The sequence below is a fragment of the Talpa occidentalis genome, unplaced genomic scaffold, assembly GCF_014898055.3.
Source record: "Talpa occidentalis isolate TD23 unplaced genomic scaffold, MPIMG_talOcc4v2.1 talOcc4.3, whole genome shotgun sequence".
NCBI classification, from domain to species: Eukaryota; Metazoa; Chordata; class Mammalia; order Eulipotyphla; family Talpidae; genus Talpa; species Talpa occidentalis.
This window is the reverse complement of record NW_023603184.1, coordinates 128241602-128313690: the sequence shown is the minus strand read 5'-3', so window position 1 is coordinate 128313690 and position 72089 is coordinate 128241602. Positions and strand designations below refer to the sequence as shown.

The window sequence follows — 72089 nt, the reverse complement described above, 5'->3', positions numbered from 1 at the left end:
AGATAAGTGCATGAATCTCCTCCTCAATTTCACAGATATTCATAAAATTTTTGCAGTTTCAATTCAACTCTTTTAATCGCATGAATCCACCAGAAGCAGATATCTCAAAACAGCTATTGCATTCTTCCAAAGACATTATTACAGAATATGTGAGAACATCAGGCAGATAGATATGCAACATGTCTTAGGAAAAATGGAAATGTGGTTGTCAAGGAGAAAAGGTATGAGGACAAGAATCTTTGAAGCTATATCATTAACTGTTCCTACAGCAATGCCGCCTGGCAATCAATCACAACACTTCCATGGCATGCAACAATAAGCAATTCTTGCTCCTACCTCTGGGATGGTTTATTAGGCAGCTCTGCTGAGGCTGGTTAGACTTGACTGGGTGGTTCTTCTGGTCTCAATTGGACAATCTCACACGAATAGGGAGATATATTGATCTATGGAGGTCAGATGACTTTCAGCTGATATAAGATGTTCTTGTCTAGAATGACTGGCCAATTCATCTCTGTCCCAAGTTCTCTAATAATCCAAGAGGCTTTCACAGACATTCTGATGATGATGAAAAGGGTAAAAATGAGAATTAGCCTGGTTGCACAAGTACTCTCAAGTCTTTGCTTGTCACACTACCAACAACTCATTGTTCCAAACAAGTTCAGTTGCTGAGACCAGAGTCAAGATGGAAGTTATGTAGCAAAGAGGGAGGGGTGGATAGTTTAAGCCATTTTTGCAAATCTACCAGAATATTGCTTGCTTAAATATTTTGTACCTCTACTAGCATATATTAATAGGCACAATAAATATTTGTTGCACAGATCAGTGCCTGGACAGACGAATGAGTGAATGAATGAATGAATGAATGAATGAAACTGGTTTATAGAGCTCTTAGCAGAGACAAGGCATCAATAATTCAACTGTTAATTCAAAGATGCCAGTAAGAAAACATTTGACCAGAGATTTTTCACAAAGTCCACCACAATGTATTATAGAAAACAGAAATAAGCACAGGATTCTGGACCCATCAAACAGCTCTGGATTCTTCGTAATGAATGTCACGTGTTTTCTAAGGCATCTACCCTTCTTCAGTTATCACTAACTTTCTTGTGTAGCTGAGTTTTTATCATAGTAACGGCAATACATTTTAATATCTCCAATTCTTGTTTCCTTACAAAACAAGGTTAAGACATTAGAGAAGTATCTTCAATCTTGAGTCCTTTTATTGCAAGAGCAACAGCACTAAAATTCTCCTAAACCATAGCTAATCTCTGACAAAGCCATGCAAAAACTTCTGGTTTAAGCAGATCTCTACTCAGGAACACTTTGTAGAGGAGAAAATTCTCCATTGGTGATTTGATTGTAACAAAATTCTAAACTGAAACTCACAACTCTGGTAGCTTCCTCTTTATCTCCTTTATTTCAACCTAAGAATAGTAAGCAGCATTCAAGAGATATGGATTTAATAAAAAATTAATTCACGTAGGTCAGGGATTAAGATAGTGAAACTTCTATGTTATACTTAAAGGAAACAAGCCAACAGCACACTTGTTCCAGGAAATAAGCCCAAAATCTTTTGGTGAATTCTGTATGATAAACAAGTGACAGATCTTACTTATCAATAGATTTAATGATCTTAATTGCTTTGAGAAATAAGAAACATTGGATATATGTGTAGTTAGCTAACAATTGACATCTACTGACTTTTAGTATATGACAGACACTGTGATAAACACTCTTTATTCATTATCTCATTCTCCTTGATAGATATGTATTTTTCAAAGTAGGGTGACGATGCATCCTGATTTACCCAAGAGTTTTCTGATTGATACTTGTCTTGTCATAATTATTGATAACATTCTTCCTCACCCTAAAACTGCCCTGGTTTGGATGATGATTATGTTCACCCTGGTTAGGAAAGTTGTCCACACAGAGAGCAAATGGCAGAGCCCAGACTTGAAGGGTGGTTGGTCGAACACCAGCAGCATCAATTCACCACACTAAAACCCACATTGTCTTACAAGTCCAGCCACAATGACAGTGGACACAAGTTCACTCCTCCAGTGTCTGGAAACTTAGGTTCAGAAACTGAGAGTGTGACAATGCTTAAGTGTAATGAGACTTACTTGTCAATATAAATTCAGTAAAATCTAGCCATATTCCCCAAAGACTGGAAAAAAATTGAATTGCTCAAAGAGCTAGGAGAGAAGGGGGAAAAGATGCTTTCCATAGAAAAGTTCCTGAAATTAATATTTTGGAATGAAATTAAAACATTATTTTATATACTTAAATAGCAAGTTATTTATTAAACTGCTAGTGCATCTATTGAATATGCACTTTGAAGGGACCAGGATTCTGTCCCTGTTCTCAGATAAAAGAGAGGACAACTTTACAGTTGGAATATCCTTTCTCTTTCCCATTCATCTTACCACAGTAAATAGCAACATTTATCTTTTTTTATGTAGCAGGAAAGCTAGCTTGTATTTGCAAAGAGTATCCATTGGGTCAAATGCAAATGAACAAAATCATAAATTTCTTCCTTCAAAGTCCACACCTCTTCCCCTAGTAGCAAGATTACATACACTAGCAGTGTAGAAATATAAGAACCGAAGAAGGAAAATTGTAAGGGAAATGCAAATAAATACCTATCTTATATTTACTCCCAAGTAGATTTTTTAAGAAGAGATGATCTCTCTAATTCTTTTACAGCATAATGACTCACCTTTGTTAATGCACAAGTCTTAGATTTCATGCAATTCTCCTTATGCAAATCAAATTGATAAAAAATTATCTTGGAAGAGTGGTTGTTTGCTCTTATAAAAGAATTGCATTAAGTTCTTTTGAGAAAATATACTGACTTAATCAGACGAGTGATTGATTAGTCCAGAAAAATGAGAATAGTAAAAATCAGTCCAAAGAAAACAAACAAGTACCTGGTGGAGGGGGAAGGGACATACAGATGTGAAAGGAAAGGAGTAGAAATTGGGCCTTCTAGAATACTTAGAAAGAGTGCTGATGACATTAAGAAATTGTGCCCTAAAACTACAATATATAGAGTGATGTCAAAGCACTGCTAACTTATAGAGAATAAATCCATTTTACCAGTGAAAACAGATGTTCTTGATTGCTCGATTGCACTGGAGAGAACTGTGCAACCGATAATGCAAATCCCACCTAGGAGACAGAGAAAGAGAGAATGGAAATTCACAGCCTCAAAAGGGAAGAAAGGAATTGAGTGGTTGCTCAGCCATCTGCCGGACAATTACCCAGATTCACACCTATGCCATCCTGAACAGATGAGACCTCTAGAGATCCAGCTCCCTGATCCCCTTGTTCACAGTGTTCCCTGGTGGGATTTTGGGCAGAATTTCTCATTCTGCTTGCAGTTCAGATAGAAAATGGGCGAGTTCCTCTCTGTCTTGTTTTCATATAGGGCTGGCACACACTGGTGCTGCTTTACAGTGTGAAGATAACATCTCTTAGGAGAACTTTACCAAAAACTCCCATTGTCATCTCCATGCACACTATTGAAATTCCTGAGACTTTTATTTTTTTAAAAAGATTTATTTATTTATGCATGCAAGAACTCTGGTACAGGCCAGAGGTGTGGGGCTGGGGGGTGTGAGAGGATTCACCAGAGACAGAGTGGAGAGCAGAACAGGTGGATTGACTGAAATACACTGCTGAGGGGAGCAGCGGGCAAGACAGGAGAGGTCTGCTGCGCCATGTGGGTTGCTCCCTGGCTGGGGATCGAGCTCGTGCTGCAGTGGTTGCAGATAGCTTCATAGGCTGTGTCTTAACTCCTTGCGCCACCAGGGAGGTCTGACTTTTACTTTTGAAAGGAAAGTCTTAAGCTTTAGGATTAGCGTATTTTGAAAAAAAACAAAAAACCCAATTTTTAAAAATCAATGTTAATGGAATAAAGCTTCTCATAATTAAAAACACATAAAAGTAAAGACACCCAAGAAAAGAAACTGCCCAGTGGTGGCTCTCCAGCCACTGTATGGGCCACAACTATAAGGACTCACCCAAATCCACTGAACAGTGATTGTCAGAAAACGGTGAAGCAACAAAAACTCTAGGCAAGTCAATATTTGATTAAGGCAGCTCTGGATTTTGATGGTTCTCCTGCTCTATCAACTCTTATTGGAGCCCTGTTTTAGGTGGGGTAAGTATTACTGTTCCTAACACTACAAATAATAATGATAGAAATTGACACTGTTATCATTTATTTGTGCTTACTGTGAATGGTGGACAAAATAATGACCCTCATCATTCCCTCCAAAGAAATCCTCAGAAACAATGAAAGTGTCAACTTAGATGGGAAGGGAGAATTCAGGTTGCAGTTGGAATTAAGGTTGCTTCTCAGCTGACCTCAAAATAGTGAGATTATCCTGAAAAATCTGGCACAGAGTAATCACAAAGATCCTTAAAGTTAGAAGAAGGAGGAAAGCCACCCATCATGTGGGTGTGGGGATGTGTTAAAGACTCAACTGGCCATTGTAGGCTTTGATGATGAAGGAGGGGCTGAGAGCTAAGGAATGCAGGCAGCCTCTACAAGCCGGAAGGCACCACTCCTCCCCCTAATAAACCCTGAAAAGAAAAAAGAAGTTCTCTTTCAGAGACCCCAGAACAAAAGACAACCCTGTCCACACCTTGATTTTAGCCTAGCTGGCCCCATTTTGCATGTCTGAGCTCCAGCACTGTCAAGTAATAAACAGACCTGTTTTAAGCTACCAGATTTGTTACAGCAACAGCAGGCAACTAATATAGTGAGCCAGAGTTAAGGAGAAGTGTTTCCTGTCTACTAATTCTCACCGTTACTACAAGGAAAGCCATGATCATTCAAGTCATGCCCATAGGGAAGGTGAGGGAGTGAAGAAACTGAGGCCTCTGTTGTTAAATTGCTACCTAAGGCAAAGAATAAGATTTCACAGGACTACACCTGAGAGGAGAAAGCATCCATTGTACAAAAATGAAGAATGATGTAATATATATATGTAGTATATATAAGCAAATAATAAATGAAGAATTTACTATTTATGTTTAATAATTATTAAATACATTTCATATATATATATATATATATATATATATATATATATACACACACACACACACATATATAAAGTGCAGAGCAGGAATGCACGCCCCACCTGTTCCACTCCAGAGTCCCTATGTCTTCTTTCTTCAAAACTAACTTTTGTGAAATCAAACCCTAAACGACCTTAGCTCCATGTCCAGATCCACTCTGCTCCGCCTCAGCTGTTAGACCGGCTCCATGGAAGCCGAACAAAGAACACACCAAAAAAAAGTCAATTACCATTTAAAAATAGCTCCTTATCCAAATGGCCAAATGAAAGTATTATTTTGGTCTAATTGGTCCTCATTTATTCACCATATAGGACTCTTCTGAGGAAAAGGATAGAGGGGCCACGGGGTGACTTGTGAGCGGAGCTTAAAAGCTTGGCTGAAAGCATTCTGAATCAATAAGCAAGCCCCTGCTTTGGTCTCAGAAATTTACTACCGTCAGGTTTGAAATGCTTTTTTGTTTTCACTTTTATAATTAATTACTGTTGATAATGTTTTTTGTTATTATTTTTATAATTAATTACCAAGCTTGGCTAGTAGCCAGCACTTTTTATACATTGTTTAAACATAAGGCGATAAGAAACCAGAGCCAGAGCGCACGTTCATGGATTACTAAAATACATAAGAATTACACACTAATTCAACTACAATAAAAAAATTACACTTGAAGAGCTTATTATATACTATTCCTTCCCCTTCTGAGAAACATTTGAGCAGAAGCCTAGCTTCGTTACCATGACAACTATAATGCAAAATTGGCAGTAACTTTATGAATTGCAAATTCCTCTAAGGGTGTTGGGGATCTTTTTTTCCACTTCCATTTTTAACCATCTCATATGCATTATTCCAGCAATATGTTAAACAAGGTTTTTGGGAACTCATGCATCATTTCGAAACAAGCCCTGTTTTAAATCCTCAAATTCCATTTTTCTAACAAGAGCAGGCTAATCAGGGAGCACCTGATTGACGGAATTTTAAATTGTCCATTGTTTTTATTTGAGTTCTTAACATGTTTACCACTCTCACCTCTTCTGAGGAGGACCCAGTTAGTCAAATAAACGGAATCACTGTATTTTTTCATCATTGTCTGAATCTCCCTGAGAATGGAGAAAACGAGATTTCCAGTTTTAAAAACAAAACAGAAACTCATAATCCTACAATCCGTCTTTCCCTCTAAGTAATTTCAGTTGCATTCTTCATGAAGCCTTTAATCAAGTGAATGGTCAGTTTTCACTGTTTTTCTTTCTTAGTCTCATCTTCTCTCACAGATGCTTCTCTTATACTCTCCCTAGAGCACAAGACATTATTCCATAAAAATTTCCTTGAGTAACCAGTTTCCCCAGCATGGATTATTTGCCTTGGGAGGTTAAAGATTTGCAATGATAGCCAAATAGGCTGTGTTGCAATGTCAGTGCCTCTTCATTTATAAATATGTGTGGTCATATCTGGTTCAGGTGTGAGCGCTGCTATTTTCTAGCTACTTGATTCCCAGTAAGTCACGTATGCTCTCTGATCTTCACCGGTCCCTCTGCAAAACAGGGATTTCATTTTTCCTGATTCATCTCACAGGACGATTGTAAGAATGACCTGAGATAACGTATTTGAAAGCCACTATGCCCTATTATAATATTTCTATCAGTTCTTCTGAGTTTACTTGAGATGATCAATATTAACAATGCCCAAAGTATGTACATATTCTTGATTTTCAGAATCTGGTATAAAAATATAGGTGCTAAGGGCCTCCCCAGGTGACGCAGCGGTTGAGTGCTGGGCTGCAGAGGCTGCGCTGGTTTGTTCCCTGGCCGCAGGCGAGGGTCCCACCAAAAAAAAAAAAAAAAAAAAGGTGCTGATTCATGATTTTGGTGTCTCCAGGGTTTAGGAAATAAATGGAAATAAAGGTAAGAACAAAAAGATGGGAATTAACTTCTATTTTGTAAAGTCAGATTTAAAATACTCCCTCTGTTCAGTTTCCAATTTGGGAGACTTACTTGTTTGCAAGGCTTTACACAGAAAATAACTGTGTTAAAGGCACATCTCCTAGAAAAGTATCTGTCCATGTGCCTGATGAGCTCAGAGAACAAGAGCATTTGAGAAGACAAATGGGCTGTTCTCTCTCTGCCTCTCTGTAGCAGCTTCCTGAGGCCAGGGGAGTATTAGTTGTTTCCTTTCCCTTCAACAGTAGGCTCCCAAAGGGATATAAATATGGCATGATACATAAGTTACCATGCACATGATAATCTGAGAACTATAGTTGTCATGCTTCGAAAGAATAAGACTGCTTGGTTTTCAAGAACTTTCTGATGACTCTGCTTGGTTTTCAAGAACTGTTGACTCATTCATTCCTTCATTGATTCACTCAACAAACATGTACCAAGAGACAACTATAATCTGCTCTGGAAAACAGAAGGAAGAATCAAGCACATTTTCATTCACAAAAGGGCCTCTAATTTATTGAGGGGGAGATTATACAACCTCCTTTCTAGCCCTAACTGGGAACACAGAAATGGCAAAGACAAATCCCAAATGGGGCAGAAATGAGTGAGGAGCGATATCTGGGAGAATATGTTGTTCCGGGTATTAATGTAGGAGTTTTCCAGGTAGAGAAAAAGGTGGCAGAGATTCTGAAGAGTAGAACGTATTTGGAGAGGTAATACTGTTGCAGGCAGCTGGATAGCTAGAGCATAGCAGCCCAGATGGGCAATAATGACCACAAAATCTGTAAGAGGGGGTGCAGGTCCCCCGCACCAGCATGCAGCACATGCTTAACTAGTGAGGAACCTTGGGTTTTTACATCAGGGAGAGGAAAGACACTGTCAGATCTAGATTTGGATGGGACACTCCACAGCAGCGTTAACCCAAACAAGTGCAAGTAGTCAGTCAAAAGCCACTGACATGTCCACCTACAGCCCACTCTGGACAGGGTGAACCTATAACCCAGTGACTCAAAGGCAAGAGCTACCTGGGAAAGCTGCAAGGAAGAAGTCAGGATCCGCTCGACTGCACAGCTTCCTGAAGAATGAGGGAAGGTTTGGAAGATTGTCAGCATTACCTCAGAAGGTGAGCGCACTGATTACACAGTATTCTTACCTTTCCAGGCTTGGCAATCATACAAAAATGTGGTCGATTCCCTTCACTCCAAGTAACTCACACCAGATGCTGCCCTCACACTCTTCCACGGCTACAGTTCCAGAAATCATTTCTTTCCAGAGGTCAGACATATGGAGCTCATTAAATCCCATACACCAACATTGTAACTGTGTAAAACTTTTTGTTTGCAGTGCAATTTAATGTTGAGTTTGATTTACAGAGCACTGTGTATCCCCAGTCCTGGGATGACACCCTGGTCCTTAAGGAGCTGAAATCCTGGTTTGGGGCAAAGAGAAATCTGGGCTTATGTTATCCTTTGTGAAGGAAGGGGATCTTCAAGTCTTAGATGGGGTCTATCTGGCCTCCTTGTAAGATAGACGAGAGAAGTTCAATGATGGTAATAAAAGCTAGGGCCCAGGTTTCTGAAACCCCAATCCAGTGGCCTTTCCTCCCCTCCCCTGCGTCCCTGAGGTCAAGATTCAACAGGAGGTGTGGCTTTCTTATCCATGATGAACTTCACCCAAACTGAAAAAATGACATCTGCATAATTATGTATTGGTATCTTCATATCCTAATATGCAAATGGGGAAAAATTAATGACATTTTCTTGACAATGACTTGTCTCTTGTTTGATATGAAATTATGTAATTTATGATATGTAGCTCTGGAGTCTGAAAAATTAAATAACTTGCTTAAAATCATGTGGTTGGTACGCTAAGTCTGGATTTCTTTATCTGTCAAGTGGGCATAATATTTACCTCAAAGTTGGATTATATTAGTTACTTAGCCTTTGAGAAAACTGCTTAAAAGACACTGACTATCATATATATTACATACTATATATGAATGGTTTCAGGCTTAAAATAGTTTCCGTGGGAAACTCATTATAGACTCATTCCCATGATGTTGTCATTGTTCAAAATATTTGGTGCGTTTTTCTTTTGGAACTGCCTTCAGAGTTAGTTTTTATATCTTAGGAGAAAAAAATATCCCATTATGCCGACATTTTAACCAAAAAGTGTTTAATCCCATTTTATCTTTATTCACTCCTATTAGCTGTGAACCATTTTTTTTTTCTTGTGAACCATTTTTTTAAAGAAACATTTGTGAAAAACAAAGTCAAATATAAAAGGAGGACCTTTGTCTTGGCTGCGGATATTCAGAAGAAGCTGCTTTCTCAAGTGGAGGGGATGCAGTTTCTATTTGCTGGACTAGGCCCAGAAACCTTGGGGAAGTCATGAGCCACAGAATCCAGCCCTGTTCCAGAGTCGAGAAAGTGGAAGCAGGGGTGTTGATGACTCAGGGTCAGTCCTTGGGAAACTAGGATTTTTCTGGAATTTTTGAAAGAAATACTGCCTCTCAGAAACAATTACTTGTGACTTCTCACAGCAGGAAAGTTCATTATAGATCTGGTAATGATTAATTCTCGTTCTGTGTGAGTGATATGAGCAAGGAGAGGCCTGTGAGAGACCTGAGCACTCCTGACCTTGAACACAAAGCAGGTTGTGGAAAATAAGGGGAACCCTCAAAACCCCTACCCCATCCTTATTCAAAGTAAACTTACCCCTTCTGCCTCCCTATTCTCCCAAAATACACACACACACACACACACACACACACACACACACACACACACAGTTACAGACTAGATTCCTTCCCTGAAAACTCAGATTCTAGGGTTAGCATCCTGCCTGCAATTTGCACCTCAAACATTTTCATTCTTCACATTGTTATCATTATAACCCTATCATTACACTGCTGGTTAATCATGAATAAAACAATAAACAAAGCGAAAAATCCTTTCCCTGGTGAGCATAAATAATTGCAGATGAACACATCTTATTTGGGCCTGCACCGTGTAAAATCATCTGCTATTATAGGCCATATAAGAGAAGGTTTTGTTGCAAGAGATAATTTTTTCTAATTGTGATGTTTACTCCCCTTAGATTCCACTTGAGGCTGAAGGCCCAACAAAGTCACCTAGACAGACAGAGTTTGCAGCTCTTGCCAGCAATTTATGGAAAAGAATCCTTTCTCCTTGGAAATAACCCTAAAATAGAAATGTGAAACCAAGGAGAAGAGGTAGCCTATGCTTCTTTGTCTAAAAGTTAGGAGAAAAAAAAGACATATAGGGCAGATTGCAGGCTGAGCCTACCTGCAGCCTCAGGAAGAAGCAAGGACGAGACCCAGTGCTTCCTCTGCAAACCCAACATGCACGTGAAACCAGCTTATGTTATAGGGGCCGGACAGGTGAAACCAGCTTATGTTACAGGGGCCGGACCAGCAAGGAGGCTGGAAGTAGCTGCATTTTCCACTAGCCTCTGCTGGTCATGCAGGCTCGCCAGCTCTCCCCCTCAACCAGCAAGGCTATCTCAGGCCTAAACTGGAGCTCGTGGGGCCTCATTTTCAAGTATTATAGGGTCCATCTACTGAGCTATTCTCAAAGCATCCATCTCTCACCCCATTTAAAGTTCCCTTCTCTAGGCTCAGGCATGATCAAGTCTCTTCCTTCACTGTCAGCCCACCTGTTCCTTCCTTGGCGCCTCCTCCCCCACTCACCATGGGCCAGGGGGCTAAGGAGAGAGTCTATTAAACAGTGACTTTACATCCTGTGTGTTAGGTACCTCAGGGCTAACCCCTTCCACACAAGGGACTTTTGAGGATCTTAGGAGAGCCCCAGCCACCACCACTTTTCCATGGGTGCAGCCCTCTAACCAGTGTCCCCACCACAACCCCAGAGATGCACTCTCAGGCTAGTTGGGAAGATGGCACTCAGCCCCTTTTGGCTGGGTTTGCTGCACCCTGGCAAGAAGTGCTCAAGGGCCGTGCATTTGGGGATAACACAAGCTTGTCACCTTGTTCGGCATCCATTTTAATCCACAGGAAACCCACACACCCAGGCCATTCCTCTCCCCAGTGGAGCGAGGAGGCCAAGGCCCTCGTGCTGCTGTCCGCTTTTGCTCCCCTGCCATGAGCGGTTCCAGGCAGCTTCCTATCTTTGGATATTTCCAAGAAAGTGTCCAAGGTCCTGTCTCCAGGCCCACCGATATTCCAAAGGCCCACATCAAGCTCTCAAATGCATCCTGAGTCTAGGCCACCGAGTGTCTTGCCCGAGCCATGGCTCAATTGGAGCGGAAAATGACTCCAAGTCACGTTACGACTCTGGCCTCCCTGCCCTTCACCTCTGTGCGCTGGGCCCCTGCACAGCAGGTTCTAGGGAGGACTACAGCTCATTTCCCTCTCAAGAGGATTCAACAAAAGTACATGTAATGAAAGGCTTTAAGCATAACATCTTCCTCTGTCATCAGTGTTGGCAATTTATAGACATGGGTTTATGATTCCCTATCTGTATCACATACAGTTTTTTAGATTAATTAGAATATATAATTCTTACATATAATGATTATACTTATAAACGTCAGGTCAAGGTGTTCATATATATATATATATGTATAGCGGACCATCATATATATATAACATATATATAAAATTCTGATGAATTAAACTGAGTCATGAAACCCTTGTCAACCACACATAATATAATGTGTAATACATGCATAAATTCTCTTGAAATGGATGAATAGGTGGCTGGATGGATAGATGAATGAATGAATGGGTGAAACTTTCTTAAATCACCAAATATAGGAAGGCCACGTGGAATTAGAGATGGATTTGATTTCTTTGATAGCTGTGACCTTGGGAAAGTCCCTTAGTGTCTCAGTGCCCTCATGTGCAGTAGATGCAGTAAGCAAAGACCTGCTGTGAGTTCCGAGTTCCAAGTGAGAGCACCTGGGGAGCTCGGATGCTGCCTGTAAGAGAAAGGTGTTAGTGGGGTGAAGGCAGAGGCCCTATAGCTCTGAAGTTGCCTTAAACAATGTCCTTGTTTCTGTGACTCACTTTTACTACCTGCAAAATGGACATTGAAACACTTCTCTCCAGCTTTCTTTAGAAGGCAGTGCAGATCGACACAGAGGAGCTTATTCAGGCCCCAGCAGATCTAATCAGCTGGATATCCATGGACCTGCATGCGTTTTGCAGTTCTCTCAACTGTTGAAAAGGGTCATGATGACTACCTCCTCGGATGATGGGAGAATCAGATGTGTTAAAGTAGCACAGTGCTTAGCACACAGATAACAGTACTCAGCCTATACCATTATTACAATCAAATGAAAACTACCACGAGGTTACCTCTCCCTTTCTTGCCTACATTCAGCCATTTCTGAATAAGCTTAGTTGCTATGGTTACCTTCCAAAGACACCACATTTGAAAATGTGTTGGGAGATGAGGATTGATGGCAGAAGGCTTTAGAGGAGGACACAAAGCAACTTCAGCAACTGAGACATTTTAATACGTGGGAACTCTTTCCCTTGGAAACCAAAGTCACATTTTGCCAGGATGGAAATGAACTCAAGAGTGGAGTTGCAGAAGTTCCGTCTTTGGCCAGCCTCCTTTCCCGTCACCAGCACCTCAAGGACAGGTATACCTGGATCTGAACCAGCTCCTGAGCAGCTCAGTTTCCTCCCCCAGGATCTGGCAGTCTGAAGAGTGTTGGTTGCCAGACAGAATTCATCAGATACACTTCCCAGATGCTATCGCTTCTGATGCCGAAAGAAAAATAGGTTGCCCAGAAATTGAGGTTGGACAGGACGAGTGTAGCTGAGAAATGCACAGTGATACACACAAAACAATAAAGAGCTGTTCTTGCTGAAATTCATTAGCATATGTATTTGGATATTCATGGGGTCCTCACACCCCTCAAATCCCACACCTAGTCCCTGGATGGGGTAGCACTAACATCCCAGGCTAAACTGTCCCCCACAGCAGTGTTATAAATGGTTCTCTATCTGTCAAAATCAGTCATGGCTCCAACAGCGAATGAATAAAAGTTGGCCTGACCTCGCTTCCTGTTTTCAACTAAAGCAAACTCAAGACCCAATGGGGCCTCACGGGCAGGAGTATTGTACACTCAATCCTACTAAAAAGACTCTTTCTTCCTGGTCATTTTTTCCCAGACATCCCAGGGAGCTGTCCTGCTCTTACTGAAATTCAAACCAGAAGGAAGTCACCTCTAAAAATACCAAGTTTCCCACCAGCATTTTCACAATGACGCAGCGCCACCTAGGGGACATTCTCATTTACTTCTTGCTATTTCCATCCTAAAATTCCTTTAAAAATACTGCAGCACCCAGGTGTCCTAAACTCCCCATTTGTCCCTATAGAAAGGTCTAGTAACTTCTCTGCATACATATTTCAAGACCCATCTCCAGACTTAACTTCAGCTGGAAAACCTGATCAGCCAGTGCGTTACACTGGTCACTGCCAGGGGCTGTGGTTTACACTTAAAATCAGAAGGGAAATTTGCTCTGTTCTTATAAGAACTATCAGTTATCAAGCATCTACTATGTGACAAGGCATATATAGTTGCCCTTTGAACAACGTGGGGGGTTAGAGGTGCTGACCCTCACCCCAAAGTCAAAAATCCAGTTACAACTGTTGACACTCCCCAAACTTAACTACTAATAGCCTCTGCTGACCGGAAGTCGTACCTGTAACAGAGACAGTCAGTTAATACATGTTTTGTATTTACTATTCATCAAGTAAAAGTGAGTCATTATAAACCTCTCCATCCTTACCCTCCTCACATTGATGCAGGAGCAGGGAGAAGGAGGAGGAGCTCTGGGCCTTGCATTCTGGAAGAGTTGAAGCAGAGGGAAAGTGCCTCAGGAGAGACAATTCTATTTGATGTAACTTTATGGAAATATATCCAAATTCTGTTTTGCTTTTTCAATTTTCTAAAAATATTTCTATAAGGTACCAATGCTTCTACTGTTTGCTTAGTTTCTGCACCCACGTCATAGGAGAATCCACGTGTGAAAGAAGGCAATGCAGTGTGAGTAATCAGACACTCCTGCCAGATCGTCTACTGTCCATTGTTTTCTCAACTGCTTCTCCTCTGTCTTCTCCCTCTTTGCCTGGCACTGGCTTGAAGCACTCATTTCCATCAAGCTTTCTGCTGATGATTCTCCTGATAGGGAGTTCTAATCATGTATAAGGGACCCACACAGTTCAAACCTGTGTTGTTTGAGGGTCAACAATCTATTTACTTCTATTATACACAATCGTCCTACAAACCAGGTGTTAGTGTCCTTGCTTTACTGATAAAGAAACCAAGGTTCTGAGTCATTAACAGACTTACCCAGGACCTCAAACCAGGATCTCTTCATTCAGCTGTAAAATACTGTCTCTCTTTATCCTGCGTGAGTTGCGCCTACCTGGCAGGGAGGCTGCTCATTTTAATGACGATGAAGCAGAACTTTCAAATAAGTATTCTTTCAGAGAAGTCATTTTGAAGCCTATGCCTCATTTCAGCGACTGATGCTCAGAACACTCCCCGTCTATTGTGGGAACTGCCCGCAGAGTGATCGTGAGGGTGTCATGGAATCTCCTGACCTTAAGTGTATATTACAAATTTGATGAAAATTTGGTGGAAATACCTTAACTGCAAGCATGTGGTTTTGTCAGGTCCTCCTCTATAGGTTGTGATTCAGTGTATCTGGAGAAGACCCAGGAATTTCTATTTTTGTCAAGTGTGTTAATGATTGTAATCACCAGGAAATGTCTTTAAAGTGCTTTAATGACACATGTATGAGCTTTTGGGGTGAGAAGGACCTAGCTTGCAGGTCTGGTTCTTTTTTCTAATTATGAATGCCTAGGAAAATCATTTAATGCTTCTGAGTATGTTTCCTCATCTACACGATGAATATTAATATTTATTAACAGTCATCAAGCAGGCAAGGGCTGAATGAGATTATGGGTGTGAACTGCTCATACAAATACCTAGCATATACAGGATACTTAGTAAATGATCATTATTATTGTTATTTAATCACCCACTTGGTTCATTAAATTTGCCCTGACTTTTTGCTATTTCTGAAAATTAAATCTATAGTGAAAGGCCACATAATATGTACTATGGTACTATGTGCTTAATTTGAAAGTAAACAACGAAAGACTCTTATAAGAGGAAATGGTAGATAATAAGTAGACATATACATAACCTTTAGGATAAAAAAAATGCCTAGAAATGAAAAACTAACCTTTAAAATGGCTTGACCCTCAAGAGAACGAGTTTCTGGAGGAAAAGATAGCACACTGATACAAAAGGCGGAAACAACCCAAGTGCCCATTGGGAACGAATGAATAAACAAAATACGGCGTATGTATACAATAGAATATTATTCAGCCTCAAAAAGGAAGGAGTTCTGATGCTGCCATATGGTGAAACTGCAGGACATTTTATGCTAAGAAAAGTAAGTAATCATACAAAAGGACCAAGACTCTGTCATTCCACACTTGTGAGGTACCTAAACTAATCAAATTCAGAGACAGAAAGCAAAGGGTGGTTTCCAGGGACTGGAGAGAAGAGGCTTGGGGCGTAGTTGCTAAGTGGATCCAGAGCTTCAGTTTTACAGGGTGAACAGAATGCCCAACAGGCTGGCAGCACAGCACATAAGTGCGCTTAATGCCACTGAACACACTTAATGTACGTATTAAATGGTTAAGAAAGATGGAAACATTTATGAGCATTTTATCACAATTTTTAAAAATTCTAATAAAAATACCCACCTTGCTATCAAAAAATCACCATTCAATGTGAGCTTGAGAAATGCCTTGTTTGTTTTGTGTTTCTAGGACAAAGAACACGGTGTGGGAGCTTGTGGATCATACATCCTTTTTAAAAACGAGCAAGTAAATTACAAGGACGTTTACATCCACATTTTTAAAAATGCGAGCACCACTGGCTGGGTTTTCTCTACTTGTCTTTAAAGTGACATATTTGCCCAATAAATATTGTTAGTGGGCAAAATAGGAGGCTGAGATTGTAAAACTTGTTCTGATTTAACTGCACTGGCCTGGGGGATGCTTTGAGAAAAATGGCTATGGAGTGTGGAGCACCTCGAAAACCCTGAGGGGGTGGAAACCGGCTCTCACAAAGCACTGTGACCTTGTAGGGCTGGGCGGAGGGTACAGAACTGGCCTGTGAATCCAGACCCCAGCTCAACCCCAGCCTGGGCAGCAGGGGTGACGGCAGTGGATGATTTGGAACCCCAAACTGATGAAGAAGGCATTACCCTTCTGTTTCCTTGGTCTTGAACTGATATTCTTTGAGACTAACATTGAAATAAGGTAGATAGAATATTTTCTGATGAAAATAAACCACACCAAGCATTTCAAAGTTTCTAAAATAGGATAGCACTGACTTTTTTGTCTAGTTGAACTTAAAACTTGCAGCAAAGTGAAAGTCTAAATTATATAATTTTTTTTAAATGCCACATCTTCCTCGATTCATTCCTTTTTTTTTTTTTTTTTTTTGAAAAATAAACAATGGATTTCCTGAGACAATGAGGCCAAATTTGATGCTATGCTCCTTTCCATCTTCAGGATAATATGGGTCTAGGGTAAAGTGGTTGCCTATGAAAGGACTGGCGGAGAAGCAGATTGCAAGTGGCAAAGTGGAGTGAACCCTGGGTGCAAGGGGAGCAAGCAGAATATAAAGGCAGTTGGGTTTTGCCCTTCATGTGCCAGGGAAGCTTTATTGCTGCCTGGAGAGGGAGGGAAAGGTACCTATAAGAACAGCTGGCAGTGCACATGGATATACCTACTGGGTCTTAGTAACATGATGAATGTGTCTAACCTTGAGTGAAACTCCTTAGAGAAAAATTCAGAAAGGTTTAAAGAAAGATACCCTAATTTAGGGCTCTACAACGCATGCATGCACATATTGTAATACTGTTTTTTTATCCGTCAGTACTCAGATATCAAAGCCACACTCTCTGTTTTAAGCACAGTGTGCTTGGATGTTAACTTCTGACCACTCACAGAAATCTCCTTCTGCTTCCAAAATGATCGCCAGGGCTGAAGAAGCAGCTTTTAGTCTAACTTCCAGGAATGACTCTCAGAACACCAGCACAGACTGGCTGTCAAAAAAAATCTGCTCTCTCTACTTATAGCCCGGAAGCTGAGAAATCACGAAGATGCCATGTAGCTGCTTGTTCCAGAGCCACATTACCTTAGCCACAGTCTTTCCAGCCAAACGGATGTCTCATATCCCACCACCGTGTACCATGGGGCCTCGGCTGTGGATGGTCCCCAAAAATCAAATGCTCACGACTATTGGCAGAAATCTGTTCTCGATCTCATCTGGCCCTCTCAGTCTCAAAGAGGCACATCTGATCGGAGTAGTGAGGTCACAGCTGTGAGGGATTTTGAAAAATGTATAGATTTCAGCTGAAGGGGCCCACCTGTGAGCCAAAGCACACCCACAGGCCACAAATCAGGTTCAATATTTCAAGAGGTGTCATCTCCTGCACCCCCTGTGCAGCCACAGGGAGGCACAGCCAAAGCCCTCTTGGTCAATAACCTCCTCACCCAGCACTGTGGAGAAGGCGGCCCAGACAGACTGGGATCTGATGGAACCCCTCAGTTCCAGGCGTATGGACTATGAGGCCTCTGGCCCTCACTGCTCTACTCTGATGTGTGATGGGAAGCAAGCACATGTCCAGTTACCTGGACAGCTAACTAGGAAGGCTGCTGAGCAGTCCACTGACCATCTAGGATAGGAGGGAATACTGCAGTTGTTGTATAATGTCACAGTTAGAGGCAATCAGCTGGGGTTTGGGGAAGTACTTCAGGTGGATGCCTCAAATCTTTGTCTTATGTTTACTTTGGCAATTTGCTTAGAGATGTCCAAACTAGTTGTAGGGTGACGCTCTAACAACTCTCTCTATATATATGTGCATGTATATATACAAATAGCTATGTAAATCAGAACTCTATCATTATTTGGCAATACTTGATATGGAAAAATTAAATTGCATTTGAGATCCATTTGTATTATCTCAAAAAAACATCAACATCACACGTCAATTATAGAATAAGAGCTAGACTTTAAATATAATTTCCAATTATCAAAAAAAAAATTTAAGATTTATTTATTTATACAAGAACCGGGATATAGGCCAGATGCGCGGGAGGGTGAAAGGATTCACCAGAGACAGAGTGGGGAACAGAAGAGGCAGACCGACCGAAATACACTGCTGAGGGGGAGCAGCGGGTGAGACAAGACAGGAGAGGTCTGTGGCGCCATGTGGGTATCTCCCCGGCTGTCCAGGATCGAACCCACACTGCAGAGGCAGCAGACAGCTTCACAGCATTGCGCTCAACCGCCTGCGCCACCAGGGAGGCCCTATAATTATTAAAATAGCTTATAATTATTTGATCAGTTACTTAGGTAAACAATGTTTCTTGCTGATGGTGACTACAAAAAGTTGGAGAACTCATTTAAATATCTTGATCAAGAACTTCATATACCGTGTCAGGCATACAACTTGATATTGAATAGTTCTGTCACAGCAAGATCAAATTTTGTTACAAGGCAAACCCTGATACAAAATGGGGTTGCCTGTGGGTCCTCACCCACGCTTAAAGGGGACTTATTAATGCTAAACTGCAGACATACACAAAAGGTTGATGAAAGGTTTATTTACAAGGGAAGGGGAAATGGGAAATGAATAACTCAGGGAGAAAAGAGGGAGATAAGTTCGTAAATGTGTCCTACCCGTTTCGCTGACCTGGAATCCCAATGATCCGCCGAGCTGGCAAAAACCTAGCATGCCTTGTGGCCAAGCCAGAGACATCCCCACACCCCCACCTCCACCCCCCTCCTACTCCGCCCCCCCCCCCCCATGGCCAGTTAAATTCCCAAGCCTAGAGCCTAGTTGCTTGGTTGCTTAACTCCGCCCTCAGGTCCTTGCAACCTTCCCTTTGGTGATCATGGGATTTGTGGTTCCCAGTGTCGCGGGGGTGGAGTCCACAAAGCTTGTATGGCGTTTGCTCAGGACATCCTTGTCCCCTATCAATTTCACATTAAGGAACTTATAGTGTATTTGGCATTTTACACAAAATTAATACATAAAATATTTCCTAGTATTTTGGTTTTTACTGATCTTAGTTCTTATTATATCATTATTATATCAGATCTTAGTTCTTATTATATCATTATTATATCTTATTATATCAGAAAAATAACATTTTGTTTTCTAAGCTCCAAATAAATACTCTCCAGTTTAGTGCCATGAAACACTCATTTTCTGTGTGCACCATGACATAAAAAAGGGAATAGCTGTAATGGAATAGAATGAGCCAATTTGCAATATACACAGTATTACATACACAACAAGATTGCTTAGTAAATCTAAGAAATTTTTACTTGCTACCCTAACACTCTAATCAGGATAAACCCTTGTTCCTTTTTCTTTAAAACTTAGGTATCAGACCTTAACACATGCACCAAGATCACTATTGTTCCCTCTTGTGAAAAACCTGGAAGAAATAATTTTCAGATCACAATGGTCTCCCTTTGTATGCTGCCAAATCTTGTCATGCTCCTCTGCAGAGTTAGCTCTGAAAACCTTACCCTCTGATCCCTTCCTCCCCACACGGCGTCTCCTCTTCTGCTTTGGGCTTGTAGTACATCAGGACATCTTTCAGCACGTAATAATGCTCTCCTCTCTTGTAAGCAACTTGAGGTCTCTGCTTAACTTCTTTATATCCCCCTCTGTTCTGGGCACATATTAAGTAGTGGTTATCACTAACTGCTAAAATGCTGTTGGGAGATCAAATATTAAAAATGGATTGTGGGGCCTCCCTGGTGGCGCAGGGGTTAAAGTCTCAGTGCTATCAAGCTATTGCCAGCCACTGCAACAAGAGTTTGATCCCCTGCCAGGGAGCTGACCCACTTGGCACATCAGACCTCTCCCCTCTCTGGTCTCTCTAACAGCCTCTCAGATAACGACACCATGGCCTATGGACTAATTCTGAGTAACAGGGACTTAGAAGACATGTGTGTTTCTATACACCATACACATAATTTTAACAATTAACACTTAAATAGCTTCTAATGTTTGGTTTATCTGCAGTGAAATATCCCATCAATGAGAATCCTAACACCTAATAATACAAATATTAATAAAAGAAATAATACAAATATTTATCAAATATACTTTGTGTGCATATAGGCACAAATATTATTAAAAATCTCATTACAGGTTAAGGTCAACAGAGGTATTTTTAAGACTCTAATGCAATTAGCCCAAGGGCATTCCACAGTGACAGAGAGCAGACCCAAGTTTATCAGCAGGCAAGGAGAAAGACCAAAAGGGTGGAAACTTTTAGGGCTAGTGATATATTCATTATCTTGACCCTGGTAATGTTTCCATGGAAATATATTTATGCGTTGTTCATATGTATTTTAAAACTTCTCAGGCTGTACACTTAAATATATGCAGTTTATTGTATGTCAGTTACACTCTAATAAAGCTAGTGGGGGCAGGGGAAGAGCAAAGTACTTTCAGGAAAGGCTGTGCTAATTTACATTCCCTCAGCAGCATATGCAAGTGCCTGCCTCATTACACTTTTGTCAGCACTGTCATTCTTTAAAAAAAAACCAAAAAACTGCTAAGTTGAAAGGCAAAAATATCTCCTGTTTGAATGTGCATGTCTCTGATTACTGAACTTTTCTCATATTGATCAGCTCTTTGCTCACTTTTCTATTGTAATGTTAGTTTGTTTCTTATAGGAACTCTTTATTTAGGTATTTATTATAAGCAGAACATGTATTTTTCCACTCCACTCGATTTTTACCTTTGTGTATACTTGAGGTAATTAGATGTTGACATTTTAAAGAAGATCAAGAATTTAAAAAAAGGCATTTAATCTTAACAGTACTCCGAAAATTTACAGATAAAAAGCTCAGTCAGGACACAGAATTACACATCAAAAACTCAAATCTTTTTCAATCACCGAATTTCTTTCACAAAGTGACTCACCAACATTACCACAAAAGCATATACATCAACATCTCAAAATACTTTTACTTAATACAGTAAATTGCTAGTTTATTTTTTCTTCAAAAAAAGGACACAGTGGTACTAAGACTCTTGTGATTTGGTCAAAGTCAGAATTTATATTTGTAAACTCCCACTTTTTATTTATTGACCTTCTCTCATTGTGTGACACATAGGCCTACAAGCTCAAACTGGGGTTGTGTTGGGCTTTTCTGAGAGTCAATTTAATAAATGCCAGAAAAGGAGACTATCAATATATTCTACTAGAGTGGGGAATAAAATTTTTACATTGAGCTATAATTGAAATATAACATTGTATTAGTTTCAGGCATACATTATGACTCAATACATATTGTAAAATGACTACTAGTTAACTCCAGCTAAAACATCCACCAATATAGTTACAAATTATATGCGTGATGTAAACTTTTAAGATCTACTAAGAAATTTTCAAATATATACCATTAATAGCTATTATTTAGTCACCATTCTGTCTTACATCCCGTGACTTGCTTTATAATGAAAAGTTGGCAACTTTTGACCACCTTCACCCCTTTTTTTCACCTCCCAAGACCTACCTCTGCAACCAATATGTTCTCTGTATCTGAGCTTGGTTCTTTTCTAGATTTCACATGTAAGTGAATTCATACAGCACTTGTCTTTCTTTAACTCACTTCACTTAAAATAATGCCCTCAAGTTCCATCCATAACACAACTGGCAAGATTTCATTTTTTGTGGCTGAATAATATTCCATTGTGTGTGCACATACACAGACATACACCCCACATTTTTTTCATCCTTCATTTATAGACAGACATTATGTTGTTCCCAAGTCTTGATTATTGTCAACAGTGCTGCAATCAACATGGGGGTGCATTCCCCAATACTATTTTAGCTATTTCTATAAACTTTTGTACTTTCTATAAATTTTAGGATTATTTGCTCAATTTATATGGAAAATGTCATTGGAATTTTGGTAATAATCACATTGTTTTGGATAGCATGGACATTTTAATCAGCATTATTCCATACATACGAAATATATTTCTTGTGTCTTCTATTTCTTTTATTAATGTCTTTTAGTTTTAAGTATACAGTTCTTTCATGTCCTTGGTTGAATTTATTCCTAGATATTTTAGTCTTTTTGATGTAATTGTGTATTGGATTGTCTTTTTAATTTCTCTCCATAGTTCTTTATTAGTATATAGAAATACAACAGATTTTTGTACAAAAGATTTTCACTCTGCCACTTTCTAAATTCATATCTTAGCTCAAGTAGGTTTCTGGTAGAGTCCTTAGGGCCGATTAATCTTTATATTTAGGATCTCCCCGGTGGTGCAGCGGTTGAGCGCTGAGCTGTGAAGCTGTCCGCAGTCCCTGCAGCACCGATTCGATTCCCCGCCGGCCAGGGAGAATCCCACATGGCACAGCAGATCTCTCCTGCCTTACCCGCTGCTCCCCTCAGCAGTGTCTTCGGTCCATTTGCCTGCTCTGCTCCCCACTCTAGCTCTGGTGAATTCTCTCATCCTCCTGCGCTTCTGACCTGTACTCCAGTTCTTGTATAAAAATAAATCTTAAAAAAAAAAGTTTAAAAAAAACTTTATATTTAATAATCATGAGAAGAAATATTTTGTTAAACTATTCTCCTTCACTGTACCTTGGATCTCATAAGACATTTTTATAATACTACGGGAGGAATGCTAACACTAGTAGTAGTAGTAAAACTGTAGTCTGTTTCTCTACCATGCCAAATGGTACAAATTCAAGAAAACTACTTCACCAAAATGTAGTTATGCATATTTATAAATGTGTCCATAAATAACATATTTTTAACTCTTGTTCTGAAGCTTCTAGGGGTTAAATCATTGGGTTAAATCTCCAAAACTAAATGACGTCCAACCTGGAACTAGAGTGGGAAACAAGCTGAAGAGGAGATGAAATGATGTGGAAGCCAATGACATAGCTGGGACTTCAGAAGAATCAAATTCTTTGAGCCTTAACTTCCTCATCCATAAAATGAGGATGTGGATTAACTGACAGCAAAATTTCTGTTGCAGTCTAACCTTTTCTAAATGCAGGCTGGCTAAGCTGGTAAAACCTGACAGTTGCAGTCACATTGCTGGAGTTTTTTTTTAATTGTCAACTTAGGTTCCTCAACTACTTTTCTCATAAGCCTATGTCAGCTCAGGTTCAAACTAGTCCTGACTTCCTGTGTCATCTTGGGCAAAAAATGCTCATATTAGAGATAAGGAAGCGACAGCCAAGAGAGAATCATAATAGCAGCTACTCCTCAAAAAAGAAAATAGAGAGTACATGCGAATACTTAAAAGAGTACCTGGTAGATATAAGATGGCTAGTAATTGCATGTCCATGTATTTGGAGTATCTTAGTCTATTCAGGATGCTATAACAGAGTGTCATTTATTTATTTATTTTTTAAGATTTATTTATTTATTCACACAAGCACTGGGGTACAGTCAGAGGAGCGGGAGGGTGAGAGAATTCACCAGAGCCAGAGCGGGGAGCAGAGCAGGCAGAGTGATGAAATACACTGCTGAGGGGAGCCACGGATGGCAGGAGAGGTCTGCACGTCATGTGGGACCCTCAAACGGCGGCCGGGGATCAAACTGGTGCTGCAGAGGCTGCAGGCAGCTTCGCAACCCAGTGCTCAACCATTGCACCACCGGGGAGGCCCCAGAGTGTCATTTATTGAGTAATCTATTAAGCAAAAGAAATTTCTCATAGTTCTGGAGTTTGGAAAGTCTAAAAGCAATGTGTAGGTAGACTGGGCATCTGGGAAGGATTCCTTTCCTGGTTCATAGATGGCCATCTTCTCAGATGGCAGCAGCGACAAGGTCTACCACAGCTTTGTGAGGTTAGTTTCACAACAGCATTGTATGCAATCCAACTCACAGGGTCTCCACCCACATGACCTAATCATCTCCCAAATTCCATCTCATTGGGTGTTAGGCTTCAACATGCAAATTCTGGGGGGATATAGACATTCATCTTTTTTCATGGGGGTAAAAATAACATCAACTTACATGGCACTCAATTTTATGAGTGACCACGCTTATTCATAACTTGAGTTAAATATTAGATAGACACATGTACAATAAACAAATATTTCAACAAAAGAATGAACATAATTGAAAAGTAATTCTCAGATAGAACTCACAACATCGTTCAGCTATTTATTTTAGATTTCATGAAATGACGGTGGAAAAGGTAGGAAGGGAAGGGGGGAAAAAGAAATGACCTCAACAGTGGCAAGAGTTATGGTATTAACACCCCACAATCTATCAGTTTTAGTAAATTTGGGCTCTCTGTCATGAATTAGCTCATTTATGTTTCTCTTAGTTCGGTCCACAAACCACCTCCACCTAGAATGCTGTTTCTATACATGCTACAATTTGAGTTCCTGGTCAATGTGACTAATGTTTGAAAATGGGATCAATACCTGTGTCCTAGAAGTTTATAAAAAGAGTATAAACATGCAGATTCCAAAATAAGGACTGCCCACACCAACTTACCTACAGTCCATCACAAGTAAGACATCAAATGCCAAAGCTCAAAGCTAATGAGAAGTAAACCCTGCAGCTCTTTAATTTGTCAATTATCTGGGTATTAGAGAGAATAGATATGGTTAGAAAAATGAAACTTCTGGAATTTTCGCAGCATATTCCAAAAAATGCCAGTAATATTTCTTCCATTCTTAAAATTAATTTTAACGATGAACCAAAGTAACACCTTTTGTTATGGTGAGTAGTCAAGTGAATCTTACTGACTGAATTGTAGTCTTTATTGAAGTTATTTTACAAGTGCATGTCTTCAAACATGAAAAGGTTGCTTTTTACTTTAACATGTGCTTTGCAAATTTACATCAACAGTAGGAAGGGTTTTGGACGAATAGATCTCAGTCTTCAAAAATGTGATCGCCTCCTTCATCTCTAGCTTTTCCATCTCCCAATTATTGATCTGATCAAAGAAAGAAGAAAACAGTTACTGTGCAACAAGGTGACACAGAAAATAAAGGCTGGTTTTTGAGATCCAAAAATAAAGTGACTTCAGACCAACTGCTTTTTAAAAGCAAATGCTACATTATAATTAATCATATTTTAAAGGCTAAGTAAGATTATTTGCTAAGGTGTGAGGAAAGCGCTAACAACGAAAATTATTAAAACTTTAAAGGTCCTCTAAAGGGTATAACAATTCTTTCTTGGAACAATCTCCCTTAGATTGAACACGTGTGTGTGTGTGTGTGTGTGTGTGTGTGTGTGTGTGCGTGCACGCGCACATGTGCGTGTCTCATAGACAACATGAAAAAAAGTCTCAAGTTGTAGCCAGTGAAAGAAAGGGGCAACTGAATCCATTTTTGGATTTGAACGTATTTCACATACATGCAGAACCAAGTGAGTGGCATTTAGATAGATCCCAACATTAATATAAATATGAATTTATTTGTAAATTTCCTGCTCGATATGAAACATCTGGAAAACTTGTGGTGCTTGGAATCAAAGTGATTAAGAGAAACGAGGCTGAACCCTGCTTTCACAACCACCTTATTTCCAATGACAAACATCCTAGATCAGCCTCACACAGGCTGATGAAATCAAGACTTAAAAAAAAAACTTAAATTAGCAACTCTTCTTCCCTTGTTCAAGATAAACTGGAAACTGAATATGATCCACGTGTCTTGACTAAGAAAATATATTATTTACAAGTTTCCTCTTCACAAAAGTAACAAGTTCAGCAAATATAACATTTACAAAGCCCCTAGTGAATGACAGAAATCAGTTGAGTAAAAACCAAGTCATGTACTAGAAATTGTCTTTTTCAAATAATACATACACTAAAGAATTTATTCCTATATTGCTGACCCTTCCTTTAGAGTTCCTATAACCAACCACAACATTTCCTTCTAGCAGACATCAGAAAATGAAGAATGTTTAATTTGTATTGTTTCCATACCAAGATCACACGAAAGCCCATAAGTTTCAAATGCCGCATTTTTACAGCAAGGAATCCTCTGGGATGGGTGGAATCCAAACAGTAGACAGATCTAGGAACACACAGTACAGCTATTCTGAAAATAAAAACACACAATATGAGAATCGTTAGTAATGAGATTACCACTTACAATCTTGCTGTATTTCTACTGTTAGGAAATTACAAAGTTGAGGTCTCCACTGACCAGCCTGTTTCAGTCCTTCACTTCCTGCTGTTACTTGCCTCTGAAGATAGTCCAGTATCCAAATGCTAGTTAAGAGACCAATGGCTTATAGATGTTTTAGTTATCCCTCACCCATCTTTGAAGATGGCTAAATCCTTGATAAGGAACATTTTCAGATATGAAAAGACCCATTTTAAGGCTTCATGTGCAGTGTTAAACCATCATTTAAATTATCTGTGCTACTGGAGGTACTGATATGGTTAATGCTGAATAGTAAATGTACTTGTACAGTCTCCCAAAGGAGCAGCATTTAAAGTGTGGAATAAAGAGACCAAATATAATAAAGAAAACTCTATGAAGGGAAATACTGTCAAAGATAAAAATCTCTATGTGTAACAAAAATCTAGATGGTGTAATTTATTTTTTCACTGTTCTTAGCCTTTTGCAAAGATTAAGTTCATGGTGGGGAAATGTATACCCTGATTTTTTTTCTCTTACATTCACTCTGGTTGTTATCTAAGATAATACAGAAGCTTTATATTTTTAAGGGAATGCTAAAGATTCCTCACTTTCCAGCACTTTAAGTTGAGAGTTATTACACTGTTATTATGCCAGAGCAGTGCAGTACCTGAAAAATAAGAGATCTTCCAACAGGGTCAGACAGAAAGCCTTCTTTTGAGGACAGAAAGGTTACATGTACAGGGAAGACAGCAGCTGAAAAGGTAGCCAGGAAGCTAGATGGATCCAGAACCAAATGTGAATGAAGAGGGATGGCAGATAGGAGTTTGAATTCCCAAATTTTTCTGTACTTCTCTCCACAGTATTGGGCAACCAATAAGGCAATGGGGGGGTATAAGTTCCTTGGGTTCTAAATCCATGTCTGACTCATCTTTGTGTTCCCCACAAGGCCTAGAGCCTTTCCACACAGGCTGACAGAACATGGGGTGTGTGCGACAATGAAGTGACCTGATGCATCTGCGTAAAAGGCAGCTCATGCTCCCAGGGCGCAGCTTCCACCCACCCTCACCCTCTCCCCTCCCTCCCTACCCTATTTGCAGTCTGTGAGTTGAGAAAACAACTTATGATTAACTTCAATACCCTCTGATCTCTATACAACAGAGCTTGATTAAAAACTAAAGTTCCTCTACATTTGGAAAGGTTTTGGTGACAAAGCGAAGTATTTATTAGGTTTTTGATTTTTGTATAAGCCATTATTCTTTATGCTATTATATTATCTTATCAAAAGTTTACACTGAACTGAGAGTTTCAATTATTTAACACTTTTTAAAAAATTATTAACTTTAAAACCTAACTTGCCAATTTTATGAAATGGTTCAACTTGAGTGGATTGTCTTCAACTATAGTGCCCACATTCACACCGACGGAGTGATTAATAGAGAAGTCTTTTGATGCACATCAAACTCCTTACAAGTATAAGGTCTTAGTATTATTACTACCATTTACTATGAAGTCTTTGAGAACTAAGATTTAAACTCAGATGATTCAACAAATGAATATATAAACAACCTTTCAATATTTGTAGAAGCGATGACATCCGTGTCAGAAAATGAAAGCACCTTATTCCTGTTAGTATCCATTCTAATTTCAAAATCTGAAAGAAAAGAATTTATATGAAGGTCTCAAACATTGCTCAGAGATTTTCTATTTCAAAATGTCGAATACTACCACCCGCAGCAAGGGCAACCAGAACATACGCACTGAGATTATGAGGTGCCAGCACAAATTTGAGTTTTGCCTGAATAATTTCATTTATTTGTCAAGGAAACTTTGAGGTGGGTACTTTTATTATTGCCCTTGTTCAAAAAAGGAAATGGGGCTGGTGCTAAAGTCACAGCATTAGCAGCAGCAGCTCCAGCACCCAAGCCTCACCAGCGCAGCTCCAAGCCAAAGCTGTACTACAGGAAACTGACAAGGGGAACTCCTGGTCTTCTGCCAGAACAAGAGGGGAAACAAATAAAATGAAGGAAAATCGCATTAAGTCTCATACCAATATGACAATTGTCATACCAATATGATAATTGTGTGGCAACCAGACATTTTGTGAGAAGCACCCTTCTCCCAGAAGACTGCTGAGCACGTTGGCAACCTTCACATTTGAATGTGGGGCTGGGGCCGGCAGCTGTGGCAGTTCTAGGTCTATAGCTTTGTGGTAAGGAGCCTCATCAAGTTTTAGACAACTATCCAAAATACGAAGCATCCGAACATTCCTCTCCACGTCACCTAAAAAAAGAGAAAATATCACTAAGAAAAAATGTTAATGCCACATTTAAGAAATCATGTCAATACATCCGTATTTCTGATTGGTTTTCAGGAGGAATCTGTCTCCCTAGTTCCCAGAGCGTTTAGATCTACACCCTAGGTTTAAATTACCTTTTAAAGTGCTTTAGTCTAAACTCTCCACTGAATAGATGACCAGGAATGTTGGTAAAAAAACCTTGTGGTTAACTAAAGGCAGAGCCAGGACTGGAATTCAGGTCTCCTGGGTTCATTTTCCCCACATTAACCTGCTTAAATCAGCATACGGTATTCCTTCCTCCCAACTTCACTGCAAAATTTCATAACATTAAAAGAATTTAAACAACTGTTCTTACATCATCAAATTTTGTGTGCCTGATACTGCTTTTTCTTTTTCAATAATAAAGAACAAAAGTCAATAAATTTGACCCCAGAAGTGAATAAATTCACTACTTTGGCAACTATTTGGTTATCCTCATCACAAGCCTTGAGTAACAAAATGTTTACAGCTGCAAAAGTTTATGTAACTCAGCTTCTAAGTGACATGGAAGCACTAGGAAGGACAAATGCTTCTGCAAGCCAGGAGGAACAACTTGAAAACTTGCTCTTTGAATAGGTGCATAAATTGTAAGTAGAAGAAACAGTGATTCTTGCCTTCTATATTAAAGGCGCCTCCATGGGTTTGCTGGTGTGAAGCACTGACCTTTGACTTCACCATTATCGATCCTTCCCTCAGTGGCACTGCACATTCCCTCTGCACATTTAAATAACGTGGTCCGTCTAAGACCGCATTCAAAATCACAAAGTAGCCTTATCTCTGGCACCACTGGCCAATGACATCCTACCTGACATCAGTAGCTCCTTGATAATGTCCTTTTTGAGAAGTTGATTAATAGGGGCCAGAGGAAAATGATTCATTGAACAAAATGAACACACAGCGCACAACAGGTTTTCAGAAGAGATGTGGTGTAGATAACCAGTCAGAGCACTAGTCATAACTTCTAGGAACCTTCAGGGGATAAAGAAAAGTCACCTTTCAAATATAAATAGAAGACAAGATCATGGCAGAGCTAGTAAGGTACCACAGAACCAGTGGCTTCATGCATACATCTCCCAGGTCACAAATCTCATCTCATAATAAACACCTATTTAATAAAGGTTGGCTTCTGTATGTGTCTTGTGCAGGGTAAATATTTTACAGGCTTTAACTCATCTAATTCCTATTAAAACTCAATAGGGGGCCTCCCCGGTGGCGCAGTGGTTAAGCGCTGGGTTGCGAAGCTGCCCGCAGCCTCTGCAGCCCGGTTCGATCCCCGGCCACCGGCAAGAGTCCCACATGCCATGCAGACCTCTCCTGCTGCCCACTGTTCCCCTCAGCAGTGTATTTCGTCAGTCTGCCTGCTCTTCTCTCCGCTCTGGCTCTGGTGAATCCTCTCATCCTCCCGCGCTTCTGACTGTACCCAGTGCTTGTATAAATAAATAAATCTTTAAAAAAAAAAATAAAACTCAATAGGGTAGATTTTATTCTCATAATTAAGATGAATAAACAGGCTCAGAGAGGTTGAGAAACTTGTCCAAGAACACATAGCCAGAAAAGTAGCAGAGACAGCGCTGGAACCCAAGCTGTCAGACTCCAGACCCTTTTTATCCACTGTGCTACATTTTTAATCATGAGTATGTCTATAAGGTCTGTGACACTACTGCAGTTTTATAACCAGTTAAAAGTCTCCAACTATCAATACTCTGAGTTAACAGAACTATGAGCCTAATTCTACCACCAAGAGTTAATGTTATACAATTAAATACAGATGAAGAGAAGAAAGATCAAAATTATGAGGTCACTTGGCCAGAATGACAGTGCTGACAAATGACACAGCCTCTGAATCAGGTCAGTCTAACTTTTAGGACATAGTTATATATCACTACTATAAGAGGGAAATGAAGGACCAATAAAGTACTGTGATAGGTGTAGAAGAAAGAAAGTTGACAGAGCAACTTTGGGGATAAGGAGAATTTCAACAGGTAGACAAAGAGAAACGATCCTCTGAAGCAGGGTAGAGCAATGGAGCCTAAAGGTGCTGGCTGTCTGGCTCTTAAGGCTGAGGCACAGACAGGACTCTTACAGCGGCAGTGAGTGTGGCCTGGAGTAAGCCCTGATTAACAATGAGGCTGTAAAGAAAAATAAGTTTGCAATAAACCGGGAGGTACCACAGGTAGGAGGAGAGGCACAGGGAAGCGAGATGCTGTGATAGATTAGGCAGAACTGCACGAGTTACAATGGGATGGGAAGAATGTAACAGGTTCTAGAGACAATAGTGAAGCAACACTTGCTAACTGATAGCTCACTGAATTTGGTGTAAGCAGCGAGAAAGGAGAAGGGATGCAGATGACTAAGTCTGGAGCTTGGGTGGTCATCCCTCCTTGAGTCCTCTCACCCCACTTCTATGCTACACCTCACACTTCAGCAACACCAATCAACATGTTGTTCCCTGCACATGCTGTGATTTCCCCCCTCTCATTTGAGTATGGACTTCCTTCTACCCAGAATGTTCTTTCCTGCTTTTCTTTCCTTGGGTAATTTCTCTTAAAGATCAGCTCAGGTATTATCTCCTCCAGAGCATCATCTAGTATTCACCCTGACCTTTACTGTCCACTTCACCATGCTGGCATCCCATATATCCCACCCATATTCTTATACATCCTGCATAAAACCCTATCATACCAATTTTCATGCTATATTTGCCAATTATGTCTACCTTACCTATTATACAGACTCCTCTGGCAGTAAGGACTGTGTCATATTCATCTTTATCCGAAGTATCTGGACACTTTGTACAGTTAATGTTCATTTAGTCAGCACATCAACAGAAAAAGATGAGTCAAGAATAGTGTTGGAAACTCACCAAGTTGTATATCTAAATATGTACAGCTTTCACACAATACCGCAATGGAAGTTTCCCATATCTCAATAAAGTGGCTTTTAAAAAAATGAAAAAGGAAAATGATTTTGCATGGAATTGGCTAAACAGTAAATAACTGATTCCAAAAAGAACAAACTGACTTCCAGAATCATTAAACTTGATGCCCATGTGGAATCTTCTTTGCCCACCTACAAACCACAGGAGTTCTAGAGCACTCTAATGACCAAAGATGCAAACCTGGGATTATCGATTGGGTAAGTCTAGATCAAGAAGAAAAGGTATCAAATGACTGAAATGACAGAGTTTAAATGTTAAATGTTTCCTTAGTTGGGTTTTAAACCTACGAAGATATTCTGGGTATAAAATATATTCTCTCCCAGAGGCCATAAGATAAGTAAAATTGATTAGTGTACAGCATGTACATATACAGAGTGCCAAACCCAATTTTGTACCACTCTTCTCCTACCTAATTTGCCTCTTTCAGCTCAACTCGCTTCCCAAATGCTGTGCCTTCCAGACAAACATGCCATCTCCCTTCTTCCCTCCTCCATGAAGCACTCATTTCCTCCCTACTATTTACCACCTGCCTCTGAACTTAGGAGATCTGGCTGCTTAACTGCACTAGCAAAAACAAGGAGCAAACTTGGTTTTTTACCATCCTCAGGGTACCAAATTGAGGCAACTGCACATTTATGGGCATTTAAGAAATTCTGACTGATTAATCTTGATCTATCAGCCACACTCTCATTGTCCCATTTCGCCAAAGCAGAACCATTAAAGTGGGCTGCTAAGGATTTGAGCAGGACTTCTCAATCTCAGCACAACTGACTTTTTGGGCTGGTTACTTGTTTGTTGTGGGGCTATCCTGTGTACAGAGGGATATTAGCAATATCCTTGACTTCTAACCACTAGTACTAGGAAAGCAGATGTCTCCAGACTGTGCCAAATGCTCCCTGGGAGAAAAAAATCACCCCTGGCTGAGAATCAATGGATTAGATGAAAGCAGAGAAAACAGGAAAAAAGGACAACATTCAGGATTCCCCTTTCATACTGATTCTATTCTGCTCTCGTATTTTACTAAATTTCTCAATCTTTATGTGCCTATAACTATAACAAAGGTTATGGTTACCTTTGTTACCCCTCTTCTATTTTCAGGACAACAAATTTAATGGACAAAATTATCCCTTGGGACAGCTACAATCAGCTGAAAACTCCCACAACCACTGGGTTCTCCTTATCACCTGGAACCTGTGGTACTGTGTGTGGATTGTTAATTACCACTATGTTGGATGCATTTTCGGAGAATGTGTAGCAGGCCACAGGAGTCAGCCTCAAAGAGAACTATACCAGGAGAGTAACTTGAAATTGGGGAATACTTTTTTTTTTAAAGATGTATTTATTTATGCATACAAGAGCTGAGGTATAGGCCAGAGATACCAGGGGTGAGAGGATTCACCAGAGACAGAGTGGGGAACAGAACAGGCAGATTGACTGAAATACACTGCTGAGAAGAGCGGGGGAGAGTCAGGAGAGGTCTGCTGTGCCATGTGGGTTGCTCCCTGGCCGGCTGGGGATAGAACTTGTGCTGCAGAGGCTGCGGATTGCTTCATAGTGCTGTGCTTAACCCCCTGCGCCATGAGGGAGGCCTGAAATTGGGGGATACTTTTCAATCTTTATTAAATGCTTATTCTGTGCCAGGTCCTGTAACAAGTTCAGTATAACAGGTATCTGGGTCTGATTCCAGAGAGCTTTGCAGTTCAGGAGAACAGAATTACTGATAAATAATTACAACTATGTATCAAGGCCCTACTGATCTACAGAGGATGGAAAGATATTCTGGAGAGAAGACAGAGGAATGAAGCAGGCACGTCTGAGGAATTGTTGTATGTATTGGTAGAAATGCATGGTTGTGGTTTAAAAACATAAAGAATAGAAAGTAGTAGTTTGGGTCCAACTGAATAGTTAGTTAGAACTAAACAATGAATTCAAGTGCTAAGAGAATAATCACTTTGAAATCAAAACTTCTGTGCTGAATTAACAGACATATCATAAAGAACCAAGAAACAAGAAGACAAACAACAGCAAAAATAAAAAGAAATTCTGCTTAATTCATAAACAAGTAAGGAATACTATACTTTATGTCTTGACATGGATGATGGCCTTGAAAACGTTTACCTGTAGACATAATGGTGTTTATGATCTATAATCTTTTCTGCAAGTACTTCACACAGCAATCAGAAAAGTTAAGAAAACTACATACGCCTGGGTTTGGCATTTGTTGAAGTGACTGAGAGAAGAGTACACATGGAGAAGGGAGATGACGCTTTTCGCGTTTAGGAGGCCAGGCTCATCCACCACTCTCTTCATGACCAAATCCATCAATGCAACAGGTCGAAAGCCAAGGTTTTCGAATGAAATGAGGAGAAAAAGAACCTTAAGGAGGGAATAAAGGGAACAGTTTTTAACAAATATTATATGCTAATAAGTCTTTTAATCTCAAAAATTTTACAGCAATAGAACTGTCCTGACTGAAGCTGTTCCCTAAAAAGGACAGTTATCTTTTCCTCACAAAATCTGTTCCATTGACTCTTGAATCAGGTACCTAGCTAACAAGCAATCTCTTTTTATAAGCTGAGAATCAGTGCACACACTAGTTTCCATATTTTAATTTTATTTAAAAATACATCCTCTCCTAGGGCCTCCCTGGTGGCGCAAGGGGTTAAGCACCACACTATGAAACAATCTGCAGCCTCTGCAGCATGAGTTTGATCCCCAGCCGGCCAGGGAGCAACCCACATGTCGCAGCAGACCTCTCCTGACTCACCCCTGCTCTTCTCAGCAGTGTACTTTGGTCACTCTGCCTGTTCTGTTCCCCACTCTGTTTCTCTTGTGAACCCTTTCACCCCCCGCATCTCTGGCCTGTACCCCAGCTCTTGCATGTATAAATAAATAAATCTTTAAAAAAAAAAAATCCTCTCCTATATGCTCTCCATTTAACAGATCTGAAAATTACTTTTAAATATAACTTTTCTAAAGTTTTTCAAAATGACCAACTCAATTTTGAACTGTTCCCCCTCCACATTTAGACACTTCCTAGACTCTAGTATATGAAGTAACTCAAAATTTCCTGTATACAATATTAATTTCTATAAATGAAAATAAAGTTGAAATACTATGATTAAAATAAATTTTTCAGTTGACCTCACATTTCCCTCCTGGTCATCCTCACAATTAGCACTTCTCTTTCAAAACTGAGTTTCTGTGGTAAACTCAATATTCACCCTCACCTCCAAAGCAAGCTGAACCTAGAGACAGCCAGGTTACCATTACCTCATTGCAAAAAGAAGTTTCTATCAGGCACTTCATTGAGATCTCTGTACTATCAACATGGCCCCTTAATTTGAAGGCATTTACGTTGGAGGAAATAAAAAGCCCATCCATAAACAGAAAATAGACATAATCATTAAGTATGATCTTATTTTTCAAAAAGCATAAGCCTGCCATATTGTCCATCTTTATTATTTTACATCTAACATAAAAAAGTGGAAAAACTGAAAAAAAATCCTAATTATCCAACCAAAGTAATATATAACCTTTTGAAAAACAGAAGAGCAAACATTAGACAATATAATTTTTATTTCTGATAGAAGGTCAAAGATTTGAATACTATATTAACAGGTAATCCCCCCACAGATATAAACAAGAACTAATTTTTCAAAAGTAAATTTAGCACTGGAATATTTTGGCATATTAAATGCTATAATGCCAGCAGAGAAATACTTAGAATGCTAAATGAATTAATATGCTCATGAATTAGTATAAAAGTTTCTGAGGTGTGTTTTAAAATGTGAACATACATACTTGTTTCAACTTCCAGATGTCAAAAGTTGTAGTCACATAATCTGCTATTCCCTTGAAAAGATCTACATTATAGTATCGGAGGTCTCTGCAAGACTGCAATATGTTGAGTAATATTTTTAAAGGACACCCATGGATATTACCTTTAAGAATGAATTAAGAATGAATTAATGAATTAAATACACACAAATTACCAGATGGTTTTGAATATATAATCCAATATACCCTATACTCAAAGAAAATAACAGCACTATATTTTAATTAAGAAATGTTGGACAAAAATAATATTTTAGAGCTAACTGTATCATCAGGTATTATTCTTATAACAGCAATTTGTTTAGATCAAACGAAACAAACGTAGTCCAGAACAGTATATCAGGTACTACAAATCATGAATAAAATGCCCCTTACCTACCACCATTTTACTGCATTCATTCAGAAGTACAACAGAACGGTAGTTCATGGCAGCTAGTACCTCAAACATGCGCTGGCTATTCAAAAGAGAAAATCTGTCTAATTCTCTCAAGGCTTTCATCTAAAGATAAACAAAAAATTAAGATATCATTTGTGGCAAAATAAATAAAAACTAAAACTTTGTTTTTTAAAAAAAACTTATTTTTAAATAAAAGATAACATTTGAGCAAAATGACTCAGAAATACAAAACATATATACACATTTATATATACAGATAACTATATCTACTACTATTGTTTCACTTTAGCGAAGTCAAACCCAAACCCACAACAATCTCTCCCTTAAAAAGCTGACTTTAGGAAGTTATAGCAGGTCAGAAGAAATACATATATAGTTACAATATGTATTTATCTTTACTCTTGTTATGTATTTTTTTTATTGCGGTAATATTGGTTTACAACACTGTATATGATTCAGAGGTATAGGGTCACATCTCTTCACATGTATGTTACCACACCACACCTACTAGCAAGAGGCCCATAGTCCTCTGCCAGAGTACATGGGGTACCCTCCCCTTTACTCCTCACCCCCATTCTACCTCAATTGTACAGTCAGATTTCTACAATTTGTTTTGGTTTAGTTTTGTCTATTCCTTTCTTTGTTTCTCTATGTTCCTTATGAGTGCATTTTTTTTTTTTTCAAATGTCACCAAATAGAGAAATTTCAGAAGATATTTACCTCCAGTTTCTTTTTTAGAGAATCTGGTGCATCTTTTCCAATACATTTCATCACAGCTTGTAATGTGAAAACACGTTCTATATTCCAAACTTGCTGCTCAACTAGGATCCTGTCATCAAGCACAATAAATACACTACAATCCTAGGATCTTAAAATCAGAAGAAAAATCTTAAAAGTCATTTGTTCCTCCAGCTCCTACTTCTAGGCAAGGATGATGAAGCCCGTAAAAATGATCTATCTACCTGCAAGTAGTTAGTGTAAATAGTTAGTGAAAGATCCAGGGCCAGTTCTGGAACTATTTTCTTTCACATTATTCTGTTCTCTTTACAGATGAACAAATTATTCCAGGAAGTTATAGTAAGATATCCCAAAGCATACTCCATGAAAGAAGAAATTAAATATTATTTTCACTGACCTATGACATTAGATCCTTTTCAAACTGGCCTAGTGTCATGTATCCACACAGTACCCATATAATCACCATGAATTGAATACGTATTAACTCCACCCCAGCCCATATCAGTACTGTTTTATTTTATTTTTCAATGTTACATCTTTTTTTCTGGCAGACACCAAAAGAAGTATTTCCAGCATTATGTGATCCAGAGTCAGGATTTTAAGTTTAAGATGGTGGCAATAAAGACTAACTACCAACAAAGACTTCCCCCACCCTCAAAAAAGCAGCATAGCCTTCATCTTGGTTTTTGATTCAAGATAAACAGAGAAAGCCACACAAAGAAAGTCTAAGTGTTCTCACCGCAGTCCTGCTCGAAGAACATCCACATTCTTGCATGGCTCCATTGCCTCTAAAACAGCTGACAAAACTGAAAGACATTTCTCATCACACTCATTGATACGTTCCTATTGAAATATAATTACAAAACACTCAGATGAGGAGCCCATAGTTGACTATCTCACCCAACCAACACCAAGGAACTGATGCTTTCACTAAGGATTAAGCATCAAAGCAGTAATTCATACAATCAGTACACAATAAACAGCATATTTGGGAAATTGATGTCATATGTAAGTAAATTTTCCAAATAACTGATACATACTTTTTCATATCTACTTTTTTACAGTTACCATTAACAATGAAAAGTCATTTGATATTGATTCTATTCCTCTGATAAGAAAATTTCTACCTCTTCTTAGGACCTGAAGATATCATGAAGACAAAAAATACAGTGATATAAAAGCTACTGAGGCACACAGGGAAATTTTCCCAGCCCCAAGACTATCTGTGCCCTTTCAATTTCCAGTATTCTTTGCTGGGTATCAAACTGAAACTTCAGCAACTTCACATTCATACCTGTTATCACATTTTACCCCACTCTCTGGGTTCTGGCTCCACAGATCCTTGTTTTAGGTTCTCTGGATTAGGAAGCTAATTTAGATTCCAGAAATGACAGTGGGCATAATTTGGAAAGTGAATAATAACAACACAGCTTACCGAGTGCTCTATAATTTAATCACAATTAGTTTTCTACATCTCACAAGGTAAGTTACAATCACCTGTGAAACTTGGGCTGAAAGAGTTATGCTCCTTTGTTAGTTACATAACTAACAAGTTACAAAGTTTCAAGTCAGAACCAGATAATGTTAAAAAATGGATAAACAGGTTGGGAGTGGAAGGTCTCATTCCCTCAATATCTGCGGTGAAAGGAAAGATCACTTGGCTATATGTTCAAAGGGCAAATTCAATGATGACACATGGTCCTTTCATCTCTAGCTAAAATGTCTTTACCACATTCCAACAGGTCAGTGAGACATAATCACACATACAGGTATTTGGACCCCAAACATCCACTGCTCACACCTCACTGATGCAGCTGCTATGCTAATGTGAGCACCTGGTGAAAATTAATAACATCAACACTGATGAGGTCAAGTGACTTAGTAGAATCACTTTTAAGTAACTATATAGAGAACACAGTTTACCAAACAAACAGGGATAGTCTGTGGTTTAAACAGAGAACAAAAATTTTGAAAATCAGTTTTGTAAAAAAGTTAAAGTTAAAAACCTTCATACCCCTATGACCCATTTGTTGAATTCTATTGGATAGGATATATGTCAGATCATCCTCAGATACTCTTGTCTTTTAAAAAGTAATTTCATTATGATCACTAAATTTCCTGAAGTACCCACTCTTAAGAGGTTATAAACTATCCTCTCCTCATCACATCGGCATTATTTCAGGGACATCAAACACAGACTCCCTTACTGGAACTTAAGCACGGCTCCGCCATCAATTTCATCCATCTTCCAATACACTTTCCACTCCTACAGTGATCAAAAATATAAGTCTGTGCATGTTGACCCTTTGCTTAAAATACTGCAATGGATCGCCATTGCCTATAGGATAAATCCAAAGTCCTCATACAAGCATAAAAGATTGCTTATGAAGGCTGCTTGTTCTGGCTTCATGTCTTGCCAGTACACCCCCTTACCTTTCTCCCCTGATCACCATATACACAATTTCTTCCCCACTTCCTCCAACACAATCCCATCATTCGGTACTTCAGCTACAATGAACTACTTTTGGCTCCCAAACTTGCCAAACTTTCACTTTGTGATGCTGATCACACATCTTCTCAGGAGAAAACACCACTATGCTATCCATCCTGTCGCAAACTGTTGGTCATTCCCTGGACTCGGCTTACACATCCTCTCCTACTGGGCTTGAATCCTAGTTCTGCCATGGATAGGTATCTGCTAATTCACAAGCAAACATTTATCAAGTATCTACAAATATATTAACAGGTGATCCTGGGCAAATTATTTGGCCTCAAAAAGCCTCAATTTCCTAATTAGTGAGATGAAAATAACAAGGCCTGTTTTAAAAGGCTTAGGATTACATAAGGCAATTTTGTTTGCAAACTTTGTACAAATATCTGCTTCAAACACTGATCCTGTCTACTCCTGCTCCTCCATCACCTCTTCCCATCATGGTGGCCTTCTGCACAGCCTTGAAGTCCCTACTGTACAGTTCATAAAACTGTATTTTTCTTTCATTGAAAGTGCCACCCGGCCACTATATTGTTTACAACTGTATTTCCTTGTATCCAGCACCGTGCCTATCACATACTAAATGTATGACTCATTAAATGAATATGCATTATTTTTGTTGCCTACAAAAGATGTGTTCCCTTCTACATGATAAAGGCAGAAATCAAGTCTTCTATACTTTTATATCCCTAGTGATAAGTGCAATAACTGATAAATAGTTGACACCCAATAAATGTGTACAGCATGCATAAATGAATCTACTAGCTGGAGGCTTTAGCTGTGTTGTTTAACATCACTAAGTTCATTTCATCACCTGCAAAACTGAGGCAACATCAAACTTGCAGGGTTCTAGAGAGAATTAAATAAAATTATATAACATGTAGGTACTTAAGACCTATTAGTTCCCTTTCCCTCCCTTCTCTCCTGCCTTCAACCACACATCTTTTCCGTGTATATTTTGAATCTCTCCTCACTTTAATTTATTCAATATCACTCAACCCTGGAAAGAAAAAATGGGGCAAGCTTTCATAAATTTCCATAGCAAAAGGAAGTAAAAGTTCTAGCTAACGTAAGGTCTCTAAATCATGTTTTACACACACACACACACACACCACACAGAAACAAATATAAAGGAAAATACCAAACCACTGGTAGTCCTCATAAAGGAGACTACTTTTTCTACTTCCCTCATTTTGTCAAGATATGCCAGTTTGACTTAAAGAATATTTAAGTTTCCTTTTGATTTTACCTGGACCACCCTCAGCAAAGTCTGTACCAGCAGAGTGTTCTGAGGGATTCCAAGCTTCACTACAGCAAGAAAACTGAACATCAGGTGGTCATAGCGCATGATCTTGGCTTCTCTCATCACGTGTTCACACAGCTGGTTAAACGCAGGGTGGTTAAACATCAGTTGTTTTTCAAAGCGCTTCTGGTCATTGGACATCCTTTTGGCAATGGTCCACATTGCTGAGAAATAGTTACTACTAGGAAATGTAGGTGCTTTTGAAAATGAATCTAACACATCACTAAGGGAATTACACTCCCGACACAATTTACTAACTGTGACTGTGGGTGGTCTTGTTTCCTTGATGAGAACACCTTTATCGGAGTTTTCATGATGCAAATTTATTTTCTTCAATTCTTCATCAGAGAAAACAGAGTGCTTTGAGTCAAAGGACAGTTTTCTAGGACAAAGTAGCCTCTCAGCTGAAAGGACTGCTAGAGTTCTTATACCCTTTCTTTGAAAATCATCACCTCCTGGTTTAAATATTAAGGCATACTGAAAAAGATATCTAATAGATGATAGCATACTGTTATCCAAGTTGTTTAACAGAAGATTTCTTAAGTTCCAGCTTGAATAAATGATTTTTGGTCTGCAAAGTCCCAAAGAATACAGTCTTATGGTCTTGCTTGTTGGAACTAAAGTACTGAATTGTCTGAGATTCCATAAAAAGGAACCTGCTCTGTTATTCATTTTGCTTTCCACGGAAACACTTTCAAATGACTAACGTAGTCAATATTTCACAAGCGCTGCTTCTGCTACACCATCATTTTCCTGTATGGGAAAGGGTTGTGAAAGAGGTAAAAATTATAGAAAAACTTCCACTTAAAGAAATGACATGCACTTAACGGAGACTAAAATGGGAACCTATGTAAACTTTAAAGATTTATATTAAACTTGTGAAACTATTTTCAACACGGGCTTCTTCTTCTCCCATCACAACGTGTACACTTTTTAAAGAAGCCAGGTTACTATAAAAGTAATGTTATATAAAAACAACTTAAAATAAGGGGATTTCCAGTGGGAATAAGTTTAACAAAGCTGCCTCTGCAGGAGGGAATTTATATTAGCATTGCTAGGAAATGTCTGCAATGAAAATTAAGGGTTTAATGTTAACGAACACTTCCAACATCAGGGTTTAACAAAGGTCGAACCTGACGGTTAGAATTAGGGAATTGACAAGGAGAAAGCAACAAACGAAAGCGATGCGGGCAGGCGGAGACACCTGTCAGTGGTCACCAGAAAACCTAGGCAAGGAACCCGTCCTTTCGGAGCTAAGTCGCCCTGTCTTAACCCACCTCTCTAAACTCATGCTCGGGAAACTCCTGAGACCGCGCTGCGCAGAGTAAGAAGTCTAAGGCCTTAAAACACCAGCGGCCCAGTCTCTTGCCGCCCTCCACTCACCCTAGCGCAGAACCGCGTGCTTTCATACAGGCGCGGCCATGACAGCGTCCCCGCGACCGCGATATCGCGAGATCTACGGATGGTTTTATGGGTCAAAAAGCGTACTTCGCGCAGCGTTTCTTTACGAAAAGACTGCCTGTCAAAGAAAATGACTCGTTTTCTTGCCTGCAGGGAAAGGCGTAGAAGACTACAGGGATTTTACAGTGCATGTTTTATGGTGTACCCCAACATTTAGCCACCTCTCCCACTAGGAAACAGACCCTGGAAACCCCCACCCCATGTTCAAGTTCAGAATGCGCCTGCGCGCTGCGCCCACTGTGTGGTTGCCAGGAGACCGCGAAGCCGCGGTTCTTGCCCGGGTTGCTGTTTCGCGATGGCCAAGTTCGTGCTCGCGGGTGAGTGATCCCGGCGTCCATGCTCAGATCACTCAGAACAGCGACACCTGCTCGCCTCCTGTATTTGCTCCGCAGTGATCTTAATTGACTGCATGAACCACCCCAGGCTTTCTTAGGCACTCATTTAAAGGTGTTTACTAGGTAGTGACCCTGTGCAAAGCACCGAGAGACATTGGGGACACAGTGGGAGGAAATACACATCCCTGCCTTGGAGGAGCCTTAAGGAGCTCCTTAAGGAGCCTTACATGCTCCTTAAGGAGCATGTAAACAAGTAATTCTGCTAGGGTGTGATGAAGGCAATAAGAAAGACATGCATGGAACTTTGGCAGTAATTACAGAAACTAATTTGTGAAGTGTAAGGGCAGGAATGGACACAGGGCAGGCTTCTGATCCAGCAGACCTGGTAAAGGAGGAGTCAGAGTCCTCAGTGGGTTTTACAGGTCTTTTATTGGGGTTCACCAGGCATACGGCAGGCAGGAGTGCTGGGAGGCTGGCCGGCCTCCCAGCCCCCAGCAAGTCTTCACTCTGGGCTCTCCGACCTTCTCTCTCCCTGGGCTTCTGCTGCTTCTCCGCTTCTCTTTCAGTTTCTACTGGCGTCCCTGTGACGCCGCCCTTAAAAGCCCAGTCTCAGCCCAGGTGAATCCCATCTACCTATGTCCACACCCTATTCCAGGTGCCCGCCATCAGGCAGGCATTCAGGACCACAGGGATCCATCATCTATCCTGATGGCGGGAGGGCAGAAATCCTGACATTTTTCCTTACCCTACATGAAGTTTGGGGATAAAGACAAAGAGACTAGAAATCTCACAGCCTATTGGGGAATCTGGTGTGAAGGAAGTGACTGGACCTGGGGCTAGAACAGGAGCAGAATCCAGATCTTTGCCCCTCAATTACACCAAGCAGTGATCTTTGAACTGTATCTTGAAAGCAATGAGGAATCATTGAAAAATTTTAAGCCGGAGAGTATCCTTAATGGATTTGCATTTTAGAAAGTCTACCTAGTCAACAATGAAGATATGACTGGCATCTATCTAGAAAACCAGTGAAGAGGCTTTTACTACAGCAGTTTACTGTACCTGCCTCCTTCCCGTCTCAGCAAATTTCTTGTAAGCATAGATGGCTTTTCGCTCTCCAGATCCTCTTTCTATTCAATCTGGCTTTTATTTCTACCTCCTTAAAGAAACAAGTATCCAGGGACATCTACAGAAGCTATTCAGTTCTTGTCTTATTCCTCTTGTCTCTTAATCACTCTGATCCATTAATGGAATTGACATCTCCCACCTGCCAGGGACTCCATTATTCTTTGTGTTTCCATTCTGAAGCTTATTTCTGAGCACTGACTGACTGCCAGTAAGACAGTGGTAAACAAACTTACAAAGAATATTGTATTTGTGGCTGTGGTAGGGCAGGATTCTGTAGGAGCAGTGGCAATGGCAAGGGACCTTATTTAGAAGTTGAGGGTTTCTCAGAAGGAGTGATTTCTAAGCAGAGACCTGCAAGATGATAAAGCGTTACCTAGCAGGAAGGAGGACAATAATTTAGGCGTGGTTAGTATGGAGTGAGGTTAGAATAAAACTGGTTTGTCATGATGAGTGAGCATACACAATAACCAGAACATTGAAATAGATTTAGAAGGACTGCAGCAAAGAAGACATGAAAGAATAGCATACACTGAAACCAGAGCTAGATGTAGATTCTTGTGATACATGTTCAGTATTTTAGACTTTATCCAAAGTACATGAAAGGTTCTTGGAAGGAGAAAAAATAATCAAATTCACCTTTAGCTGAGTGTTGTCACTACAGTGTGGAAAGAGAAAAACTGGTTAAGAGACTGGCACTATGATCTGGGAAGGAGATAATAGTGACCTGGCCCAGGATGGTATGCAATGGAAATGGAAAGAAGCCAGTGAATTGGAGAGGCAGAATCTACAGAACTAGATGTCTGATTAGGTGGGGAAAGGCAAGTTATTGAGAAGAATAAAATTATTCCCAACCATCAGTTTAGATAATGGGGTAGATGGGAAGTCACTGAATAAAAAGGAAAAGTAGGCTTATACTCTAGAAACTCTTAATACTTGGAAACTCTTAGATAACAGGGTATAGGGAGGCAAGAAAGAACATAAGAGAAGGAACATACTTAGTGGAAAGTGGTGACAAAATCTGTTGCAGACATCCTGAGTGCTGTGAGATATTCAGATGGAGATGGAATAATACAGGAAACTATAGACCTTAAGATAAGGAATTCAATCTGAACTAGAAATACAGATTCATATTTGAAACCTTCAGAGTGGAGGAGATTCACCAGGAAAAAATATGCAGGGTATAAAAAAGAATTGCTTTGCAGAATGATAGCATTTTAGTGGATTGATAAGGAATAGGAACCTACAAGATATAGTGAGAAATGACCAAAGAAGTAGGAAGAAAATCTGAAGAATGCCTCCACCGTAGTGACATTTCAAAAAAGTAGAAGGGAGGCAAATGCTATGAAGGTTCAACAAAATAAGGATCAAAAGTTTTCATTGGATTTTGTGAAATGAAAATCTAGATCTTCTAGAGAATTTTAGAAAGGCCAGATTGCAAGATGAAAAAATAAATTCAAGTGAAGAAAGGGGTAGCATTGTAGGCAATGCTTTTAAAAGTTTTAGTAGAAAAAGGCAGGTGGAAGTCCAAATCTAGAAGAGGGTATGGACTTTTGGGTTTTAAGAACACGAGAAACATAAATGAAGAGTATATTTCAATATGATAGAAAGAGACATTAGAAATAGAGAAAAAATACTAAGAAGAAGGATAATCAAAGGAGCAGCTTTGGTGGCAATTCTAGAGGCAAAGAAGGGTGATGTGCAGAGCATAAATTGTGAGATAAAACCTAGACAGGAATAAGACCCCACTTCTGTTGAATAGGGGAAAGAAGGAAAAGATATACAGAAGCAGACAAGCTTGTAGGTGTGATGGCAGGAGGCTAGGATAATCCCCACCTAATGTTTTCTTTATTTGTTTTTATTTTTGTATGATTTGGCTTAGTCTTTGTAAAAAGCAAGATTGTCTATTGTCTTTTGCTAGTGAGGGGGTGTGGAGAGAAGGAAGAGGTTTGAAGGAAGTGGATAAAGTTTAGAACCATAATTGTGCAAAACAGAAGTGTGTGCTAATAAGAGAAACGGGGGTCTACAGGCAGAGTTGATGCACCAGTTCAATCTGGTGGTTGTGAAATTTTAATGGTGCCTCTCGGCTTGGTTCCACCAGCTTTTCCCATGACGCTTAGCAGATAGAACCCAGACAGAGAAAAGTCAGATAATTAGGTTCTTCCAGGGGGAGGGACTTTACCAAGCTGATTTTCCAGCAGTATTGTGGGTGTGATAATTTAAGACATATGCCAGAAGGTGGTATGAATTCATGAAGCATGGATTTGAATTAGACAGGGAGACAAATAAGTGCAGGTTGAAAGTGGTTGATGGCCTAGAAGTCACCATGATGTTTAAGAACTGGTGACTGGGAGTACCTCGGGAAGAGTACTGTAGAGAGGATTCTGCACTTGGCCCTTGCTCCTCTGCTCTACCAGACACCTAGTCCCACCCATTTTGGTGGCTTTAATGTCCTGTGTGTTGATGGCTGCAAAATTTGCATCTTAAGCCTTTACATGGGGCCTGCACTTCAGACTTACAGATCTAGCTATCTGCTGGTCACAGCCACATAGGTATACTAGATACCTCCAATGGCACTTGTCTGTAATTAAACTCCTCACCCATGATTTCTCTCTAATAAAGTCAGTATCATCTTCCCAAGCCAGAAAACACATGTTGTCCCAGATGCTTTTTCTCCCTCAACTTCTCCTTCCCCCAATACGTCCTGCCACACATTTCAAATCCACATGTGATTTTGCCACCACTCCTCACTTCAAACTGCCTTCTAGTGGCTACTAGTGAACAGTTCATTGTTAGGACTTCATGCTTAAATAGCAACAGGACAGCCTCTTAGAGGAAGTGAGGTCTAACATAGTATTGGAGGAGAGTAAATACTCAGTAGTCTTTTTTTTTCCCCTTTCTCATTTTAATACTAAAGATTCTGACCGCCTAGGAAATTTATTTTATTTGGATCAATGTAATAAAAATCAAAATTTCTTGTGGTGGCAGCTTATATTGTTACTTTATGGACTAAAGTATAGCATAACTGTATGATTCATTCTGCAAGTATGTGAAAAATACTTAAGAAAACATTGCTAATTTGAACTCTTTTAGGTAGAGCAGACTGCCCATATTATGCTAAAGCAGAACTTCTGGCAGACTATTTACACAAGAATCTTCCTGATTTCCAGATACATAAAATTATGCAACATCCTGATGTTTGGGAGGTAAGAAGCCTTTACACTTTGTTAAACTCATACATGCACAAAAATGTGTTCTAACTTGATTAAATTTTATTAGCTAATGTATTAGGTAGTTTTTACTAATCAATGTTCACATACTGCAGATACTTTAATACTAATAAAATATATCTCTACTATCAGCCTGAAAATGTTATTATTTCTTCCTAAAGCCTAGTAGAACAAATGAGAACCTGACCAAGTGGAATAAATTTGATTTCCCCGACCCTCCACCCCCCAGCCCCCGAACTTACATTGCAATTTAGCTTTTCATTCTCCTTCAGTATTGATTTCTAATGACATGAGGCACTGGTTTCATCGAAAGTCCCCTCCTTGGGACTCTGTTTCCCCACAAATAGACTGAAATGGAGATGTGGGTGAAGGGGTTTCCTTTACTGTGAAATGCTCTTGAGAACAACATCCTGGGAAGGCATGAGAGCAGCAGGATTGAGCCACAGAGCCACAGAGCAGAACTGGAGAACAGCTGTGCCAGTGACCTCAGCCTGTCCTCCTAGGGAACTCAAGCTGAGGTGGCCCTTCAGAGAGATCCCAAATACAGAGATACCCACAGTTAACCGTAGTTGATGCAGGCTGCCCCTGGGAAAGGGATTTAACCCTGGGCAAGGGAACCTCCTTTGACAGAGGCCAGTTCCTAGAGAAAGACTCAGCTTTGGGCCATCAGTAGCCAGTACACACAGTGGGTGTTGTAATGAGTGCCTTGGTCACCATGGGGAGTCTGAACTATTTACTGGAAAATTTATGACACATTTTTGCATAGAAAACATAGAAAAAAATATGTCATTACATTTCCGACAACCCAATACGTGTAATAGGATCTGCTCGGTTCACCAATTGTGACTTTCGGATCCACATGCTCCATGTAATTCATTCATCTGGGAACAACTTTTCCAGGATTTCAATTGGCGTCCCTCCCTGTTTAATTTACAAGAGGAAGGTTAGTCAAATGCATATCATTTCAGAGCCTTAACTGCACGCATCACCTTTCCTCTCTACTATCCATATGGACTCCCCTCACCTTCTGCTGGCCTGACTTACTTGATGGGGTGACCTCCACACACCTGCATCCTTGGAGGTCTGAGCTCTAATCACTATTCCTTTTTTCAGGATGTGAATGCTGCATTTGTCCATTTACTAACAAAACTGAGCAGTTCCAAAATGCCTGAATGGGTCACCTAGGTGCCAAATGGTCTCTCCTGCTCACATTGGGTAGTAGCTGACCTTCTTGCTTATGATCCCCAGGACTGATTAGTGCATTCAATGTAGTAACTCCTGCTTTCTTGGCACAGGAGCTCAATGTGACCAAGTGGCAGCCATAGTTTAAAATTTAATAGGCTTGGGCTTCCCCGGTGGTGCAGCGATTGAGCGCTGGGTTGCGAAGCTGCCTGAAGCCTCTGTGGTGCCGGTTCGATCCCCGGCTGCTCCCCAGCCCCCGGAGGAGGGTCCCGCATGGCGCGCAGACCTCTCCTGCCGCCCGCTGCTCCCCTCAGCAGTGTACTTCGGTCCTTCTGCCTGCTCTGCTCCCCGCTCTGGCTCTGGTGAATTCTCTCACCCTCCTGCGCTTCTGACTGTACCCAGTGCTTGTATAAATAAATAAATAAATAAATAAATCTTTAAAAAATAATAAAATAAAATTTAATAGGCTCTTCCTTCTAGAACCTCCCTCTGCCTACCCACCATGCTCCTCTACACGCATGTGCAAGTGCGTGTGCATGTGTCTGTGTGTGCACGCACACACAGATTCAGACCCACAGAGTCTAGAGTGAGGGAATTTTTGGAAGCACAAATTTCTCCATATAGGTTACTAGAGTGATGATAAACAGAGTAACTCTTAATTCCACCCCTTGTTTCCTGGATTTATATATTCAACATGTTGAGGCAAAACATTATATTGATTTATGGTATACTTTGCATCCTGAAAAATGATGCTCTAGCAAGATATCAGTCTCCAAGCTGGTGCCTGTACCTTCAGTGGGCTTTCCACTCCCTCTGTCAGGCTGTCAGTGGAGCAATAGGTGATAAGGCCAGTGGAATCCATGGTTATGTGCAAAATGCCTCTCTCTGAAGTGGCTCCCTTGAGTGATATTAAACATTCTGTTTAACCAGTCCCATAGATGTTCTTGAACAGGGTGTCTGAACTCTCTACAAAGCAGGAAAGGCAACACACACACACACAGACACACACACACACAATTGCAGTCCTTGTCACTTTGCTGAATACAGTATTTTACAGTATTCCAGGCTGGTAGGTTTCCAGCTTTACAAAGCAGCACATCTGCCCCAGCTGCCATTTTACTAGCTTTTGGTGCCTTCTTCCATGGCAGTTCTCACATTTTTCTTTGATTTAACGTGAACCATCACTTTCTCCAAGCTTTTGAATGTCATCCTAACAACATGATATCACTGTCTTCTGAGGTCCTTCCAAGTGGTGCAGAAGAGTGATTCATTTCAATAATTCTCTTTTGCCCAACTTTCTGGACCCTCAGGGTCCGGCCCTGAACTATTCTCCCAGCTTCTGCCAGGACATCAACACAAGCAGATTTGTGCTGAAGGTCCTTGGGGGTAGAGTCCCTTTTCTCCACAGGCCAAGCTCATCACCTGTGACCAGAGGAACATGGTGACACCTCATAGCAGCACCCACTGCCTTATGGTGGGATAAAGGCTTAGGGACATTTAAGAGCAATCAGGGAAATCCCTTTCTAAGGTTTTATTTCTAAGGTAACCCTGTTACATATGCCCCCAAAGACAAGAACGTTATTATGTACTGTACCCTGAAGAAGAATTTTGCTCTCTGTCTTATGTCGTTGGAATGCCGTTTCCACAAACCAGATAATCATTATTTAAACTTTTTCTACTAAACATTAATAGAAATCGCCAGATAACTCTTAGCTCATTGATTCAGCCTGAACAAGATAATCTATACTCACATATTTGGAGAGCAATATCAAATGTATGTGATCCAAGCCTGGAAATATTTCATAGAGAAGAAGCTGAATTAAGTTGAATAGTTTGGATATCGGTTGAGATAGAAGATTTGGCTCCAGGTCTCCTCAGCCAGAGAGCAATTTTCAGTACTTTTATTTTGTCAAGGAATTTGAAGAATATTCTTTCTGCTTTGTTTATTTTGCTATTTAACACATCACTATTTCTCTGTATTTGCATTTTACAGCTTAAAATACCTAATTTTTAAAATTATATCTACACAGTGTAATTAAAAACAAGCTAGTATCTTAGTGTTTGCATTCCTGAGAAATGCATTGAATCCTGAGCGAGATTTCATGTATGACTTCCCTTGAAATATCATTCAATAGGATTGGCTGAAAGATTTGTGTGAAAAGAATAAATGGAATCACAAAAAGTCCCCCATCATCTGGAGAGAGCTGTTGGATCGTGGAGGAAAGGGTTTGCTTTTGGGAGGATACAATGAGTTCTTGGAGCATGCCCAGGTACATAAATCAACTTACCTGTTCAAAATATTATTGTTCTCTCACTTTATCTTATATTTCAAATGTCTTACTTTCTAAGGTATTCTCTTAGGTCACTTTTCACTTTATTCTGACCTTAAATAAGAACTTTGCATTATAGGGCCTCCCTGGTGGCGCAGCGGTTGAGCGCTGGGTTGCGAAGCTGCCTGCAGCCTCTGCAGCGCCGGTTTGATCCCCGGCTACTCCCCGGCCACCGGAGGAGGGTCCCACATGGCGCGCAGACCTCTCCTGCCGCCCGCTGCTCCCCTCAGCAGTGTACTTCGGTCCTTCTGCCTGCTCTGCTCCCCGCTCTGGCTCTGGTGAATTCTCTCACCCTCCCGCGCTTCTGACTGTACCCCAGTACTTGTATAAATAAATAAATAAATAAATCTTTAAAAAAAAAAAAAAAGAACTTTGCATTATAGCCATTATCAGCTAATTATTTCAACCCTTGTGTTGTCTTTTTCTTTCCCAATTACTTAGCTGTACTATAGTGTCACCTCTAGCATGACAACTGAGCTGATGAAGCTAATTGCTAAAGAGAACCTTCAAACGCATAAAGAACTAGAGCTAGAGAAAGAAGAAGCTCTGCAATGTCACGTCAACCCCTTGCAGGTCTGGATCACCAGGTGGGACAGTCCAACCCAGGAATATAAAGTCTTTTATAGTTAGAGAGGACAATGAAGTGTGATTTCATGATGGAAGAATATTTGAATGTCAAGTTTGACATTTGAATGCATGTGTATAGGCATGTGTGCATGTATTTATCTGTATATATGTTTATGGATAGATATACCTTTGTGTATATACATATGTATCTCCCAATATAGCTCCAATTAGGGGTTTTAGAATATGTATTGATTTGACACATGTGTATATATACATGCACATATATACATGTTAAATATATACATCTATATGAAATCTAAGAGTAATTTTATAGCAAAGATATTTACTTTGCATAACTGTCTCCAGCTGCTCTGGTTCCATCATTCTGTCTCTTGTGCTGTTTGCTTGCTACTGTTATTCTTGCTCTGCCTTGCTGTCCCTTCCCCCCTCCTCCTCCCTCTCCCTGCCAATCTCACAGACTCTACCACTTGCAAGAACTGTCCCTACTCTTCCTTAGGTACCCATTTTCTGCAACCCCACTCCCTCGTCTCTCGTGTACGCTTCTTCTCACTTTGCCCCTCATTGCTCTCAGTCTCAGGCATGTGCAGTCTTCGTCATCACTTTTTCTCCTGTCTTGTACTCTCTCTCCATCTCCTGCTGCTGGTCCTGCTCCATTTCTTCTTCCCCTTTTCTTCTATTTCTTCTACCCCCACAATCTGTCCTTCACAGTGTTCTCACTCTACTTGTGTGTGTCCTAATAGACACACACCTTTGAAAACTTATTTATTATTATGAAATATTCTAAATACAGAAAAGAACTGAGAATGATGTAATAAACACATTTTAATCTAACACCCAGATTTAATAAATATTACACCTGCTTTAGTTTTTTTTAATAAAGGATTAAAATTATAGATATTGGGCCTCCCCGGTGGCGCAGCGGTTGAGCGCTGGGTTGCGAAGCTGCCCGCGGCCTCTGCGGCGCCGGTTCGATCCCCGGCTGCTCCCCGGCCACCGGAGGAGGGTCCCGCATGGCGTGCAGACCTCTCCTGCCGCCCGCCCGCTGCTCCCCTCAGCAGTGTACTTCTGTCCTTCTGCCTGCTCTGCTCCCCGCTCTGGCTCTGGTGAATTCTCTCGCCCTCCCGCACTTCTGACTGTACCCAGTGCATGTAAAAACGAAAACAAACAAACAAACAGATAAATAAATAAATAAACATGCCTCTATAAAAAAAAAAAAAAAAAAAAATTATAGATATTGTTGAAACTCCAGTGTTCTGCTACCCAAACCTGCTACCCAAATTAAAAATGCCCATTTGCATTTCTAAACTCCCCTCAGGGGTCATTAAAGCTGTCTGGAGTTTGTAACCACTCCTACAGGGACACAGTAGCAGCTTGTGCTGATCCTGTGATTCTTTGTAAAGCTTTGAAAAAGATAGGTCTTTCTAACATATGTCATTGTTTTATAGATAAGGGTATCAAATAAGAAAAGGCTATGGTTAAGTAGAATTTTAAAAATATTTTTAAGAGGAAATACAAACATGTAAGTAGAGGAATATGACACAGTTGTTTTAAATTTTGCTTTCTGCATATTCAACTTGAAAAATCATAAACAGATACATTGCTCATTTGGGGATTGTTGTGAGATCACCAGCTGAAAGGGTTAGTAGTGGGAATTTCTTGTTCTGCTTTTTTTCCTATGTGCTCTTGAGTCAAATGTCTTAGGAATTTGTTAAGGTTTCATTGCATGGGATCTGCTAAAACAGCATTTAGCAGCATTAATTCTCCCCCTCCATAAGCACAGAATACCTTTCTTCTCTTTGTGTCGTCTTCTATTTCTCTTAATGTTTAGCAAGTGGGTGAGGACCCACAGCCAGACAACCCGTTTTATATCGGGGTTGCTCCGTAACATTAACAATGTCTTATAGTTTTCATTATGCAGGCCTTTCACTTCCTTTGTTAAATGTATTCTTTTTTGGTGATCTTGTAAATGGAATTGTTTTCTTAATTTTTCTTCTAGCTTGTTTGAGTATTTGAATGATGCAGATTTTTGTATATTGATTTGGTGGCATGTCATTTGATATACTTATTTATGGTTCCTAATAGTTTTTTAGTGGAATCTTTAAGGTATTTTATGTATACCATCATATCAACTGCAAATAATATTAGTTTCACTTCTTTTCTAACCTGTATTCCTTTTATATCTTCTTGTTGAGCAATGTTCTGGCTAAGAACTCTAACACTAAATTAAATAGAAGTGGTAAGTGGGCAACTTTACCTTGTTCCAGATCTTAAAGGAAAAACTTTCAGTGTTTCACCATTATGATATTAGCTATGGATTTGTAATATATGACCTTTATTGTGTTGTGGTGTATTCCTTTCATCCCCCACTTATTGTTAGTTTTCATCATAAATGGGTGCTGAATCTACTGAAATGTTTTCTCTGCATCTATTCATATAATCATATGATTTTTATCCTTCCCTTTACTGATGTGGTGTATTAAATTAATTGATTTGCATAAGGTATATCCTTATACCCTTTGATTAAATCCCACTTGGTCATGCTGAGCCATCCTTTGTATGTATTGTTGATATCAGTTTGTTAGTATTTTTTTTTAAAGTGTGTGTTTTTTTTAAAGATTTTTATTTTTATTTATTTATACAAGCACTGGGTACAGTCAGAAGTGCGGGAGGGTGAGAGAATTCACCAGAGCCAGAGCAGGGAGCAGAGCAGGCAGAAGGACCGAAGTACACTGCTGAGGGGAGCAGCGGGCGGCAGGAGAGGTCTGTGCACCACGTGGGACCCTCCTCCAGTGGCCTGGGAGCAGCCGGGGATCGAACTGGCATTGCAGAAGCTGCGGGCAGCTTCGCAACCCTGCTCTCAACATCTGCGCCACAGGGGAGGCCGGCCCAGTTTGTTAGTATTTTGTTGGGAATTTTTGCATATGTGTTCATCAGAGATATTGGCCCATATTTTTTTGTGATGTCCTTCTTTGTTCTGCTTTTGATTTCTAGTCTTAAAAGTGTCTATACAGCTATGTATGTCTATTTAAGATATTAAATCACCCCACTAAATTCACATGCAGAAATACCTATTAAGAATAAAGGCTTAGGGCCTCCCTGGAGGAGCAATGGTTGAGCGCTGGGTTGCGAAGCTGCCCGCAGCCTCTGCAGTGCCAGTTCGATCCCCGGCCACCGGGTGAGGGTCCCACATGGCAAGCAGTCCTCTCTCACAGCGCCTGCTGCTCCCCTTGGCAGTGTATTTCGTCAGTCTGTCTGTTCTGCTCCCTGCTCTGGCTCTGGTGAATTCTCTCACCCTCCCGCGCTTCTGACTGTACCCAGTGCTTGTATAAATAAATAAGTAAATCTTAAAAAAAAAAAAAAGAATAGCTTTAAGTATATAATTTAAAAAAAAAAAAGAATAAAGGCTTAAAGGGGGCAAAAGATTTAACCATTCACATTCATGTTTGCGTTTTTATTAGTGCATCTACCCCTGCCTGCTACAACCTAATTCCCATCTTAATAAGCGGTGAAGTGTTTGGAACGAATACGGAAATTAGCATTACTCTATTTGACAATAAGCAGGCAGAAGAAGATCTCAAAATCCTTATGACAGAGATGAGGAACCTGGTGTCACCCCTCCTCCAAAGTGTCTCCATCTGCACCCAAGTGGAAGATGCCTTCCACCAGGCCCACGTGATCATCGTTCTGGAAGACAGTATTGACAAAGAGATGTATTCTTTAGAAGACTACATCCGACACAAGGTTCCACTGTGCAGGCTCTATGGATATCTGATTGAGAAAAATGCTCATGAGTCTGTAAAAGTTATTGTAGGAGGAAAGTCCTTTGTGAATCTTAAGGCTGTTTTGCTTATAAGATATGCCCCCACCTTGGCACACAACATTGTCGCTGTGGCACTGGGGGTGGAAGGCGAAGCCAAAGCTGTGTTGGCCAGAAAACTAAAAACAGCACCCTCATGTAAGTGAACTATTTCCATTTCTGTTTTTGTTTTGAAACAACATGATTGCAAAGCACTAGGAAGAACACTTACCCTCTAGGAAATTCCAGATATTTGGAATAACAAGCAAACTTCTCATTATATGACTTGACCACTGTGAAAATGTTTTTACTGGTTTTTATGGCTAGGTAATGTGTCCATCATTACCAAAAAATAAACAAATACTTGTCATAATAAGACACATATTTTCCAAGTAATAATTTGAAGCCTAATACTCTAATTTTTCCATAGTAGTCAAGTAAATTGATCACTGTTATTTAAGTTAACCAGGCCCATGCTAAAGTGGCATCCCTCCATTTCCCACCTTGGGAAACTCGGGCTTTCACAAAATATTTCTAAAGTGCTTAGAAGAGTATCTGATAGGTAGCAAACATTTGCAAGGATATTAAATTTACTAGTAGGATTGTGATATTTGATTGGTTTCAGCTCCTGCTAATCATCAAATGGTGGATAGAAAAATCGCATGAAGGTAACACTAGATCAGAAAATGTATTATCATATTTTGAAAGGGAGTGCTGTATTTAAAGTATTTGTCAGGTTTGACAAATCTTAGCCACTTTTGCCTTTAGATGCAGCAGCTGCAACAGTGTTTACTGAGAATATAAGGAAGTACAAGGACTTTGCTGATTCCCAGCACATTGTAGGAAGGACTATGTTATCCATTTCCTTATAATTAAGTCCAAGAAACACAACCCAAGTACTGCTGTATACAAACTGATAGTGTCTTAACCCCAGAGCCAGTACATGCCTCAGCCAAACTGATACTAATGATTCAATAGGAAAGGAAAACATTTTCTAATTATTTTATCTCTGTTGTCAACCTTATATTTATGTGCAGACACTGATTTATCACAAAAGATCTATGATACACTGATGAAAGTGTAAAAAGAGTCAGTGTTTCGAATTCTAAAACGAGGAGGGCAGGATCGTGTCAAGGGCTTTCAGCTAGAAAGTTGCTCTCCTGTAGGTTGCTCATGCTGTAATTTCTAAGCCCTCTGTAGTCAAAGCCAATCAATAAATGAGAATCAGAAAGAAGGAAAATGAAGAAGAAAGGGAAAAGGACTAAAGGAACACCAGGGGGACAGTTGCCAGAGGAGCGTTGTCAGTGGGGCAGCAAGGAGAAATCAGAGCAGCAAAGAGAGAATTCCAGATGCCAAGAGGATATCTTCAGGATAATCCCTGAGGGCAGTTCATACTGCTTCTAGGACCAGGTTTCCTGACTTAGTTGGGAATCTTTCTGTTGCAAGTGATTAAGTCCATTCAAAGTAACAAAGTCAGATGGAGAAATGTTTTCACGTGACGTAATTGAAAGTTGAGGGAGTTCTTCCAACAGGTGTAGCTGGCTCAAATGATGATGGCAGGGCTGGCCTATGCTCTCTTAGCCCTCAGCTCTGCTTCCCTCAGCAGTGGTTTGATTCTCAGTCAGGCGCTCTCTGAGAAATGGCAGAATGGCCACTGGTATCCCCAGACTCATCCCCATATCTAGTCATGCCCATTAGAGAGAGGGCTTCCTTTCTCAGTTGTTTGTACAAGCATGGTAGGACAATATCTCATTGACTGTACTTGGACTACATGCCAAATTCTGAATCAATTATTATGGGCAAGAAGCTGGAGTCTGGGTCTCATGCATATTGATAAGTTTGGACCCAAATTAGGGAACGGTTGTTAGTTTTAGGAAAACCAGGATGCTGTTAAAGAAAAAAAAGTAAGAGATGCTGGGAGGAAAAAAACAGACATTCCCTATAATTTTTTGTACCATAATTTTAGAGCTATAAAAGGCCTTCAAGGCCCTCCCTGGTGGCACAGGGGTTAAAGTCTCAGCACTGTCAGGCTATCATCAGCCACTGTGGCATGAGATCAATCCCTGGTCAGGGAACTAACCCATATGGCACAGCAGACCTCTCCTGTCTCACCCACTGCTCCTCTCCCCAGTGTATTTCAGTAGATCTGCCTGTTCTGCTCCCCACTCTATCTCTGGTGAACCTTCTCACCACTCCCACCTCTGGTCTACACCCCAGCTCTTGTATGCATAAATAAATAATAATAAATCTTTAAAAAATATACAAAAGGCCTTCAAGCTGATAGGAAAAATGAGACTCAGTGAGATTAAAAGGTTTCTTTAGACTTTAGGAAGACAGCTATCACATACTGCCATGGGGCTGGAGGATTATTTTTTCCATGAGGGATCCCAGGGGCTCCTAGTCAGATTTCCACCTTCCCTTCCCTCCTACAACATGCAGCTAAATAGAGAGCCAAGTTGCACCAATAGGTCTCTTAGGCGGTGGGTGATGGAGAAGCATCAGCTATTCCTACTGATGAGTCATTTTGATGACAGCAATAATCTCAGAGGAAGATAACTGATATCGCAAGATATATTTGGATAATTGCCCAGCCTCTTCTCACCCTAGCCTGTCTCCTGCTGTGGAGGTAAAAAGGTCACTAATATTTGCAACTTTTCTTATAGCTAGAAGAAATTGAGGGTCTACCTGAAGTCCCTTAGGCTTTCCTAAGTATTTTACTGCCTGAAAAGAGAAAGACAAAAAGAGGAATCTGTTTTTCCCCTTTCTGCCAACCTTTGAAACCCTGTGAAAGTGTGATATATGGAGCTGCAGCAGCCACCTTAGAACCATGAGGAGACCAAGAAAATCACCCTCTGACCTACTAAACAAGCACCAGTGTCACTGCCTATCTCAACTTGTTCTCTGAGAAACGTAAACACTTCTGGTTAATCCAAATCAGTGGGATGGTCTGAAGCCACAGCAATCTTACATTATAAAGAATAGGGGAAAGAATTAATCTCCACAATAGGAAGTGGTATGACCTTATCATTATTAATTTTTAAACCAAAAAATAAGTTACTAAATCAATAAAATTATTTCTTTTCAATTTGGATACACATTCCTAGAAAATCCATGATAGAATCATATTAAATACCAATTTCTGTTTGTCTCTAACCCCTATCCTCTTATTTTGCTTCATTAATATGTATTACTGTGCATAGTAGTTGTTTTCTTACCCATTTTCCCCTCCACCCTCAGAATGTTACGAGAATTTGGGCTGATTTGTTTTCTTCTAAATCTACCACCTAAAAATGCCTCACACAGAAGCTAATTCAATAACTCTTTGTTGGCTAAGATGTTCCTTGGGGTCCTTTTATTACAACACCCTCATTCTGCAGAAAATGAAAGCCAGCCTGGGAGTTAAATGATTTGCTCAAATTTCTATTCCAGTCTAAACTCAGGAACTCCTTGTCAGAACCAAAGTAAATTAAAAGTTCCAAAGGACACAGAAACATTAATTCAAAAAGGCACCTGCACCCCTATGTTTATAGCAGCACTATTTACAATAGCTAAGCTTTGGAAACAACCCAAATGCCCAAAAATAGATGACTGGATCAAGAAGTTGTGGTACATATACACAATGGAATATTACTCAGCAATCAAAAAAGATAAACTTATGCCATTTGCAGCAACATGGATGGAGCTGGAAAGGATCATGCTCAGCAAAATAAGCCAGAAAGAAAAAGAAAAATACCAGATGGTCTCACTCATAGCAGGAATTTAGAAAACCTAAATAAGAGACCAGGAGAAAGACTAATTATAATAAAGTGAAAATCAAAATCAACAAGCAACTATGAGCCAGAGACACTCTGGGGGGCGGGATGGGGGAAGGAGAAGGAAGTAGGATCAAAACAAGGGGGGGTGGGAATTGTATGGGGAATATAACCAAGATGAAAATGAGTACATTGTGCATGAATGAAAATTGATGTAAAAAATATTTTTTTAAAAAAATTCCCTTCGTAGCAGAGAAATGGAGTTAGGACCAAAGCAGGGATAGCATCTTAAGTAGCAGTTGGTTTCAGGTATTCCTTGACTTCCTTCAATTACACTCATGCCATTCATCGAGCTTTGGGCTTTGGCTATTAGGGATTGGCAATTAGGGATTGCCAAACCCTGATGATTAGGGACATGCTCCACATTATTTGCACATTTTGCATAACTTAGGAGGAACATAAACTTAGGCTCATTTTCTAGCACAAGTATCAATCCCAAAACAAACACACACAAAAAATAGCGTGCACGTAATTTTTTATACTAATTTTCATTATTGTGCTAATTTTTCATTTCTTTTCTTCGCAGGCATCAAAGATGTGATAATTTGGGGTAATATTAGTGGAAATAACTACATTGATCTGAGAAAAGCCAGGATTTACAGACATGAAAGTGCTATTTGGGGACCTCCCCACTATTCACGCCCTATTTTAAGCTTGATTTTTGATAGGTACAGTGTATTTTTATTTATTTATTTATTTGTTTATTTTTAAGATTTATTTATTTATTTATACAAGCACTGGGTACAGTCAGAAGCGCGGGAGGGCAAGAGAATTCACCAGAGCCAGAGCGGGGAGCAGAGCAGGCAGAAGGACCGAAGTACACTGCTGAGGGGAGCAGCGGGCGGCAGGAGAGGTCTGCGCGCCATGTGGGACCCTCCTCCGGTGGCCAGGGAGCAGCCGGGGATCGAACCGGTGCCCAGAGGCCGCGGGCAGCTTTGCAACCCAGCGCTCAACTGCTGAGCCACCGGGGAGGCCCTACAGTGTATTTTTAAAGCACAGTATACTAACAATGCTGAATAAATGCATAGTTGTTATCTTAGAAAATCTTTGTACATCTTAGAAATCTTTGTACAAAAATAACTTGGGGATTTGGTCACACACATTTTTTGCTTATGCCAATGACTGCAGAAACAAAACTACAGAATTTCAACTAGTCAGTCCCCACCCTAGTTATTTGATGTTGAAATTATGAATTTTCATATTTCAGATTTCTGGTAAGGGCCTTACATTGAGGTTATCTGTAAAACAAGTAAATGTAAAGTGAATCTTACTTAAAGGAAAGAAGAGAGATGTATCCAAGTTGATGTTAGTTGAAATGTTTTTGACAATCAAGAATTAAGATGGTGAGCAGTCTAAGGCTCTGCTGGGTGTCCTGTCCCCAGAGAGGCAGAATGGAGAAGGAGTGAGGAGCAGAGTCACCAAAACCAAGCCCTCTAGGTTGGAATTCTCTTGGAGGCATTGGCCAACTCTGCGACTTTGGAGAAATCACTCAACCTCTAGAAGCCTCAGTTTTTTTCATCTCCAGCATGGAAATGATTGCGCTCAATGGGGCTTGTAGGGTTGTTGGGAAGACTGAAGGACTGATACAGGCAAAGCACTTAGAACCGTGCTGCTACAGTCAACCCCACGATTTCCACTAGGCAGAAATGAAGAGAGGGAGGAGTCTTTGAAGCATTTCCCTAACTTGGCAGCACTTTCATTGTAGCATTTCCTTTCCATCACCCCTTCTTTCCCTTCACTTCCTCAGACCTTAGGAACTTCATGGACACGGACATTCCATGTCCACGTTCACACTCCTGGAGAGTGAGCTCCCCACGCGCTGCCTGGGTGGGGCAGTGTCTCACAGAGCTGTCATGTGTGGGGCCACCAGGACCAGCTTTTCAGTCTGCTGGACTATTCCCTGAGTTGAGAGTTCAGTTTGCGCAGCATTATCATTCCCTAAGTCTGCATGTGAATAATTCAACATTTCATGTTACTATTTTCTTTAAAATGAAAGATACCACTGGTTTCAAAATAGCATCTACCTTAAATAAACTCTTTGTAATGAAAGTCCCTGTTCTTGCCATCTCGGATGACTTCTCTGTGTTCCATTTTATATTATCATGTTTTTCGTTTGAAACATGATAATATAAATTTCTTCTATTTTTCGCTGTTTTTCAATTGACTTTATGGAAGTGAAGAAACTTGAAGAAAGGGCACAGGATGTCATAGTTCTATTTTGTGGAGATAATTTCTTGTGCTGAAATCCATTGACCCTAGGAACAGCTGTTTTCATTTCCATGCCTTCCCCTATGGTCAAATGTTTTTTTGCCTCCTTACAGTGAATGGATAAAAAAGGAATTTGTGGAAAAACTGAAAAAATTGACCAGCACAGGGAGAGAGTTTGGAGGCATCTTAGCTGCGCATAGCATAAGTACTACGTTGAAATATTGGTACCATGGCTCACCGCCTGGGGAGATTGTGTCATTAGGAGTCTTGAGTGAAGGTAAATCTGAATGTTCACATCCTGTAATTTTTTTTCTAAGTTAGTAGCAGCTAATTTAATTTTTTTAATTTTATTTTACATCATTATTCATTTTTTACAGTGTTTGCTTTCTTTTTTCAGGTTTAGTCCCCATAGAATTTCCACCACCAACTCAATCCATCACCATCACCGTAGTCCCTTGTGCTCCTCCTGTCCCCATGTCAATCCCTCTGCTTCCACCTCCCCTGCAGAATGTCTCTGATTTATAGTTTTCTGTTTGTTTTTGTTTTGTTGTGTTGTGTTTTTTCAGTTGTTATTATTTTTTCCCTGATCCTTTATATTGTTCCTCTATATTCCTCCTTAAGGGAAACCATCCGATATTTTTCTTTTTCCTTCTGACTTATTTCACTGAGCATAACCCCTTCTAGCTTCATCCATGTTGCTGTGAACGGCATGAGTTTATCTTTTCTATAATATTTAAAAACCTCGGGCCTCCCCTGGTGGCACAGGCAGTTGAGTGCTGCGATGTGAAGCTGTCCACAGCTTCTGCAGTGCTGGTTCGATCCCAGCCAGCTGGTGAGGGTCCTATATTACAGAGCAGACCTCTCCTGTCAGGCCCGCTGCTCCCCTCAGCAGTGTATTTCCTCAGTTTGCCTGTTCTGTTCCTGCTCTGTCTCTGGTGAATCCTCTCAGCCTCCCGCGCATCTGGCCTATACCCCGGTTCTTGTATCAATAAATAAATAAATCTTAAAAAAATATTTAAAAACCTCCATCTATGCCATGTGTTCCTACCTCTCTGTGTCTCTACTTGTCTACTGCTTAACACACAAATGGTCTGGGCTTCCACAGTTCCATAATCATCCATTAGCTCTCATGTCCTTTCCTTCATCCATTCAGAAATTCAACAATGTTTTGAATGTTGGAGAACCTGATATATAAACAGAGCAGTCTCACTAACTTATCCTAACTGTACCCCAGCTGAGAAAGCAAGGTCCATTTAGGTGGACAATGGGAAGAATTAGGACAGGCTTTATAAAGAAGGTAACACTCCAAGAAGCTGAGAGTTCATGTAGTACATAAGTGGGAGGCAGGCGTGGGAACGGTGGCCTGGGCACAGCAATGAAGACAGAGGCAGGAGATAAAGGTGCGCTCAGAGCCCAGATGTTAGGGGAGAAGGCAGCAGCTGGAAATTGGGAAACTTACATATCTGTGGATATTCTCCATCCACCAACATCATACGTACTTTTTTACAGCCTTAATGGTTTAATCTACACAAAATGATTCAGAGGAGTTCTACCATTTTGAAAAGTGGGGAGAGAAAATAGCTGATGCTCTGTGCTCTGTAAGTTCTAGCTAAAGCATCTCTACCCTTTGTGCTTTACTTTCTCCCTGTGCAAACTCATTTGCTCACAAAGATTCAGGCCCGGGTCTCTGCTGAGCTCTAGTCTCTGCTGCAACTTTGCCACCTGTATAATACACTGTCACTTCAAGCCACCATACACCAGAGGAACTTACTATCTTCCTCCCCATTCGGATCTACATCATATTCCTTAATAGAAACACCATCCTTCCTTTTTGTTCCAGTGACTACTGTATAGCTCAAGGCGATCTCCTCAAACTCCAAGTCAGAATTAACCTGTTTCCCCTCTGTCCACACAGCAGTTAGCCCCTCTATCAGAGACCATATTATCACCTGCCTTTATTGGTTGTGGTTAGTTGCTTCTGTCCCTCATTAGAATGCATGTGCCCTGCGAGAAGAGCTCTGCCTGGGTGGTCTTGCTGCTTGTTCACACGCAATGAACCTTGCTCAACTGAAGTTAAGCTGCAGGAACATCCCCATCATGTGAATTCAAGTCAATATAACACCTATTTCGAGGAAATAGCCTAATGCTTACTTGTAGAAACTTTAATTAACCTTTATAGGAATTCATCAATAAATAATGCAGTACTGGGGAGAAGGACAAGTGATTATTATCTCCCTGAAACTGTGCCATGTAAGTAAACCTTCATATGTTGTCTGCCGGTAAGTCTGGCTCTTTACAGATAAAAAAAATAGAATATCAGAAGAGGACCTGGGACTCCCTCTAAGGAAGAGTCCTTTACGTACTGGTTTCTTGACTATCCTCAATTGTTTTGCCCCAATGACAAAATTTTTGGCACAAGGGTAGCAAGAATATTTTTCTTATTTGATTGAAGTACTTAAGGGGGGTGGTAATTTATCTGAAAATGGCCCAGTTAGAAACAATCTTAATTGTTAATCTTGTTTAGAGAACATCTAAACTAGACTGGGAGCAGCAAGATAATCGCCAGCTTTCCCGTCCTCTCTCTTTCTCTTCCTGTCCTCATTCCCTAGCTGTGCAACTGCCACAGTAGGCGAAGAAACGCAGAAGGCCAGATTAAACAGACACCTTGAACTCTTGGGTTATCTAGGGGACAAGAAGAAGCCAGGGGCAGTAGACAAAAGGAATCCAGATGAGTGGAAGAGAAAGTGTTATAGAGCAGCCCCGATATTGAATGGGTTCCTGCCTGTGGGTCCTCACCCGTGCGCTTAAAAGGGACTTATGAATACTCCACTACAGACACACAAAAGGTTAATAAAAGGTTTATTTACAAGGGAAAAGGAAATAAGGAAAATGTACAACTCAGGGAGAAAATAGGGAAATAAAGTCTTTAATGCTTCCTACCCGATCCGCCGACCTGGAAACCCAAAAAGCACTCTCCGAGCTGGCCAGACGCTGCGAGCTGGCAGAGAGCCAAAATGGGGGACCCCTCCGAAGCCCACGTGTCTGGCTTTATACCAACCTGGCTGCTTAACCCCACCCTCAGGTCCCAGCCACCTTCCCTTTGGTGGTGATGGGATTTGGAGTTCCCAGTGTCTTTGGCTTTGACCTGGGGTGGGGGTGGAGTCCACAAAGCCTGTATGGAATTAGCTTTGGGACAGCCTTTTCCCCCTAACAATTCCCCCCTTTCACTTTTTTCCACCATTTCCATGGTGATGAAGAGCAAATATATGAATGTTGGGATGCAGTCTCAGATGAAAATTTTTTTTACCAGGTTCCAGTGTGAAAGAAAACCAGTCCCTCCAGGTATTCGTCCATTGTGGAAAGCAAAAAGTCCTCTGTTCCTGGAAAAACAGTTCATCAGTTCAAGCCAAAAAAAAACAAACATCTGGAGGCATTAGCCAAAACAAGACAGCAGATATGTCAAAATCACAGGAAAAAATCTTAAAATGGTTCAACTGATGTAAAACACAAATTTTTCAACCTTGATACCAAACTTTTAACAGCATAGCAAAAGTTTGCAAACTAAATCTACTTTTAAACCATATTAACTATTTTTGCATAAAATCACAGGGCAGAAAATAACTAACAGCAATTTTTAGCTGGCTTTGTTGAAATACTCCATATAGGATCAGAGCGAACCGGTGGCATCCGGTCGATGTAGGCTTCAGGTACAAAGTTGGTCTCATCAGACTCCACCTGGGCTTTCCTCTTCTCGAGGGTACCAGGGTTTTTTCTTTGGCTGGGTTGTCCAGTCCTGCCAATGGAGGCAAGCTTCCTCACCTTCTTTAACAAAAGCACTAGTTTCTGAGGCAAAGGCAGAGAATCTGAACCTAATGGGGACAAAAAGAGTACAGACAGGGAACACTGGTTCTTCTGTCTGAGAGAAACACAGAAGGGAGAACTGTTAAACTTGGGGAGATGCTCCATTAATGCTTCTAGAGTAAATGTTTCAGTACTGTCTGAGAAGGAATGTCCAGAACTTTCCACCATTGTCATCAACGTCTCACATTGCGTCTCTACTTCTCCACAGTGCTCAACAGGAAAAAATTTTTTTTTCTGAATGCTTTTGTTTGGCTTTGCTTTGTGTCTGCCCACTGCAGGTCAGTTTGGTATTCCTGAAGGGATCGTCTTTTCTATGCCTGTGAAATTTGAGAATGAAAGCTGGGTGGTTCTTACGGATCTTGAAGATATTAACATAAGTGAACAAAAAATGACTGGAATGACAAGTGACCTAATTCAGGTAATATCAGATAAACAAGATGCTGCGATACTATCTGAAACAGATTCCCCTAGGCCCGAGGCACACGTTGGCTTTCTGTGGGTTCACTCTGCAACTTATTTCTAACAATGATAAGGAGACAATACAAGTTTGAAGAAATCAGCAAAACACTCACTTGGTTACATAATTTCTGGTGTGTTAAAAATATTTCTTGGCTACTTAAAAATCAAGAATCAAAGTGTTTTTCTATTAAAAATTGAATTAAGTTAGTAATTGTGGTCATGTAATTCTCTGATTATAAAATTTTTCAACAGGAGAAACTCATTGCACTTGGAGAGGTGATAAGTTTTCATGCATTTCAAACAGGTAATCTCTTAGATGTGATATTTTAAAATACACTGTTAAAAGACTATTAAGATTTTTTTTATAACTGAATCACTGATATAGATAACTCTAATCCATATTTTATCACTTTGAAACTAAATTATTGGCAAAATAAACTGCTGAGTTCAATGCATCCTCTGAAATTAAATATCTTGTGAATGCTAAAGAAGTCATGTCTTTTTAATCTGATTTTTATTACCATTATTATTACTATTATTGGTTTACAGCATTGTATGTAATTCAGGGGAATAGATTCCTACCTCCTCACCACTTCTCAGACTTTTGGCTGAGATCCAGTGTAATAGGTTCCTACCTCCTCAGATGTCCATCACCACGCCACACCCCCTACCAGAGCACACATAACCCTTTATCAATTATCACTGGGTCCCTCCCTACTTGTTCACACTCTCACCTCTTTCCTCTAGTAGCCTCAGATCCACAGTCATGTTTCTAGGCTTTGTTTTGGTTTAGTTTTGTCACTTGCTTTGTTTTATTTTTCTATATTCCACATGTAAGTAAAGTCATCCAGCTTTCTCCTTCTGGCTTATTTCACTTAGCGTAATTCCCTCCAGTTCCATCCATGTTGTTGCAAATGGCAAGAGTTGATCTTTTCTAGCTGAAGAGTATTCCATCGTGTATATGTACCACATCCTAATCCATTCCTCTGTCTTTCAGCACCTAGGCTGCTTCCATAAATTAGCAATTGTAAACAGCAAAGCACTATGTTCTTGTAAATGCTGTGCATATAATATGTTTCAGTTTCCTGGGATTTTCATAACAAATTACACATACTGAATAGCTTAAAACAGCAGAAATCAATTCTCTCATGGTCCTGGAGACTAGAAGACCTAAATCAAGGTGTGAGCAGGCTATGTTCCCCAAGCGCTTTGTACAAGTCCAAGGCTGAGAAGCAAGTAGAGCTTTTTCACATGTGTCTCTGCTTCATATGTCTCTTCCAGGTCTTTTCCTTCCTCCTTCCTCTTCCTTATTTTTTCTAGTTTTCTTCAGCTTCTCTTCACAGCTCAGCTCCACCCTTCCTTGTGTGGCACAGGGAACCTGGATCCACTCCCCCTCCCCCGGATATCACATGGTTACATTTCAATATTAGAATTTAGAGATCTTCTCTGTGGCATCTGGCATTGGCAGGCTAGAGCTGCAAATTCAAGAAAATGGGCGATAGAGCAGTCATTCTAAATTTTACTCCATTGCCTGGGAGTTAGTCCTAAATTTCTTGTAATTTTTGCATTATAGAGGATTTCATGATAGAAAATGATCTAATGTTATGCATATTACACTATTTTCATTAACAAAGGTCAAGGTGTGTGTGTGTGTGTGTGTGTGTGTGTTTATATATGATTAATCTTGACTCCATCACCTTTGGACATTGCCCCAAACATCAGAGACCAAGACCTGAGCATTGAAAATAGTCAGGGTAGGTAGGGTCTCCCCGGTGGCGCAGCGGTTGAGCGCTGGGTTGCGAAGCTGCCAGCAGTCTCTGCATCGCCGGTTCAATCCCCGGCTGCCCCCCAGCCACCAGAGGAGGGTCCCACATGGCACACAGACCTCTCCCGCCGCCCGCTGCTCCCCTCAGCAGTGTACTTTGGTCCTTCTGCCTGCTCTGCTCCCCGCTCTGGCTCTGGTGAATTCTCTCACCCTCCCGCGCTTCTGACTGTACCCAGTGCTTGTATAAATAAATGAATAATAAACAAACAAATAAATAAATAAATCTTAAAAAAAAAAAGAAAATAGAGTAGAGAGAGCTCTGCTTACTAGCATACTGATATCATATTTCATATGTGAGGTTTGTAGAATCTTATCTAACTTAATACTTAATTTCTGACATTTAGAAAGTGATGAAAAAGAAGAAAGTAACACCACACTCAGCACAATTGATAACCAAGAAGATCAAAGAGTCTCAGCTGGTATGTATATCAATGGAAAAATAATGCTCCTTTTCTCTAAGACCTAACACTAAATTTCAAAGAAAAGGGTTTGCTTATCTATTAGCCATAAAATGAACATTAAGTCTTTCATCACCCTCCTCCTATACTCAAAATTAAGATCATATATAACATCTCTTGAGATCTTTTGAGGAAATGGCCAGTTATCTGTGGTACACCTTCCACAGGCTGGTCACTGTGAGGGACGCAGGGCACTGTGAGGAAGCCGTGGCCACACACATGTCTGGGGAAAGGCACCAAGAGAATATGAAAATGTAAATGCTGAGATATGCAATGAATTAAATAGCTCCACAAAACAGAGCAAGACACATAGAAAAGGAACAAAGTATATAACAAGTCATCCAGAAGTTCACAAGGAAATATCCTTTCTTTGCAGGAAGGAGAAAATTTAATCATATCTGGAAATCTAGTTGGGGCTAAAGAAAATCAAATGGGCATATATTTAGTCAGCAATTGTGCTAGTTCACTCACATAAGACAAAAAGTTCTAGAGATTTGCTCTTAAAACAAGCATGTTCTTAGTACCGCATTGTATACAAAAGCTTGTTAAGGTAGAGTCAATACTATATTTTTACCATAAATAACAAAATAAGGGGCCAGTGACATAAAAATAAATCAAATACTCTTCTTACCTCAAAGCTCTTACCATCTGCAGTGGGAAATAGCAAAGCTTATGCTACCCTGTGGAGAGGTAGGTAATGTGATAAGAGAGGCCCAGGCTCCAACAGGGATGGTGTACAAGAGGTTTCCTGACATTCTCTGGAAGTATAGGAAGCTGAGTCTAGAAGGATGAGTAGAAATTACTTGTGTAATTAGAGAAAAGGAGGGGTGAGTAGAAACGAGGTTGTAAAACATGAGCAAAGGAGGCACTTGAGGCTATTAAGGCAAGACCAAAAGTGTGAGCCTGAGGTAGTATAACACTGCCATCAGAAGATAACAAGTGGAGTAGCTGGACTAGAGCATGGAACCCATAAAACTGGGTAAGGATGAAAAAATAACAGTCATCTGTTGTTCAGCTGAATGATTGGTTGGGAGCTCAGCAATGGAGCTGGTAGATGGCAGGACAAAGCACAAGATGGATGAGATCAAGCGCAGGAGATTCATCTGGCTTTATCATTGACCCTCTAAAGTCTAGTCAAGCAGCCCCAATCACTGTCCAGACAGCGTGGTGAGCTCAGTCCCCGTCAGAAGAGACATCTCGAGAGACTCGAGCAGATGATATCTGTGGATATCAGCATGGCAGCACTGGTGCTCCACTTGGCCAACCAGTGTTCTCAATACTCAAGGAAAGTACTTGGACATGAGAGCCCTTGTGAGGGAGCAAAGATAAAAAGGAAGAGGAAGGTGACTGCTTGCTCCCCAGGAAGGAGGAGGGAAGCTGAATGGCAGAGAATGCATCCCTGAGTCTTCCAGTCTTCACATCAGAGCAATTTATGTTGTTAATGAAAACCTTAGGTTCTTACAGCTCTTCTAAGTTATACTCTTATGCAAACTAAAGAACTTTTGTGGTGGTAAAGTAGAGAAAATGGGGTTGATTTCAGGTTGTTTGGGGGCCTATTTGTTGAATGAACATCAGAATCAAATATAACAGTACTTTCCACGGTATGGGTTAGACGCGTCAGAGAAAAATTGGGTGGGTCATGAAATCCATTTAATTACTAGCATTTTTCCGTGAAATAGGAGGTAAAAAAGGTCAGATTATTTTTACCCCTGAACTGGAATAAAATACAAAGGAAAAGATTAAGAAAAGGGTATGTAATTTGGCTGAGTTAGTTTACCTAAATATGTTTTCTCATCTATGAAATGGGAATAAAAATTGCACTTACTTTGAAAAGAAAGACAAGAAAAGGCTATGTAAGAATAAGTTAGAAAAGGGTAAGGACTGTTTCATTGTGTATGCACAAGTGGACATATCAGACCCCAATGTAAAGTGCATTTTTTACTGTTAGCCATGGTCAATAATGTTTTAAAAATGGTAACTTAGAGCATCTCACAGATTTATTTTAACCCAGCATGTTTTACTTAATTTTGGTTTCAGAATTTAATGAAAAGCTTCCATTAGGATCTAATCCAATTTGAAGAAAAATATCAGTCAGGTGATTGTGTCAGCCAGCAAGTTTACCTAGCTATAAACAATTTAGGGAATGATGCTGTCTGTGGTCAGAAGGACATAGTCTACAGCCCAAGTAATTTTGAAATAACTCCTTTTATTTTCCTGTACTTGGTAAACACTTTGAAGGAGGGATTTAAAAGTTGTTAAAATCTTTGAAACTGCTTCTACATCATACCTCAAATGGTCCTCACTTTGGCCTTAGTGCCTGGCGTTTCAACTTTTTCACCCTTTCCTTTCATTCTAAATTCTTCTTTACAAAACCCCAAGTGATTGACATGGCAGGTCAGGACCCTCTTCAAAAGGTGGGTAAGAGGAAGAGATTGAGAGGGCAGAGTTTAAAACTGTCTTTAACAGAAAATCTGGAAACTTTTCCTCCTCTCATAAGTGTGTGTGTGTGTGTGTGTGTGTGTGTGTGTACTTAGAAATATGTATGTAGAGACTTTAATGTTTTCTAAATGTTCCTATCCACTACAAATCACATATCTAAAAAATAGACTGTTTCCATGTTTACCACTTCATTACCTGAAACTCTTTGTATGGAAGAAAGCTGGCAAGCACCAAGAAGTTGCTCAGTGATTTATGTCATGGGATCAAGGTTGGACATCTGTTTGCTCATTCTGCCCACAGGGCCATCAACACCCACTGGCATAGGTTGAGACACTGTCTGAAAGTGATCTAGCATGAGACAATCCTGAAATAAAGCAAAGCACTCAGAGAAACTTGGAATGGAAGGAACAAAATAGATGAAAATGAGAATAACTGCAAAAATCAATGCACTCGAAATACTAAAAACTCTGTTTTAATTCTCTATTTATGGCAATGGATTTTTTTAGACCTGACTCCTCAAACCATCTCTAAAACAACCCAGTCAAGAGCCTCTAAGGGGCCTCCCCGGTGGTGCAGCGGGTTAAGCGAAGCGCTGTGAAGCTATCCACAGCCTCTGCAGTGCAGGTTCAATTCCCCGCCAGTCAGGGAGATACCCACATGGCGCAGCAGACCTCTCCTGTCTCTCCCACTGCCCCCTCAGCAATGTCTTCAGTCCATCTGCCTGTTCTGTTCCCCGCTCTGTCTCTGGTGAATCCTTTCACCCTCCCACGGTTCTGGCCTGTACCCCAGTTCTAGTATAAACAAATAATCTTTAAAAAAAAAAAAAGGAAAAAAAAGAAAGAACCTCTAAGTAGCAGGTGATAGACAAATGCTAACTAGTCTTTCCTTAATCTGTAAATGGAACTAGACAGCAGAGGATCAAGTAGCCTGATGACACAGTTGTTTTAAATTCTCCCTCCCCACTTATCCCCAGGAACTAGGTCTTGCTCACTACTCTCCTAGAACCTGGCTTCTAACTTCTATAACTAGGGCTATGACAGTGCTAACCTAAACCTTCCCTCAGAATGAATTAGTAAAGAAATGACACATATATCTGTGAGTCCAGATTTTCAAAGTATGTAACTGAGTTATTCCAATACTTTATGAAAGCAAGACTGGTGTAGATTTCTGTGGTTGACCAATCAAGATATTTACCTAAGACTTAACAATTTTATTTCAATGCCTACTAAAATGAACACAATCCAGTGCATCTTCCATTCAGAAGTGTAGAGTATGATAGCTTTGGAGATGGCCTAACCTATGGAGAATTAGAACCAGTGCAGAAGAGAGGTAGGGCCAAGAGAAGAAATGGAGCTGACAATGTAACTGCAAATAAAATTCAGACTGAGACGCAAAGGAGCCAAGAGAGATTGCACATAGAAATAGATTAAGATCTGGAAAGAGGCCAAAGTTTGCTTTTTGCTATGTGAAAATATCTAATGATAGTCTTGTGGTTTTATTTCCCCTGTAGAATCCACTTTATACATGCACACCCTTAGCTTTGAATCAGATTGGATCCAGGGATCCAGAAAAGAGAAGGAAGAAGGGAGCAAAGGAAAGGCCAATAAAAACTAAGTTACTGATGTTTTTAAAAAAATATTACATCTTTTCATTTTTCTTTTTTTTTTACAGAATCTGGAGGGAAAACTGTTGAACAATAACAGATTGAATTATACCAACTATAAAGTCACTTGGTAGTGCAATATAGAATGACCCATGCATGTCTCTATTTAGAAAAGAAAAACTTGAAAGATTTACTTCCATCTTAATTAATATTATGCTCGACTACTAAATAGCAATGACAGCCTATACATAAATGTCATTCAGTCATTTAATGTTACCTATATTCACTCATGTGATTATGTCTTTTCTCATAAATAATTTGGTATCAATTGCCTTGTTTTGTTTTGTTTTTTTAAAGATTTATTTATTTATGCATAGACGAACTAGGGTCCAGGCCAGAGGTATAAGAGGTAAGAAGATTCACCAGAGACAGAGTGGGGAACAGAACAGGCAGATCTACTGAAATGCCCTGCTGAGGGGAGTAGTGGGTGAGACAGGAAAGGTCTGTGGCGCCATATATGGGTTGGCTCCCTGGCTGGGGATCAAACTGAGGCCATAGTGGCCAGGGCATGATATCACTGATATTTACCCCTAGACCACCAGGGAGGCCCCTCAATTGCTGTGTTTTAAACTACATTAAAATAGAGGTGTCAGTCATTGCATCCTCACCATACATTTTGAGATGGCTACAAGTGCTCAGATGTCCTTACTCTTGGCCTCAACTGACTGGACCAGAATAGACACATCCTACTCAAGGAGAACCCTTCAGATGTTCTCAAAATGTTTGTACTGAGAAAAATGGGTAAGTTGGCATCTGAGATGGTAACAGTAGTGAACTAGAGAAGGCACAATGTTTTTTACCTGAGGGGCTTTCAAGACCAGGTCACATTCACCACCTTCCTAAGTGTGCATCGTTTTTCCTTTTATTTACTTTATACAGTAAATCTCATTTTTTTCTTTAGCTTAGATTGAATAGTTTTCTGTTTCTTGACACCAGATGTGGCCTGAGTAAACTGAATTTTGAAAGAAAACTCATAATTTTTTTCCACTATATAATTGCAAGATCTACATAAAAATAGTCTTTTAAAGCAGTAGTCAAACCAATATGCCCATATATTTTGAAGCTA

At 40.1% G+C, this 72089-nt stretch overlaps 2 protein-coding genes across 6 annotated transcripts; one reads left to right on the top strand and one right to left on the bottom strand.

Annotated features, from left to right (window-relative positions):
- Window positions 1–20947: 20947 nt before the first annotated feature.
- On the bottom strand, window positions 20948–41911 carry FASTKD2 (FAST kinase domains 2). 4 transcript variants are annotated; one of them, XM_037523923.2, is made up of 12 exons: window positions 41638–41910; window positions 40201–41007; window positions 37200–37303; window positions 36443–36551; window positions 35701–35824; window positions 35293–35432; window positions 33692–33864; window positions 29356–29519; window positions 28283–28495; window positions 27782–27866; window positions 26053–26167; window positions 20948–25059 (listed from the first exon to the last, which is right to left on the bottom strand). In XM_037523923.2, the coding sequence occupies exons 2-12, from the start codon at window positions 40924–40926 to the stop codon at window positions 24940–24942; spliced, it is 2073 nt and encodes a 690-aa protein (XP_037379820.1). In that variant the 5' UTR covers window positions 40927–41007; window positions 41638–41910; the 3' UTR covers window positions 20948–24939. The 4 variants fall into 4 exon arrangements, with proteins under 4 accessions (XP_037379820.1, XP_037379821.1, XP_037379822.1 ...); XM_037523924.2 differs by lacking the exon at window positions 41638–41910 and adding an exon at window positions 41532–41627; XM_037523925.2 differs by lacking the exon at window positions 28283–28495.
- A 65-nt stretch (window positions 41912–41976) lies between these two features.
- Window positions 41977–71278, top strand: MDH1B (malate dehydrogenase 1B). 2 transcript variants are annotated; one of them, XM_037521885.2, is made up of 11 exons: window positions 41977–42032; window positions 46266–46378; window positions 49720–49854; window positions 50356–50501; window positions 53961–54457; window positions 58637–58778; window positions 60432–60595; window positions 64458–64597; window positions 64891–64942; window positions 66808–66882; window positions 71032–71278. In XM_037521885.2, exons 1-11 carry the CDS (start codon window positions 42011–42013, stop codon window positions 71058–71060), a joined length of 1515 nt encoding a protein of 504 aa, XP_037377782.1. In that variant the 5' UTR covers window positions 41977–42010; the 3' UTR covers window positions 71061–71278. The 2 variants fall into 2 exon arrangements, with proteins under 2 accessions (XP_037377782.1, XP_054555996.1); XM_054700021.1 differs by lacking the exon at window positions 41977–42032 and adding an exon at window positions 43070–43139.
- Window positions 71279–72089: the final 811 nt, after the last annotated feature.

What these genes read in the sequence shown, in the direction of transcription:
- FASTKD2 (XM_037523923.2), bottom strand. Translation starts at nt 40,926, where the DNA reads ATGAATAACAGAGCAGGTTCCTTTTTATGGAATCTCAGACAATTCAGT. An exon ending in GTTCTTCGAGCAGGACTGCG is followed by an intron (nt 36,552 to 37,199) that starts GTGAGAACACTT and finishes GCTTGATGACAG; the next exon opens with GATCCTAGTTGAGCAGCAAG. An exon ending in AACAAATGCCAAACCCAGGC is followed by an intron (nt 29,520 to 33,691) that starts GTATGTAGTTTT and finishes TATCCCCTGAAG; the next exon opens with GTTCCTAGAAGTTATGACTA.
- MDH1B (XM_037521885.2), top strand. Translation starts at nt 42,011, where the DNA reads ATGGCCAAGTTCGTGCTCGCGG. An exon ending in ACTAAAAACAGCACCCTCAT is followed by an intron (nt 54,458 to 58,636) that starts GTAAGTGAACTA and finishes TTTTCTTCGCAG; the next exon opens with GCATCAAAGATGTGATAATT. An exon ending in TTTTCATGCATTTCAAACAG is followed by an intron (nt 64,943 to 66,807) that starts GTAATCTCTTAG and finishes TCTGACATTTAG; the next exon opens with AAAGTGATGAAAAAGAAGAA.